At 41.7% G+C, this 68,123-nt stretch overlaps 9 protein-coding genes across 17 annotated transcripts in view; all 9 read right to left on the bottom strand.

Annotated features, from left to right (window-relative positions):
• Positions 1–4,781: 4,781 nt before the first annotated feature.
• Positions 4,782–8,038, bottom strand: pigm (phosphatidylinositol glycan anchor biosynthesis, class M). The gene is made up of 8 exons (XM_076761614.1): positions 7,631–8,038; positions 7,211–7,384; positions 6,939–7,059; positions 6,603–6,846; positions 6,027–6,130; positions 5,656–5,810; positions 5,220–5,321; positions 4,782–5,018 (listed from the first exon to the last, which is right to left on the bottom strand). The coding sequence occupies exons 1-8, from the start codon at positions 7,799–7,801 to the stop codon at positions 4,851–4,853; spliced, it is 1,239 nt and encodes a 412-aa protein (XP_076617729.1). The 5' UTR covers positions 7,802–8,038; the 3' UTR covers positions 4,782–4,850.
• An 854-nt stretch (positions 8,039–8,892) lies between these two features.
• Positions 8,893–24,727, bottom strand: LOC143339657 (leukocyte elastase inhibitor-like). Of its 6 annotated transcripts, none has more exons than XM_076761000.1 (10): positions 24,674–24,727; positions 18,062–18,243; positions 12,878–12,973; positions 11,784–11,924; positions 11,384–11,501; positions 10,844–10,986; positions 10,569–10,646; positions 10,266–10,355; positions 9,972–10,152; positions 8,893–9,843 (listed from the first exon to the last, which is right to left on the bottom strand). In XM_076761000.1, exons 2-10 carry the CDS (start codon positions 18,236–18,238, stop codon positions 9,617–9,619), a joined length of 1,251 nt encoding a protein of 416 aa, XP_076617115.1. In that variant the 5' UTR covers positions 18,239–18,243; positions 24,674–24,727; the 3' UTR covers positions 8,893–9,616. The 6 variants fall into 6 exon arrangements, with proteins under 6 accessions (XP_076617115.1, XP_076617117.1, XP_076617112.1 ...); XM_076761002.1 differs by having other exon boundaries at positions 24,678–24,726; XM_076760997.1 differs by lacking the exon at positions 24,674–24,727 and adding an exon at positions 19,028–19,166.
• Positions 14,342–17,356, bottom strand: LOC143339655 (zinc finger BED domain-containing protein 4-like). The gene is made up of 2 exons (XM_076760995.1): positions 15,589–17,356; positions 14,342–15,432 (listed from the first exon to the last, which is right to left on the bottom strand). Exons 1-2 carry the CDS (start codon positions 17,176–17,178, stop codon positions 15,160–15,162), a joined length of 1,863 nt encoding a protein of 620 aa, XP_076617110.1. The 5' UTR covers positions 17,179–17,356; the 3' UTR covers positions 14,342–15,159.
• Positions 20,180–24,737, bottom strand: LOC143339658 (leukocyte elastase inhibitor-like). 4 transcript variants are annotated; one of them, XR_013079343.1, is made up of 9 exons: positions 24,674–24,737; positions 23,953–24,136; positions 23,525–23,665; positions 23,169–23,286; positions 22,599–22,741; positions 21,938–22,183; positions 21,678–21,858; positions 20,389–20,998; positions 20,180–20,303 (listed from the first exon to the last, which is right to left on the bottom strand). XR_013079343.1 is itself a non-coding variant. In XM_076761007.1 (9 exons), the coding sequence occupies exons 2-9, from the start codon at positions 24,127–24,129 to the stop codon at positions 20,769–20,771; spliced, it is 1,158 nt and encodes a 385-aa protein (XP_076617122.1). In that variant the 5' UTR covers positions 24,130–24,136; positions 24,674–24,737; the 3' UTR covers positions 20,180–20,768. The 4 variants fall into 4 exon arrangements, 3 of the variants coding, with proteins under 3 accessions (XP_076617122.1, XP_076617120.1, XP_076617121.1); XM_076761007.1 differs by having other exon boundaries at positions 20,180–20,998; positions 21,938–22,027; positions 22,106–22,183; XM_076761005.1 differs by having other exon boundaries at positions 20,180–20,998.
• Positions 24,738–28,375: 3,638 nt separating this feature from the next.
• LOC143339656 (leukocyte elastase inhibitor-like) lies at positions 28,376–35,645 on the bottom strand. Its single transcript, XM_076760996.1, has 10 exons — positions 35,605–35,645; positions 34,553–34,739; positions 32,603–32,734; positions 32,350–32,490; positions 31,592–31,709; positions 30,732–30,874; positions 29,887–29,964; positions 29,575–29,664; positions 29,308–29,488; positions 28,376–28,674 (listed from the first exon to the last, which is right to left on the bottom strand). The coding sequence occupies exons 2-10, from the start codon at positions 34,727–34,729 to the stop codon at positions 28,439–28,441; spliced, it is 1,296 nt and encodes a 431-aa protein (XP_076617111.1). The 5' UTR covers positions 34,730–34,739; positions 35,605–35,645; the 3' UTR covers positions 28,376–28,438.
• Positions 35,646–37,182: 1,537 nt separating this feature from the next.
• On the bottom strand, positions 37,183–45,364 carry LOC143339879 (leukocyte elastase inhibitor-like). The gene is made up of 11 exons (XM_076761406.1): positions 45,324–45,364; positions 44,500–44,586; positions 43,482–43,668; positions 41,890–42,021; positions 41,637–41,777; positions 40,859–40,976; positions 39,995–40,137; positions 39,590–39,667; positions 39,269–39,358; positions 39,002–39,182; positions 37,183–38,359 (listed from the first exon to the last, which is right to left on the bottom strand). Exons 3-11 carry the CDS (start codon positions 43,656–43,658, stop codon positions 38,133–38,135), a joined length of 1,287 nt encoding a protein of 428 aa, XP_076617521.1. The 5' UTR covers positions 43,659–43,668; positions 44,500–44,586; positions 45,324–45,364; the 3' UTR covers positions 37,183–38,132.
• Positions 45,365–46,150: 786 nt separating this feature from the next.
• On the bottom strand, positions 46,151–53,901 carry LOC143339888 (leukocyte elastase inhibitor-like). Its single transcript, XM_076761428.1, has 10 exons — positions 53,825–53,901; positions 52,773–52,959; positions 51,183–51,314; positions 50,930–51,070; positions 50,162–50,279; positions 49,278–49,420; positions 48,429–48,506; positions 48,204–48,293; positions 47,937–48,117; positions 46,151–47,301 (listed from the first exon to the last, which is right to left on the bottom strand). The coding sequence occupies exons 2-10, from the start codon at positions 52,947–52,949 to the stop codon at positions 47,075–47,077; spliced, it is 1,287 nt and encodes a 428-aa protein (XP_076617543.1). The 5' UTR covers positions 52,950–52,959; positions 53,825–53,901; the 3' UTR covers positions 46,151–47,074.
• Positions 53,902–55,422: 1,521 nt separating this feature from the next.
• LOC143339881 (leukocyte elastase inhibitor-like) lies at positions 55,423–63,204 on the bottom strand. Its single transcript, XM_076761407.1, has 10 exons — positions 63,128–63,204; positions 62,076–62,262; positions 60,487–60,618; positions 60,234–60,374; positions 59,466–59,583; positions 58,606–58,748; positions 57,757–57,834; positions 57,532–57,621; positions 57,265–57,445; positions 55,423–56,623 (listed from the first exon to the last, which is right to left on the bottom strand). The coding sequence occupies exons 2-10, from the start codon at positions 62,250–62,252 to the stop codon at positions 56,397–56,399; spliced, it is 1,287 nt and encodes a 428-aa protein (XP_076617522.1). The 5' UTR covers positions 62,253–62,262; positions 63,128–63,204; the 3' UTR covers positions 55,423–56,396.
• Positions 63,205–65,615: 2,411 nt separating this feature from the next.
• The window catches only part of LOC143339794 (leukocyte elastase inhibitor-like), a 7,269-nt gene continuing 4,761 nt past the window's right edge, over positions 65,616–68,123 (bottom strand). The window contains exons 6-10 of the mRNA XM_076761245.1: positions 67,914–68,056; positions 67,065–67,142; positions 66,840–66,929; positions 66,573–66,753; positions 65,616–65,931 (exon numbers count right to left, since the gene is read on the bottom strand). Coding sequence (XP_076617360.1) covers positions 65,705–65,931; positions 66,573–66,753; positions 66,840–66,929; positions 67,065–67,142; positions 67,914–68,056 — 719 coding nt within the window. The 3' untranslated portion in view covers positions 65,616–65,704. The remainder of the gene's footprint in view (positions 65,932–66,572; positions 66,754–66,839; positions 66,930–67,064; positions 67,143–67,913; positions 68,057–68,123) is intronic.

Below are 68,123 nucleotides of genomic sequence, written 5' to 3'. Positions count from 1 at the left end.
TCTTAGGTTTGTTTGTGAACAGACTACTAATGACATTACAGGAAATCCTGTTATGATCTTCACAGCTTTAACTATTTAAATAAATAATATGCACTATGTCATTAAACTATTAGTTCAAAGATCAACATTAATATATAATACAGGTTCGTGATATCAGGTTTTTATATTTTAGTAGGCTTTTTGATTGATTTTATCCTCCGAGACATAATAAAAAGGGAAGTAACAGAAAAAAACAAATCTAAGCAAAAGATACCAGAGAGTGGTATTTTCATATACTAGATTTACACAGTGGATGCAGTACAATAACAGGCAATTCAGAGTATCCTGCATCAAAAACCACATAAATCACTCATGTGCACATTATTAATAATGGAGGTCCGCGTTGGTCTAATGTATGTGCCACTCAGTGTGTGGAACAACATATCAATATTTCACTGTCAAAAGATAATTGGTAACCTCAAAGCCAGTATTTATAGCTCCCACTTCCACTTCACTACACTTCCCATAAACCTTTTTAATTCCTCTGCTCAACGTTATTTTGTTGTCGAGTCACTATGCAACAAGTTTTACAAAGGCGGCATGCATGTGAGCCGACCCAGACAGTTGAACAGAAGAACTGTTCTCTTCCTCTTGGATTAAAACATGCACCATCAAAATAAAATGCCACTTCCTCCTCCAGTCGCAGTCCTGGGATGAAACACTGAGTTCAGCTTTTTTTTGTCCCTTCAACTGAACGGGGGCTTAACACGTACTTCATCTTAACTGGGACTTTCTAAGTATTTCAGCCTGCATGCCGAGCTTGCATACAGCACTGCAGGACTGGTTGTGACAGGTTAGGTGTATCCTGCCAGAAAATTTGCCAGTTGGCAAAGAGTAGGAAAACATAGTGCAGGAGTGAGGAGTAAAAGCTAAATGATGTTCAGAACTCATTCGGATTCATATAGTGATAATCCATGAATAATCCAAGGACAGTGTTTGATAGCTCTGACCATCAAAACGCTCTTTAAAGGAGGTTTTCTGTAAAGGAATACTTAAATGCGAGTACTGCCTTGCTGACTGAACTTGTACTCAAACTGTGGACAATGATTATTAGACTGTATAATGGAATATACACACCACTAAGTGTATTGTTAGATACAGCCTGGACAAAGGAGAACTGTGGCTCTTTTCTGTGGCCTGACAGGGATCAAACGCTATAAGATGAATTACATATCCATTGTATCTCACATACACACACACAATTCTCCTCATAAGTGAGTAACCGTTAACTCATGCGAAACAGGGTGTACTATCTCTCTCTCTCACTTTTCCCCAAAGGAGTGCTTTGCTTTTGTCTCAAAGTCGTTTCATGACTGATGATGTGACAATAAGCGGGGGGAGGGTGGACGAGGCTGACTTTAAATGTTTAATATTCGTCAGCAGGCACGCAACCTTCGATCACGCCATCTGTATGACACTTGTTCTGTGCGGAGAGGGGCAAGGGTGAGAAAGACAACGAGAGCGAGAGAGAGAGAGACAGAGACAGAGAGGTGGAGAGATAAAACAGAGAGGTGAGAAAAGAGAAGTTAGCTTGGGAGAGGGGTGAAAACAATGAAAAGAGCACATCCAATAAAAAGAGAGGAGTGACCGCTTAGGGCAACTGTATTGTAAGCAAAGTGTTTGATGCTTGTTGACAGCTGTATCTGTGAGGGGGAGAGTGTGTGTGTGTGTGTAAACCAAGACCTATAATCCTATACCATGCAAGGTTGCGTGACTGTTCATACCCCACTCTTTGCAGCTCTGCACACCATTTGCCCTAATTGGTCACACCCACTCTGCCTTTCTCACACACACACACACACACACACACACACACACACACACACACACACACACACACACACACGCACTCATATAGGCAGATGCACATATGCATACACAGACACAACAACGTCCGCATCTCCTCACCCCAAATCCCTCGGTGACAATGAGGAGAATCCTTGAGGGTATGTCACAGACACGCATGCACAAACACATATGCATGCACATTATCATCAGGCGCATATACACACACCCTACTAAGCATATGGACGAGAGTCACGCGATCCCCCCGCCCACAGCCCCCACAACCTTGCCACTTCTTGCTTCCTGACTACAAATAGCCAATGAACAATAAACACCACCTTGGCTTATTGCTGACTGTCTTAGCTGTGCCAATGTCTCTAAACCTTTTTCTGTTTGATGTCTCCCTGAAAAGCCCTGTCAGATGAACTCTAGTACCCCCTCCAACTACCCTGCGTGTTCAAAACACACTCACTCACATGACATTAAATTGGACATGCATACATACAACTGAACTGTCTATGTTGAAGTCAGTTTGATCAAGTTTCCATGTATATTTCTTCAGCTTGAAAACTGGACTTTTCAACCACTTACAAATATTTATTCCAGCAGTTATCTACATCTTTATGAGTGATTTATGACTTCAACCATTTCACATTCACTATTTTCCCATCACCTCTGGCCAAATATTTCTACAATTTAGTGCTTAGTCTGGATTTAGCTACAGATTTCAAGTGTTCATCCATTACTTTAAGCTATCAACCATTTGTCCACTGTATGGTACATTTACCCAACTATTTGAACTGTTCATTCATTCATTCACAGGTAGTTCAGTTGTTTATCCACTATACTGTTTGGGCTTCTCTGCTAGTTTGCTAACTACTTTTCAAACTCTCTCAATTGCTTTATGTTCAGGTATTACAGCTGACTTCATTTTATTTTCACATTATTTATGCAAATACTGGACATTCAATAGTATTCTGGGATGGGAATGAAAAATAAGATGAGGGGAACATTCATGGCTATTTCTCAGTGTCTGGGATGTAAAAATAAACTTCTGAATGTGATGGTATTCAGTGGGATTGAGTGTTAAAATGAAATGATTTATGTATGTGCCCAGAGGCGACTAGCCAGTTGAAAGGTTACCGAGTGCAACCTGGTGATTCATAAACTAGATATGCGGGCTGCAGCTGACCATGAGTCATACACACATGCACACACATACGCAACAGCAAGCTCTTTCGCTCCCAAAGTTACATGAACTGCTTTACAAAGAATGCTGCTAATTCAGCTTTAAGTAGTGCGTATCTCAAGTCGTCTGCACAAACACATGCATCCACACATACGTATTACTATTATGCACTCCCACAATCAATCACAGGGGGACAGGCTAGCAGACATGCTCGGACCCTTCATGACGAAAGTGAATGCTCTATTAATTTCCATGTGAGATTAGAAAAAGAGTAGAGTGAGATTAGGGAGCCAGCGCCAGCTCGGTTTGTATTGGGTCGCATTCATGCTCCAGTTTACTGATTAATCTGTGAGGGTTACACGAGGATAGACGCTCAAACCCTCTCTTTTGCTGGGAAATGCTTCTACCTACTGGCCACAGCTGCATACTGCAGTTGAGGAGGAATCCTGTCTTCTTAAATCACTTCTGATGGCATGAAGCCATGGCTGAAATTTACATTGAAATGGAAGCAGCTGCTACGGAATAACATGATTCTCTATCTGGACAGTAGAGAATATCCTGATCAATAATCACAATCTAGTTTATCTAGTTTAAGTAATTAACATTCATTTGGTCACACTGTGACCAAACATTAATATTTAATACTTCTGTTACTTTTCCACTCCACTCACAAAGCTTTTAGTTTCCATTTCATTGTATTTATTATTGAACCAGTGTGATGAGTCACAGAGTGTGTGACGGGTAAAAACAGAAAACAGTTTAATCCAAACTTCAACCCAACCCACAAGCATGCCTTTGCCCAATTACCAACATTTTCTTCCCCCTTACTCATCACTAGAATCTGCAACGTGTCTTGAATATGTGTCCGTGTGTTTGACAAACTGTGGTGTGCAACAACAGAAAGTCCACAAGCTGTTTAAACTATTCAAATGTTTTTTATGTACAAACATTTGACATTATTGGATTCCTGTATGATTATATTAACAAAGCAACATCCGGCATCTTGAAAATGTTGACCTATCTTTCCTATTATAAATACAGAAATCTTTTGCCATGGCTGTCAGCACCTAGAGGCACAGACAAAGAGCATCTCTTTGAATCAGTCAGTGTTAAACTCAACTGGCATTTCTTCATGGTGATTCATCGGCATCATGTGATTGATTTGCCAGAGCAGTAAGCAGAATACCTCACAGTGTTTTTCTCCAAACTATGAAAACATTCCCAATTCACTAGACTAAAGTGGAGGCCAGGCTTTCTTCAGACTGGTCAGGTCACTCACATGAAATTGTTTAGTTTCTTGGACTTTCTCGTGTCAGATCTGAATGGTGCATCCAATGCTTTTGGAAGTGAGCCCAACATGAAAATAAGACAGACTGAGGGCTGAATGATGCCCACATTTGATTTGACCATTTCTAGCCCTGGAATGAGAAAGTGCTTCCCGTCCTCGACAATGCCGAACAAAATGGGTGGACTGTGCGTCATCTCTGATCTACGGCACGGTGCCCCTGACAGCAAACGGACAAATGGAAAACATTCGTGTGGCGTGCTCACAGGTGGAACAGATTTCAAAGTTTCAACCTATGTGACTCACTGAGGATTTACAGTGAGTGCTTTGGCCTGCGGTGAACAGCATTTAATCAGTGGGTTTAACTCAGAGAGACTGAAGATCCAAATGTGGCTTTGTCAAACAGGAAATGAAACTATGAATCTGCTTTGTGCAAAAATGATTTCGGTTACATGTGAGAAAGTAGGAGGGAGACTGAGCTTTAACAAAACGCACACTTTATTTTCATCCATCCATCCATAGTTCATCATCTTCACGTAAAATTACTGAATGTCACTCAACCTTCAGTCTCTGTGGAGTTTGTGTTGGTTTGTAATGGGCAACAACCTGAATCAAGATGGAGGAGTTGATGATCAAGAACAGCAACCCTGCGAGCCAGATCAACAGGAAGGTGTTGTAGCCTTCAAACTCCAGGAAGTAGGCTGGGCACAACCAGATACCCTGATAGTGGAGAGAAAATGGTAGTTTCTTCAAACCAAGGTCAATTTTAGTTACTTTATTCAAGACATTGCAAAACAAGTTCAGTTGATCTTCAAATAAGAATCTCTACAGGTGAACAGGAGACAGTGACAGCGCTCAACAGTGTCTGGAAGGCATCGATGAATCTACTGCTTCAGTCTACAGTCATTAAAATATAATTACCTGTCCAGCAAACCAGAGGAGCAGCAGTCCCACTCCCCGTTTTAGTGACAGACTCAGGTGAGGGATAACCAGAGGGAGTAAACACAGGTACCACAGGAAGTACTACAAAAGGATAACAAGCAACACTGTTAAATGTGTGAGGGGTGTGAGCTAGGTCAGCTAGATCACTCTATCATACACATGACACTGTGCATTACATTAATATTCACAGAGACTGTGGGTGGAGGGTAGCTGCTGGAGGATGAAACAAACACACACACACGAGGGGAGGGGAGCCAGTTCTATACCTAAACTGGTTCGACTCAATCTCCCTTTTTCACAAACAACACTAAGAAGTAACACTAATGATACTAATGATATCCAACTGAAAACTAAAACTGTAGAGAGAGTAAACACCGAAAAATTATGGCTTCTCTACTTAGACTGCTTTCCATACCTGGGAAGTGCAAACTTTGTTGAAAGACACAAAGATGGCAGTGTGCAGGAAACAGCAGAAGGCCAGGTCAGAGTGAAAGGCCCATGACGCCACCAACAGCAGGATGAGCTGAGGCAGGAATGCTGCCAGGCCAAGCCACTGGCTCCACCTGCTGTCTGCAGCAACACACAACAAAAGAATCTGAGCGTCTTCAGAGAGCTGCATCACCCTCTTTAAGTTCACACAGAGGAGAAAGACAAATACTTAAAATCTGATTTAATAATTAAGCAATTTGTTGCTGATGACCAGCAGCAATGTAAATCTGCTCATGAGCTAGAACTTTGACAAAGATGTCACATGAGGAGGCTATAAATGGCCGGATGGGTGAATACCTGCAGTGAGGTAGAGCATATAGAAGTATGGAGAGAAGTTGTGTCTGATGTCCCTTCTGGTCAGATGGTACAAGTAGGTCTCATGAAGGAACTCCCAACCGTACCTGACCATACAGGAGAGGAGTCACATGAACAGTTAGCGTGCTTCTTCAGATAAGGACTGATGTGGAGAGGCTAATATCAAGTCAAATCAAAAAACACTTCAATCAGGCATTTCAAGCACCTCTTCATGTTTTTCATCGGGAGACTTCAGGAAAGCAGAGTATTAATATATTTCAAACAGTCAAACAAAGTACTTAACTTCATTCAAAGAACCAGATTTCACTGCTCCAAAATAACAGACATCGTGTTCACAATTGGACATCAGTTTTTCAGCTTATTTATATCAATGATGAATATCCATATCTTTTGTTAGCATCGGAATAATTCTAAGTTCACTGTACTTTTTCTACTTGAACAGCAGAGCACAGACATGTCTTCATTAAGGAGAAATCTTACTCCAGGCACAGAACAAGCTGGATTGGCCTAAACAGTGATTAATACTTTTACTGTATGTAATTTCTTTGTTCATCTCACATGTAATAGAAGAGCACTGTGAGCATACAGAAGACTCCTCCAGCCACACTCGCAAAGAAGAACAGCTCTCGGTTGAGGAAGCTCCCAATAAATCTGATGAAGCTCCTCCACCTTGTTTTGTCCCCCTCTGATCCGGCCTCTGGGGTACGCAGGGTCAGAGCAATGGGCAGAGCGTATGTAATGGGGTAGATCTTCATATGCACTGACAGACCATAGAGTATGGCTGCCCACATCATATGCCGGGCTGCAGGAAAAAAGGTCAAAAGAGGGGCTTTGTATCTACATTACATTACAATATTAGCATTATCTATATTATTTTACAGAGAAAAAACATACCTTCCATACAGAGTAATGTCCCCAAAACCAGGGCGGCCAGGATTGACTCAGCATTCCCTCGGCTGGATACTCCCATGGGCAGCGGGTTGAGGAGCCACAGAGAACAAGCACGACGTGCAGTCTGAACATAAATCCCCCCCACCCAACAAAACACAACTTTTATCTGCATGGTGCATTTTCAAGAAGCCTCTAAACTGCTTTACACAACAAAATGAACGAGATACTAGCATCCAAAGTCAGCCTTCATATAGATAGTAAGTCCATTATCATACCTCACAGCTCAGACCTCTCAGGCGGAGGATTCTGTAGATGAGCAGTCCTGACAGCACATCACACACAATGAAGAGGATCTTGCCGGACACCATGCTGACATAGATGTTAGGGGTGAGCATCCAGGCCAGGAGAGGGGTGTAGCGGTACGTCGACCTGTTGTACGGGGACCCGCCCTGCGCACAGGTTAAAATGATGTAGTACAGTACACAAGAATTAGCAGTAGCAATAACGCGTGGTTAAAACATCAAAAATGAGAGTACTCATTATGCAGAATGGCCCCTTACTTACTAAATTTAATTAATTTAAGTGTACTTAAGTGTACTACATGCATTATATTAGTAAATATAACCTTACTTAGACACCTGATACTGTATCTGGCTGCTTTCCTCCAGTCAGAGGTGTTATAAGGCTGCTGTTACCTCGCTAATGAATCTCGCAGCGTCCGTGAACACATGGTAGTCAATGTCGGTGTACTTCACCGCCATCGTCCTGTCCTGGTAGTCTCCATAAGCGACCAATGCCAGTCGTATAGCGACAGAAGCCGTGAAAAGGACTTGTTTTTCTGTCAGCTTGGTTATCAGCCTCTCCATCACTTACCAAGCAGGGGAAAACAGATTGGCACGCAGCACTGGAAGCTAAGTTTGCTAGTTTGTCGTCTTTAAGCTGAGACACGTTAGGCTCTCTGTCCGTTTCTCCGCTGCCATTTCAGCTTTCTTTTAACATACAGAGGTTTTCTAGTAATGTTACCGTCGCGTTTCGTTAATAAGCGATTCGTCTTCGAATAACCACCCTTCAAATATGACAACTAGGAAGTTATCCGGAAGTGTGTTTCCTAACATTTTCTTCTTTTTTGACCTCTACTCAGGGCACCAGCATAGAGACGCATTACCGCCACCTACTGTGCTGGAGTAAGACTGTCATTAAGTCCTCACCGTGAAAAAGCATTTACTGACATGCCGGATGGGATCCCTTAGTTTACTACTGACATCGACAAATCATTCCCATACTCTGCTACACAGCATATATTCCTACTATACCTGCTATTCAACCCTGAGCATCCAAGACAGCAAGCCTGCATTGTTTCTTCCCACATTTCTACCTGCAAAATGCTCTGCAGGCAGATTCTACACTGGTCAGACATGACAATTGCAGGTGCATAATCCTGTAAACATTTAGATTATTATCACACCTTCAGGTTTGAATAGTGTAACAACTCTAGTCCTTTTTTTTTTCTTTTAATAACATGTATTACTCTTCTGCTCTTAGCAAAGAAAGGCCTGTAGAAAAGAAAGCAGCTGCTGTAATATACCTCTGAGTTTAGGTTAAACATTAACAGTCAGTAATATGATGTTAAAGACTTCTTACTTATTTATTTAATATTACCTAGGGTTTAGATTCTTTTCTTTTTTTGTCCTGTTGTCTTGTTGTCCTGTCGTGCTTCTGCACCTACTGTTGTCTTGTCTATGCCGGGAAAGTGCGAAACGCAATTTCAATTCCTTTGTATGTTAAGTACATGTGAAGAAATTGACAAATAAAAGTGACTTTGACTTTGACTTCTCATAAACAAACAAATGAAGTAGCAGCAGCAGTATTAACACTTCCCCAGTGATCGATCAAACTGCACCTAATCCATTTGATCACAGATGACAAGATCTGAGGAAATGTCAATAAAAGACAATATCTGCAAACCACACACATTTATTCCAGTAAAAGTATAAGGATCCACAAAAATAAGCAATTCAATTCATGTAAGCTCTCGTTCTCTACAGTCTACATTCATTATATGCATAATGCTGCAATTACATATAACTGCGCTTTGCTCGATTATAACTGTAATAATCCCCAGAGACGTATCTTTCTGACATTTCATCACATTTTTCTCTTTGGTTAACTGAAAATACAAAAAGATAAAAAGTGCAGAGACTCTTGCAACCATCACATGATATAAAGGTGCAGCTGACGTCTGTGCTGGTGGCTGATGACAGACACCGTGATAAAGGCAAACTCTTTCAAAGGGTGCAAAGTATAGGATAAGATAATCCAGACATTAATGGTATAGATAAACAAGGTTAGGGTGTGAGGGTGCAGCAAACAGGGCCAGACATGCATTACAGACATGACGTAAACCAGATCCTAAGGATGAGATTATGGGCCAAACATAAAAAGTGCAAGAACTTAATGTTCAAGAAGGATAAACACAGAATCACGAGTACAAGAAGTGATGAAGAGGAGAAGCCACAGTTTAGAAAATCCAACACCACAGTTTGTAGTCATCACGCTGGTGGAGAACATGTAGGACGGGAGCTCAGGGTGTGATCAGCTATAGGGAACTCTACAGCGGTGATGTTAATGCTGCTGCAGTGGTAGGTGTAATGTAACCCCCCCTCCAGTTGAGGAACACTGCTCTAAACGGGAGAGCAGTACCGACCGGCAAAGAGAATGCTCATGGAGGGGTTGTGCCGGATGAAGAAGAGGAAGGGGTGGTCTGCGACGAAGGTGGCTGGACGGAAGGCACAGCGCAGCATCATGACAGCAGCGGTGGCAGCGGCGGCCTCAGTTCCCTCCTCGTTGACCTCCACGAAAGCCTTGTGGACGACTTTGGACAGTACCAAGTCGTTGGCGGGAGACATGCCTGTCAGCAGAGGAGAAGGAGAGAGTATCTTAAGTTAACATAAGGCCTGACTTGTTGCTGCAGGTTTCGAGAGCCTGCTCTTCAAATTTTCATGAGCATGTCTGACATGATCCAGGCCCATGTCCTACCAGAGAAGTCACTCCTTGCTATGTCGAAGGCATCCACCATGCCCATGCTGATGAGGACATTCTTCATGTCGTACTTCTCCTCCATCTTGAACCGTGGCAGACCCACCTGCACCTCAATTTCATTCATCATGTCTGGACGAGTCCACTCCACAAAGTTTTCATAGGTCAGCATCTGCTCCAGCTGGGGGTGGATGAAAAATCAGTTATTAGTTTGCCTGTTTCTTTCTTTATGTGCGCAAGTGTGTGTGTACATGTGTGTGTGTGTGTGTGTGTGTGGGGGGGGGGGGGTCCTACCTTCTCCAGACCTGTTGTACTGTCCTCTATTTGATTGGGTAGAAAGATGAGCATGCTGAGATCGTTTCCTTTGTACGGCATCTCTAGGATCTGTCCAGCAGAGGGTTTCAAGCATTACAGCCAAGACATAAACTGGTCTGGAGACAGTTTGCATATAAACACAATGGCTTATGAGATTACATGCAGCAAACATGTAGTTTCATAGTTATAGACAAAAAAAGTCTCATCGCTTTAACCAGTTGTTGCCTGGTCAGTGAACAGCTGGCTGACACGCTGACAGACGTACATGAAGTGCTTGATTACCTGGCAGTTGGCTTCAGGGATGTAGGTTAAAGGGAATTTACTTTTCTGGTGCATCATCTTCACTGGCTTGCTGTCATTCTGAAAACAGCAAACACAAAAGAGAAAATGAACCCCATCTGGAGTCTCCACCTCCCTGCAGTGATGTGTGAGTACGGCAGGGTGTGGTCCCTGTTTCGATCTGTTTCTTTCCTACAGTACGGCTTAAAAGCCTCTTAATGCATGGAGGCATTTCAGTCGGCGTTAGTCCATTGAACGTTGTCTCTGAGCAGTGTTACCTGGTTGACTCTGAACTGAGCATCACGTGTGGCGCTCTCCTGAAACCGCTTGTTCCAGCTGCCTTTGAAGTAGATGGCATTGACCAGCACCAGCCTGGTCAAGCTGTCCACCACACCCTGGGTCAGCACTTCCTTAATTTTACCTGGTAGACACAATTGACACATATGTGAAGCCATGTCATGCGACTGGAAGCTGGAAATAGTCCTAGAAATGAACGAATCAATGGACTGTTTACTGCATCAACATGCGATCTTTCTGCCTTAAAGTCAGACTGAGTAGGATTCATCGGTTTGGAGACACAACATTCAACAACATTGTGACTTCCTCTTGCATGAGTGATTGCGACGTGGCGCCCTCACAGCCTGCGAGCTGTTATTGGCTGGGGGCTGCCAACCCACTGGCCAAAGGTTGACGCCCAGAAACATCACGCACACAGCAAGATAAGAAATACAGGCAGAGGGCAGGGTCTCTGCAGATACAGGCGCTGACACACACTTCTAGCGGGTCGTGAGTGATGATTGACAGGGTGTATAAAGCACCTTGTGTCTGCTTCTCCACCCAGTTGTTGATGTTGAGCCTTGCCACCTCTGCGCTGGTTATGAAGTCCACAGGCTCCAGCTCTGCCTTGTAGTGCTTCCTGGTGTCTCCTAAGAAATCCTGGAAGCGTCACAACACATTTACTGATTCTGATCACCCAAACAAAAGCATCTCTTCGGTTAACTCAGTGGCATTAAATGTTATTACAGCCAGATCAGCATTTTCACAGCGAGTATGTTCCTTGCTTGTACACTAGCCTGCTGTCCACTCCCCACACCTCATTCCTTCTTACACAGCTCAAACATTCCTGTCCGTGCCTCTCATTCACTCCAGCCTGACAATACGTGAAGAGAACCACACCCACTCATGAGGACACATACACACATGCTGAAATACACACACCTCAACAAACTGGTAGGACTGCTCCCCGTACAGTCTGTTGGCAACACTGAGGGCATACGGCGCATCTGGCTTGTTGAGCTCAGTCAGCAGTTGGGAAAAGCTAACGTGGACGTCATCCTGACATTCCCGGGTTTTCAGGCACTGTGGACAAAGAGGACAGCTGTTACAGGGTAATGTTCTCTGTCGTTTCATCTGTGCAGCACTGGGTTTGTCTTTTGTACTTTCAATACTGTCAAATATACAAGTACAGCCTCATCACAAGGATGCACTGAGCAAGATGCAGACCAGGCTCTCGTGTATTAGAGTGGCCTGGTGGTCATCTTGCCTTGTCAATGTCCATGCACAACACAGAGTGAAAAATGTGGCAAACTCAACATAAAAAAAATACAATAAAAACAGCATGGGAAAAAGAAGAGGACACCACCTTTAACAGCAACTTTAAAGAACCCATGGCTGCCCAAGCTTTCCAGCCTGTCCACAAACATTCACATGAAGACACATGCCATCCCTCCACCATGCTGTTATTCACATGGTCACCTTCAAAAACAAATGTCCATCTTTTGAATAACAATTCAGGATGTTTCTTGTTCCACAGACAGTATTATCCACATCCAAGAGTGTTATCAGAGTAATGTCCTTGTATAATATATATATATAGAAGAGGAAACAGCTTAATTAGTGTCTTGTCAAAATGTCAAACCTTTGACAGTTCAGTGCAAACACACTGCGGTTTCTGGCAGCTGCTCATAAGAGATAAAAAGAAAAGCCAGGACTGCATTCCCATGTATTATGTGCTACTCCAGGATTTTCAGCGGTTAGACACACACACACACACACACACACACTAAGCATCCAATAAACAGCATATAACCGGGGCTGCTCCCATGCATTGCTGTTTTCTCCATACTCAGTTCAGCCCAGCAGCAGATTGGACATCAGCAAGCAAAGCAGAGTGAAAACAAGTGTGAAATTCTCTCTGGGACCTCTGGCCCTTTGTCTCCACGGACCCCCCCTCACCACGGGACACCGCCAGCACAGTTAGTAAAAGGCCCCTAAGTTAGTTTATGGCTGCCGTACTGTCGAATTGTTACCACCTTCAGCAGATGCAGTGGCAGTGTGGACTGGACCTGCTGCTGTAGCTGCATCTCCCCCGCATGCCGCGGCTTCTCTGCCTCAGTGAAGCAGAGGACCTAGAGGTGCAATTGATAGCGTTCAATGTTAAGTTAGAAATCACGTGTCTCTGGGTGTGCAGCGTGTCATCCGAGCAGTGACATGTGGGTTGAGTCGTATTCTGCAGGCCTTGCGCAGTAGCTTAACCTTCGACTGGGAAGATGCATCAAAATTGAGGCATAGTTTGTAGTTACACAGTTACAAACACCATCTTCAAACTGAAAGCATTCACCTGTGAAAGCACGTAACTTTCCCACATGCATATGCTGAATACTGACTGGACAATTAAAGAGAGTCATGGCATTGGCATCTTCAGTCACGGCACTCACTCTCTGTCATGTTGTGAATAGAAGTGCTGAAGAGTAACCGCACCTAACATTGCTGTCAGGGTGAACTCACCACACCCTGAGCGAGTTACTGGCACTTTAACCTATTAAGGCTGGCAAACACAAGCTTTTTGGCTGATGCTAAGTGGCTCTTAAATACTTTCCCAAACCCATTTGTGTGCCTTGGAGAGGTGCTGGATCCAGCTGGAGCAAAGCCACAAGCGAGGAGAAAACTGAAGCAGTTGCTTTATAAACCAGTGATGATTTAAATCTGTATTGCTCAGGTTCTTAATACTGACGGCAAAAAATGTCTATAGCATGTATCTGATTTATGTAGAATATAATGTTTTACACAGGAATTTCGTCGCTGCATTTTACAGCATGATAAAAAGAAGTTATAGCCCTCCATTGTTTAGTAAAGTGCAAAAGACTGAAGTGGCTGACCAATATGTTTGTTCCCACGAAACCAGGTGATGTCATTGCTGACCCACACATTTCTAATTTCCATCAACAGACTGTGATATTTGTAGAGTGGCTGGTTAATGAACAAGTTAGAGGAAAACAGTTCACACAACTGGATTTTCTGGTACATGGTTGCTAAAAAATCCCCACAGCAGCTATATGTTACTGTCACCTCTGCCCTCTTTCATGCATGTTTGCATGCATTCATGACTTTGTGAGTAACAGAGAGTGTGTGAGAGTGCGTGCCCTCTGTTACTCACAAAGGCATTCACACACAGTTGCATCACCACAATGAAACAGGCAGGGTCACTCGGACTGACTCGTCAAAAAAATACAATAAATCTAGGGATGTCCGATATTGGCTTTTTTGCCGATAACCGATATGCCGATATTGTCCAACTCTCAATTTCCGATACCGATATCAGCCGATACCGATATATGGGTTATTTTTTACTCAAAACTAATTTAGGTAACATCACATATCTCCTGTTGTGGAACTAACACAACATGCTTAATTTTAATACACCACTGGATATATTCTTGAATGGAACAAGACTTTCCAAATGTTAACATTGTGCAAAATAAGAAATACTTCAACTTCATTTAGGGAAAAAGTGCCATGTTTATTTTTCTTTTTGTAATTCCCTGAGAATCTCTATGCTCAGAACAAATAGAGCAAATTTGAGTTCACAAATAAAACATTGATTTTACCTGAACAGTTATGTGCAGCATATCTGCATCTTAAATCAACTAAAATAACAGGCATAGTATATGACATTGCTTTTTTTCTATGATAAATGAGCCTGCGTTGGTTGGACGTATCATGAACTGCATCTTTAACCACAACGTAATCACCTTAATTGAATGAATGCACAAATATGAGTCAATAACAATGTGCAAAATAAACTGTACAATTTTGTAAACTGCACATTTGTTTAAGCTACAAAAAAAATACTTCAGGCAAGTGAAGTACCAAAAAAAACATTTAAAAAGGTGTAAGCTGCCTGTGTCCCTAGCCCATTACTTGGGCTAATTCTGTACAAACATTGAAGTTATAAACTGGGCTCAATCAGCACTGCTCTACATGAGCAACAACAAAGATATGCAACCTTAAGGTAGTGTGCAATAAAAACAAAGAAAGCACAACATTTGAGTCCAAACCTTCTGGAGTAGTAAATAAAACCCTCCTTAGTATAAGTGCAATGAACAGGGCTAAAAGACTGCCTGCCCTTCGTAAATAAAATAGAAAACATACAATGGGCTCAATCCACCCTGTTCTTTCAATAAGTAACAACATGTGCAAATAAAACAAGAAAGGCACAAAAAATAGCTTCAGTCCAGACTAGTAAACATAACCCTCCTTTAAAGTGCAACAAATGAGACTAAAAGACTGATGCTGTCTCGCCTATATGACTGGTCTAATTTTTTCCCTTGTCCATATATGTGAGAGGTAGATTTTTCTGAATGAAAATAAGCATCTCAGCATTGTCGCAGTGTATGCGATTTCTCTTTTCGTCTATGACATGGGAGACAGCGCTGAACAGCCGCTCACTGTCTATGCTGGTACAGGGTGCAGTGAGGTACTTGCGTGCAACTTGGGCAAGTGCAGGGAAGCGGATCTGGGTGGAGCTCCAGTACTTGAAAGGGCATGCCGTCTTGGGGATGGTGGCTTCTCCCAGGTATGCATGAACCTAAATGAAAATTAAAAGGGAAAAGAAAAAAAAAAAAAACAAACACAAAAACAGAACAATTTAAATGTTTTATTCAAAGCACTACAAGTGTCTGTTTATTTCATTTTCATGTGAAGCATTCAACAAATCTGCTGACAAAATTTATCATGTACTCACCTGCAATGCCAAGTCGCCTGTAGTGGGATTGGTGACATCATTCTCTGTGATAATTTCTTCATACATGTCCAACAGACTCCCAGCTCGGGCCTTCTTAGGTGGGTGGTACTGGTCCTCCTGGCCTGGATCACCTGCACTGGCACCAGCAGCCTCTTCTTGCTGATCACAGCCCACACTGGCGATTTCGTCGACAACTTTCAGCAGCATATTCCGTGCTCCCTCCTTCTTATCCGGGTCAAAATAACGGTCTTTGTAGCGAGCGTCAACCATGGTTGCAATTGCATAGAGAGGTTCGGTTTGCACACCATCAAATCGTTTGCGGACAGCTTCCAATAGGGTATGTTTGGCTGTTTGCACACCTTTGTCTGATTCATCGGTCTTGGCAAGCAGTCGTGTCAGTGACACCACACCAGGAATGACATCTGCAGCAGTGGCCTCTGCAGAGCTGATGGCCCTGGTTAGCTGCTCAAAGGGTTGCAGGAGGTTGACGACCTTCTCCATAATGCCCCAATGAGATGCTGTCAATGTTGTGGGTAGTTCATGATCAGCAGCATATGCACTTAAAGCCCTCTTTTGCTCCACCAGGCTCTGCATCATATAATAGGTGGAATTCCACCTGGTGGAGACGTCTTGTTGCAGTTTTTTCACTGGCATTTTGAGTTCTTTTTGTATGTCTTCAAAACGACTGTAAGCAAGTGGCGAATGCTTAAAGTGTCCCACCACTCGCCTCCCCACGGCCAGAGCATCTGCAATACTGCGCTGAGACAGGGCACCTCCATTCACAGCGAGCTGCAAAGTATGTGCCATGCAGGGCAGACTTGGGACACCAAACTCCGACGCAGCTTTAGCTATGTTACGCGCGTTGTCTCGGACAACTACGTGCACAATTTCTTTGGGGATTTTCCACGTTTCAAACATGCCTTCAAAGGCCGATGCGATTGCTTCTGCCGTGTGAGAGCCGCGGCACTCTTGGGAATGAAGCACAGACTTCTTCAACACAAAGTCGTTGTCTAGCCATTGAGCAGTCAAGCTCAACATGCTAACCTGGCTAACGCTGGAAGACCATATATCTGTTGTGAAGCTAATTGATACAGCCTCAGCTATTAACTTCTCGACGTGGCTGTAAACAACTCTGTGCAACTCGGGCAAACAAACGTCTGTTAAATACCTGCGGCTGGGCATGGTGAAGCGTGGCTCGAGGAACTCCACAAGTTTAGTGAATCCGGTGTCTTGTACGATTGAGAATGGCTGGTTATCCAGTGCAATACATTCGATTATTTTCCTATTGATGGCTTTTGCCCTGGGGTGGTCCTTGGCGTATTTCTGTCTTTTCTCGTTGGACTCTTTGAGCGTCATCTGCATCTGAGTCGTTTGTTTCTGTCCCGCCGGGCTCTGTTTCTTTTCATTGCTTTGCTGCACAAATCTCTCGTAACTCTCTGCATGGTTTATCCTGAGGTGGGAGATTAAATTAGATGTACCGAAGGCAGAAATCTTGGTCCCACCTCGCATAACTGAAGCTTTGCATTCATTGCAAATAGCAACTTTAACGTCCGACGGAGACACTTGAAAATAATTCCAAACCACTGACATGTTGCAACTTGCCAGCGAGAAAGTTTGTCACTGCAGCAACTAGTGTTTGTGGGCGCAGCTTGATGATGTCATCAAATTTGCGCAGACAAACGTTTCAGGAGCCAATAGGCACTATTTGGGTGAAACGCAAGCATTATTTTATCGGGGTTTTGAGGCATTAAAAAATCCGATACCGATATTAAAATTTTAAGCTATTATCGGCCGATAATGAATATGGGCCGATAATATCGGACATCTCTAAATAAATCAGTTAGATTTTAGTCTTGGTGATGCTGCTGGTGCAGCAGAAACAGTAAGTGTATCACAGACTCATCTTTGAAACGGCAATAAACCCTTGACACCCTTTTACAGCCTTGATACACAAGAAACAATTAAGTCCAAGTAGGTTGTGTCACAGCTTCTTCTTCTGAACAATAAACTCTCATGAAAGGCACCACATGACGTATAAAACACCAATTTTGTCCCAGACACTGTCAAACGTTCAGGTAATAATCCTCATGTTTCTTAAGAGGGTGCACACAGTGGGAACTGATAAGGTGCACGGATTATTTCACCTAGATCTTTATTGCCTTTACACTTCCATATTATGTATTATGTTCCTATCGTAACACAGCGCAGAGCCGCCCCTGATAAAACCTGGTCAGAGCCTGATGGGTGGGATCTTTGTCATTTTTGCTGATGCTGCAAGAAAAAACTGGTGATTCATACTGAATGGGGGCCTGGGGTATTTCACTCTGCCCTTCAGTTCTATGAAACTGAACCTCACACCTTAAAAAAAGTAAGATTATAAGCTTCAAAAAATCAGGCTGGACCAGGTGTTAATCGGGTCATTTTTACACTGACAGTTCGTGTGTGTGTGAGGTTCAGTGCGTGCACACTGTACCTCTGACATCTGTGTGGCCGTGTTTCCTCCGCTCCCCAGCATCACCATAGCCAGGGCCGAAGAGATGCTGAAAGGGGAGTAGAAGATATTTGCGGTCTTGTCGTCATCGCTCAGCTTTCTGAACAGAGCCAGAGAGAAGGTGGTGTTGGCCTTGCAGAGGGGGGTTGATGATGCCATTGTGTCTGCAAAGAAGGGAGGGCAGAGAGCTAATGACTGGATTAATAATAATTAGTATTACATTGAAATAACACTTTCATCTTTTTATCTGATCAGAATCTCACTCTTGGCCCAAACTCCACTGAAAAGTGAATTCACCATTCCACTGATTGTTTCTGAATAGAAATACCTGATGATGTACTGAGACTACTTCCAAAGCAGTAAGACTCTGTATTGAGTTCGGCAAGTATTAAAAAGACCAAGCAGTAATTCAGTACAGGTTTTGCCCTAACCTTACTGATAATAACAACACAGAGTAATGAGTGATATCATTAGTCATCTAGGAGGAGAAATAAGATGCATCCTTAGTGCCGGTTTGTAAATTTACCGGCAGACTGCACACGTATTAAGAAAACATCATACATTCCAAGAGAGTATTAAACTGCCAGATTTTTCAATGAAATATTGTCAAAGAAACACCTGAAAGGGTTAATGTCACTTGGACTGCAACAGGAAAAAACTTCTTGCGCTCAACTAAGAAGCTATATATTCCATTGTACTTACAATTACATGTGCTGTCTCTGAGATATTCTCTACTAAATGGACGTCAGATCATTAGTCAATGCCTGTAAAAGCCAACTTCTCACCCGCAGCACAATACCTGTTTCGATAAACCTGTCAGGTAAAACTGATTTAAGAACCAGTGAGCTGATAGTCTGGATGACGCGAGTGCTGCTACACCGACTGTCAACAAAGCAAACATTATTCTGCCGTGAGAAACTGAGTGAAACTCATCCTCTACTTACTCACACAGATTTCGCTCGTTGTCCTCAAGTGATCAGGAGCCCTTCTGGCGGAGGAAAACTTCTGGTGGAAGCATCAGTTTTATTATTTACAAGCTGACACGCCCAAAAACCTTGTCACATGAGCTTCCGCATTCTCATATGTCATTATACGGAAGCCGAATGGAAACAATAAGCTCTGACTCGCTTTTTTTTTCTTCTTCTAAGGCTAGCGCACACAACGGTAATTTAAACTCTATTAACAAATACAGACAGGTTTTGTGGCTGTAAGCAAAATAATTTCTTTGTTGTGATGCCAGAAAATACTGTCCCAGACCTGTTTTTTTTTATTTTTTTTATTTTCAAACATTTAAAATGTTTGCCTCTCTGGTTTCTGTGGCATGACTTCACAGTCAACAGGGTGAAACTGCACAAAGGAAACACTCAGTGAACACTGACTGACAAAATGTCAGTCTGGTATAATATACATAGTAACTAAGGTCTAATAAGATACACCTTTTATCATATTTGCAGCCAGAGTAAATAAAGTATATAATTAAGAGCCATTTTCATGCTGTCTGATGTGAAAGATTTACTGGCATTTCCACAGATTATAGGTGTTGGCTAAATTGCACCAAGTCAGGTGCACTTGTCTGACTGTTTTTCAATGCAAGGTTACATAGAGAAATGTGCATGGTGTCACTCTTCAAGGACGGCCACTGCACCTTCTGTTATTTGTACTATGGTTCTTCCAATATCTCCTAACCACTGCTGCAACTGTATTTGGTCTTATGTTCATTAGCCTGCTGATGCTCTTGTACCCTCTTCTTTCATCAAGTCTCAAAATATGTTCTTAACGTAACCTTGTTATATACTGTACATTCAGTACACTCCAGTTCCCGCCTTTATCAGATTTCCACTGTGGATGAAGACCCAGCTCCAGAGAAGGTGTTTGAATGTTTTCTGTCTTGCTTCAATCCATTTTTTCTCAACTTCCAAACACATGACCTGAAGCACTCTTACAAATCCAAGAGGATTAAGTGCAATCACCGGCTCCCTCTACTGGCCTCCTGGCCTAATTGGTTCCAACCTGAGGATATGTTGGCTGGCCGCAGCATGAAGTCTGAGGGAATTCAGCACAAAATGTACTGTAACACAAGGAGTAGTAAAATTAAACAAAAACATGCACACAGTGTTTTCAACTGTGACTTTATTCCATCTGTACAAGAAAAATACATACTGTTGCAGCACTTTGAATGCATTAGCTGACAAAATCTTCTGTATTATACTCTATGCTCAATATACTCAGTTACATTTCAAAGCATTGTACTCATGATGATGTATAGGTGCAACAGTTCAACATGTCAGAGTGTTTGACACAGTTTCTACTCAAGTCCAAGCAAAGATTCTTTCCAAAATACACATAATCATCAGGAAAAGTATTTATAAGAATCAGCAAAACCACACCTGCAAGCAACAGACCGGGTAACAAGTGGGATACTTTCAGCTTTGTAGTTCTGGGTGTTAATGCAAGGGTGCGGTGAGCTTATCCACAGTTTTCACTTTAAGGCTTTCTGCCAAAATTGTGGTCTTGAAAACATGGGATGGGAATTTGGATTCAACTCAGCGGGGAAATGTGCCTCATAGCTAAGGCAATGCAGAGGTGCTATGCACACACTCCAGAGCAGTGACACGACGGCCTAAAAACTTTTCCTGTAACTGCATTGAATGGAACCAGCTGGGTCACACAGCTGTACAGGGCGCAGTGCTCACACAGGGGAGCAGAACCGGCCGGCAAAGAGAACACTCATGGTGGTGTTATGTCGGATGAAGAAGAGGAAGGGGTGGTCGGCGATGAAGTATGCTAAACGGGAATTGTAACCCAGGAGCTCCATGTACACAGAGGTGGCAGCAGCAGCTTCAGTGCCCTCTTCATTCACCTCCACGAAAGCCTTGTGGGCGACTTCTGAAATTATCAGGCCTTTAGTCTCAGACATGCCTGTCCAAGAGGACAAGAGAAAGACATTTGTAAATCAAATATGTGCTCTGTCGTGTGTTTAGCCATGATGCTTTACACTGTACACAATAATCAATATGCATGCTACCTTTGTGTTTTGGATCACCAGTGGAGACCGAGCGTATTTGTCAGTATAGCTTCTCCTAACTACAACATTCTCAGGGCCTATTTCCAAAACAGTCAAAACTATTAAAACGCCCCAGAGAGCTGAGGCTGATTATTGCCCCTAGAGCAACCCAAGAACCACCTGCTGGATGATGAAGGAAGTTACCAGCATCAACCAGTACAGCTGGTTCAGACACCTCTGTGACAGGGATGCAAGGGGAAATGACATCCAACATCCAAACAAGCTTTTGGTAGGTAGGCGAAGTACAATCATTCATCTCGAAGGAGCAATGCAAGTAGAGGCCCGTCATTCAAAATCCGACAGAAGGCAAACAAGCACTTTAAGTCAACATACTTAACGTATCGAAGTGAAAGTAACCGTTCTGCTGAGGAATGCTGGTGGCCATTATTAGTAGATAATACAGATGTATCAAAGCATAACATTGTATTGTTGTGACTGGTCAAGGTGGAGTAGTTTTCATTGCTTTTTATAACATTAGTTAGTTTCACTGTCGACATTACAGTCACTGTATCTGATGTGCTCGATCAGTCTCACCGGAGAAGTCGCTCTTAAACTCATCGAAAGCATCCATCATGCCCATGCTTTTCAGGACATTCTTCAGGTCATAATTCTCCTCCATCTTGAATCGAGGCAGCCTCACGTCCACCTCAACTTCAGTCATCATGTCTGGATGAGTCCACTCCACAAATTTCTCATAGGTCAGCTGCTTCTCCAGCTGGGGGTGGATAAAACATCAACAATTCCATGTGTCAGGGAGCATATTCAAAGCGTGTGTGTGCGTGTGTGTCCCCTACCTTCTCTAGACCTGTTGTATCGTCCTCTATCTCCTTGGGTAGAAAGATGAGCATGCTGAGTTCTTTTCCTTTGTAAGGCATCTCCAGGACCTGCCCAACATGACAGCAAACACAGTTTATACTGGTCTCTGGCCATATTGACTGACTGATCAGTTGCTTAATAATTACCTGACAGTTGGCCTCAGGAACGAAGGCAAGAGGAAAGTGCGTTTTGTGTCTCATCATCTCCACTGGCTTTGTGTCATTCTGAGAGAACAAACAGAAGAAGCACTCTTTTATAACTGAGAAAACACTAAAACAGGCTCAGGTTGAGTGACACCTCAAAGTGGATGCCAGCGTTGCTTTATTTTTGCTGTGTGCAGGCTGAGTTAGTGTTAGAGGCAAGACGAACATGAGGTACCAACATGTCCTAAAACAGATTTTTAGTGTTTTGTTTCAGATTTGTAGCATTTTCTGCAGCCATGACCCTGATGAAGAATTCACAGACTCTTTTTAGGACTTTAACATACATGATAGAATGTGACATTGAAAAAAATCCCTTTCAAGGTTAGTAATTGAATTGGTGAAGTAATCCACTTCATATCCAGCTATTAGACCTTAGTTACTGTATATTCTACCATACAGTCAGCGTTCACTGAGTGCTTTCTATGTGCAGCTTTACCTTGTTGACTCTAAACTCAGCATCATGTGTGCGAACATTCAGGAATGGTTCATTCCAGGTGCCTTTGAAGTAGATGGCATTGACCAACACCAGCTTGGTCAAATGGTGCACCATGCCTTTGGCCACAACATCCTTAATTTTACCTGTTGACAGTGTTAAAACCACATGGAACCAGTAGTATCAATGCCACAGAGAGCACAAAGCTTCCATCCCAAAATCAAGATTATCTGAAGAAAAACAACGCTCATTAGCTGTGTCCTCCAAAAACATAGATACCTGATGCAAATGACCCAGGCTGCTTACCATGTGACTTACATGTATCATACAGGTACGCAGAAGAGATTAAAGAGAAACAGCATAAATAGACATTTAAAATAGCAGGTTCTTAAACATTTTTTGGACAAGAGGGTTTCCATTAGTAACATCTGAAGAGGGGAGTCACCAGCACATACTTTTTTTTTGATTAAAAGGCAGATGGAGCTCACCTCAACATTTCGTCATCATGACTGCATGCAGTCTGTAGGGGCTAATGAAAAAAACTGATGGGGGGTATTCGTGTGTGTGATGCACCTTGTGTCTGCTTCTCCACCCAGCTGTTGATGTTGACCCTTGCTTGCTTAGACCTGGTTATGAAATCCAAAGTCTCCAGCTCTGCACTGTAGTGTTTCCTGGTTTGTGTAAAGAAATCCTGGAACCACAACATGTCTGGACTCACCCATATGAATTCATCACATTGATGCTTTCAGTTTGTTTCTTTACTTCCTTGCATGCTTGCCTGCTGTTCACTCACTCACCCATGGCGTTTAATATTCCTATCTGCATCGCTCATTCACTCAAGCCTAACACATGTAATCACACCCATGAAGATACAGTTGCACACACAGACACAGACACACACACACACACACACACACACTCACACACACCTCAACAAACTGGTAGGACTGCTCCCCGTACAGTCTGTTGGCAAGACAGAGGGCATACGGAGTGTCTGGCTGGTTGAGCTCGCTCAGCAGTCGGGTAAAGCTAACATGGACATCATCCTGACAGTCCTGGATTTTCAGGCACTGTGGACACAGCAGACAACTGGTGTTCAAGGAAAATATACTCAATCAGGAACAAGTGAATATACACTTTAATATTACACTTATAGAAATGCTCTGCAGTTAAGGTTACTGTCAGGGTTTCATGCTTACTAATGCTATAGCAGGAGCATGCTTGCCCTTGTTTGAAACAAGTGCATTATTTCCATTGGGACTTAAAATGTTGATGCTGAATTCAGCGTCAAGCCATGAATGTGTATGAGCACCAACACTTGTTTTCAAAGTCTGTGTAGGTCCTGTGCGTGTTGCACCTCCAACATCTGTGCGGCGGTGTTGCCTCTGGCCCCCAGCATCGCCATAGCCAGGGCTGAAGAGATGCTAAAGGGGGAGAAGAAGACATTTGCGGTCTTGTTGTCATCGGTCAGCTTTCTGAACAGAGCCAGAGAGAAGGCGGTGTTGGCTTTGGATAGAGGCGATGGTGATGCCATATTGCGTCTGATACAAAGAAAGGAGGGAAGAGCTGTTAATTCCTTTGTCTGACAAGTTCAATTTCTTCTCGGAACACTAACATCCAAAAAGATCATTAAAAGTTGACTTCAAATTCTTTATTTCAGCAAATATTAAAAAGACCAAGCAGTAATTCGGTACAGTTTTTTGCCCTAACCTTACTGATAATAACAACACAGAGTAATGATTGATATCATTAGTCATCTAGGAGGAGAAATAAGATGCATCCTTAGCGCAGGTTTGCAAATTTACCGGCAGATTGTACACGTATTAACAATTAATTAAGCTATACATTATATACTATATATATATACACTATACATTATACTTAAAATTACATGTGCTGTCTTTGAGATATACTCTACTCTTTGACAACGTCAGATCATCAGTCAATGCCTGTAAAAGCCAACTTTTAAGAACTAATGAGCTGATAGTCTGGATGACGCGAGTGCTGCTACACCGACTGTCAACAAAGCAAACATTATTCTGCCGTGAGAAACTGAGTGAAACTCATCCTCTACTTACTCACACACAGTTTCCTCCTTGTCCTCAAGTGATCAGGAGCCTCTCTGTCGCAGGAAGACTTCTGTTGGAAGCATCGGTTTCATTATTTACAAGCTGACACGCCCAAAAACCTTGTTATATGAGCTCCGCATTTTCATGTCATTGTACGGAAGCCGTGAGCACAACAAGCTTTTATTCGCTTCTTTCTTCTTCTAAGGCTAGCGCACACTACGGCAATTACAACTGTATTAACAAATGTAGCACACCTATCTCCTGATATATCAGAGAAGGGCCCTGAGTTCTTTAACTGAAGTAAAATAATACATAACAAATAATAGACCGGCAATGTAATTTGTTCTCTTTTACCCTTTAAGTTTTTTTTTTTTTTTAGGTGTCTTGAGTCTTTTAATCACTGCAAATTAACTGTAAATAGATGGACTGTAACAATCATTTCATCAGTTATTTAAGCTCAAGTGCTTTTTTAATGAATGAAATAACCAAAACACACACTGGAATCAGTGATAAGAACCGTAAACTCTTTTTTTTTATTATTATTATTATTTTCTCATAAAACAAATAGAATGCAAGATTCAATTATCCCTTTTTTCCTTCATTTAAAATAAAATAAAATACCAGCGGCCCACACTCACGAAACTTACATACACACAGTCACAAGATGGCAATTAGTTCACTAATTTCCCCTTGTTGCAGGCCTGAGGCGATGCTCATGTTCAGGCACGAGTTCAACAGCCCCAAAACACCAACTATATATTTTTCACGGACTTCTCTTACACGTTGCCAGTCAAGCGACACACATCCACACACCACTTTCTTTCCCTGCCATTACCTTCAAAATAAAACACTCTTCAGAATAAAATAAACGTTTACTCAACATACTGATATCTTTACATCAGCACCTTTTTAGTTATTTACTCCACAGCACTTTTTAATCTTTAATGAAACATCTTTTTCAACCTAACTTACATACTTACATATGGTATTTTTAACCAGGTTACACAAATACAGACAGGTTTTGTGACTGTAAGCAAAATAGTTTCTTTGTCGTGATGCCAGAAAATACTGTGCCAGACCGGCATGACTTCACATTGGTTGTGTGTGTTTCCAACATTGTCACAGGTGAAATTAAGGATGTTGCGGCCAAAGGGGATGGTGATGCCATATTGTGTAGCCAGAGATACAAAGAAAGGAGGGGAGAGCTGTTAATTCCTTTGTCTGATAAGTTCAATTTCTTCTTGGAACATTAACATCCAAAAAGATAATTAAATGTTGATTTCAAAAGAGATGATTGGTTGTTCTATGTAATATAACGCAGATCGATTCCACAATCGAGGAAGGAAAAATTTAAAACCTTAATTATATTGGCTTTATCATTTTTTTTTCTTTTTTAAAAAGGCTTGTTAGGTTTAACCTTTTTTGATTAGTGGTAATTAGTGTCTTAACAGCAGCAAATGATCTGATCCCTTCACTCCGCGCTCTGAGCGCTCCTCAATCCTGCACGTGCTCGCTCCACCGCGAGTGCAGCAATCTCAGGAGCGTGCTCTTCATTAATCATCGACCACGCTCACGTTCACCAAACTTCACTTTTGATTCCCAGCAGGCTGCTGAACCACGCAGGTACTTGCAAAGATAACTTCTCCTTTCTTCAAAAATACCAAATTATTACTACCTTGTTTCCACGGTCTAACTATCTCCATTGTTCCTTCATTTAAAGAGGAATTGGTCAGTATTTAATGAGTATGGGATTCATTCAACAAAATGACATTGTAATGCACGTGCTGTATGAATAAGAGTTACCAAGCTTTCCACCCAAACAGTGATTGGTTGTTCCAGGCATATTCCTTTATAACCACAGGTGTTACACATAAAATCAACCAGGTTCAAAACTCATAAGTATCTAACTTTTTGGTAGCAGTACAGTAGAGAATAGTTTTTGTGTTGCCCAGATCAAAGAATTACTGCTTTTCATAAACAATCAAACCCCACAGCCTGCACTTAACTGACAGACAGTCTGCTCTCCTCAGGTGTTCAGGATCCTTCCTGCTGCAGGTAGATTTGTGTTTGAGACACCTGTTTTTATTTACCAGCTGACACGCCCCAGAAAGCTTTGGCAAATGAGATGGATTCATTGGAAAAAAAAAAATTTTGTGTCATTTTTGCTCCCAGGCATCTTAAGTTTTGTAGAGACTGTATCAGATATCATTTATTTAAAATTCAGTTCAGCACCAAAGGACTTCCACCCGAAGGATACACTCACTGGACATCTACGTCTCAAAACAAGAGGGTTCCATCAGTGCAGGCAAGTCCACAAACGGAAAAAGAGAAGTGAGCTTTTAACAAGTCAGGATTTATTTCTAGTCAGTAAAGACGTTTGAATTTAAGAGATCTTTATGACCAACACGTGTCATGAACCAGACAAATAACAACCGTAACAGAATAGAAGAAATATACACATCATAAAAACTACTACTAAACCTGAGGGGCTAGTTTCTCTAACCAATTTCTATCTAATGAATTCACCATCAGGCGTCACTATAAAACAAATAGGAATCAATAAGAGAGAAAAGAAATGGGCTGATTTCCATCAAAAGAAAACTGTGATCTGCACAACGAGAGGATTCAGTTAAAACATCACGACCGATCGAGTGATCACCTGACTGAGCCAGTCACTGGATTTGAGCTACGTTAGTAGAAAGAACTTTTTAACCTGCCAGGTTCATCCACAAAACACAGATTTATGAAATGAAACACCAAACACTTATTGATTCATACCACAGTCTTTATTCTGTTCGTTAAGGCAACAGTCTTCATTCTTATGTAAACTCTGCTGTCTTTACTCCACATTCAGTGTGCACATCATGTAACTGGAGCACGCCAACAGTTAATTGCACTTATAATGGTGATAATAAAATTGGTATTATAACACAGCATCACACAGTCTCAGACGGAGGTAATACGCTTCTACGAAACTCTTGTTTACTTCAAAGACAGTCTACAGAACAAACGCAATATTTTTATACTCAATTACAAGAAATGATATATTGATTGAATTACCAGCAGAAAATTCACTGAACTTGGGATTGAGCACAAACACACAAGTAACAGACCGTTGGAAACGATTGCAACACTTCTGGTCTTGTGACAGATTAGTGGATGAGATAATGAGTGGAATGTGAGGGCGCTGTGGGTAAAACTTGAAAACTGAGAATTTTGGGAGGATGCCCATGAGAAAGCAGTGAGGGACAAACAGAAGGTGGACAAACCTGGTTTAGAAGCAGTGAAAATACAGCATGTGTGCCTATGTTGCTAGTAATGAAAAGCATATTAGAAAGACAGAATCCTTTGTGTAAAATGAATGCATGTGTAGAATTTAATTTTAGCCTAACACCATAGTTTCATTTTAAATACTTCTGCCAAATCCTGCTTTTGAAATTATTGGACGGGAACACAAATGAAAACTGTTATCCTTATATATTGTAACTACAACAGATATGTCCCACCCCCGGTAGAATCACAAAGTTCCATGGGCACGGACAGATTTCTGAACTGGTCTACAGGGCACAGGCCCATACACCCAAGGGGGTCAGGGAAAACAACCACAAAGAGATGCCAAGTTACCCCCAAAACATGCAAAATGACTACAAAGAGACACAAAGCGACCACAGAAAGGACTGTGGCTCTAGCTCTTATGGAGGGTCTTTTCCATGCCTGTGCCCAGGTGCCAATTGTCTCATAATCCATCCATGTCAACAGGAAATACAGCCGTGCTTACTCAGGGGAGGAGTATCGGCCAGCAAAGAGAATGCTCTTGGTGGCGTTATGTCGGATGAAGAAGAGGAAGGGGTGGTCAGCGATGAAGAAGGCAGGAACCGGTTCGATGTCAATGGAAGTGGTGGTAACACCAACAGCGGTGGCAGCAGCAGCCTCAGTTCCCTCCTCGTTGACCTCCACGAAGGCCTTGTGAATGACTTCCGACAGTACCAGGTCGTTGGCGGGAGACATGCCTGTCAGCAGAGGAGAGAGTCCATTGCTTTACCACACTGAATCAGTGATGCTTTGTGTTCTTTGCAAAAATGATCAAGCGCAACCTTTTTCTGATATCCCAACAGTCCTGGTGACAGATAATGTTTCTATGTATTTGTATCAGCCATGTTTTCGTTTGACTGTTTTTGCACGGCACCTCTTACAAATGTCTCATGAATCTGTTTTTTTATTTTATTTGCATTGTGAACAGATGAGGTTTGAATTTCTGTAAGGTAAGCGGTGCTCTTTTACTTGTCCCTGCAGTTATGTTGTTACCTTTTGAGGCATGAGATCACTCGAGCCGATCTTGACAGGCTTCAAGTTATGCACTTATGACCAAATCACAGTTGCTTTGGACTAATCAGCCTCTTATAAGGAACTACTGGCAGCTGCAGGCATGGTTTAGGTGTAACTACAGTAAGAGAAGCAACAGTAGTGGCACCTAAAGCGGTTAGCATCGATGCTGCTATAGCATTTTTTTGGAAGTGCCTGCCCTTTTCCAAATAGTTTCCAAAGATGATTTCCCAGATGGTTCTGTGTTACAAACCATCTGGCTGGTTGTACTCTTGAATTACTATGCAGCGTATACATTAGTGGCATACTGTATGTCTCACCAGAGAAGTCACTCAATGAGACATTGAAAGCGTCCGTCATGCCCATGCTGACCAAGACATTTTTCAAGTCATAATTCTCCTCCATCTTGAATCGAGGCAGCTTCACCTCAACCTCAGTTAGACCCATCAAGTCGGGACAAGTCCAGTTCGCAAACTTCTCATAGGTCAGCTCCTTCTCCAGCTGGTGTGGATACAATATCAGTGATTAGTCTGTCTCTTTAAAATTGAACATGTCTTTGCAGTGTGTGCGTACTGTATGTGTCCTACCTTCTCCAAGCCTGTGGTGTCGTCCTCGATGTCACTGGGCAGGAAGATGAGCATGCTGAGCTCCTCACCTTGATAGGGCATCTCCAGGACCTGTCCAGAAACATTCTGTTCATAATCTTTTTTCATTTAAAGATAATCACATTTATCATTATCGTCTTAAAAACCATCAGCCTGAATGGATTCCGACATCACCGGAATGGAACCAAATCGTAAATCTGTCCAACCATATTTCCTTGAAATCTGTTCACAAATTGTCATCTTTTGGCAGACAAACATGGGCAAAACCATACTGTTGAACAACATGGACATTACCTGACAGTTGACCTCAGGAATGGAGTTGAGAGGGAATTTGCTCTTCTGGCTCATCATCTTCACCGGTTTCGTGGAATTCTGAGGACAACAGTGAACAGAACAAGCACTTTTCCCGTTGAGACAGTCCTTCTCTCGAAGCTTCCACAAACTGGAAAACATGCTTGGCTTTTTGAATACTTCATAGGTGTGATTTATGATGCATCACAGATCATCATAGAAGCCTAACGACTTTTTTCATTCTGATAAACATTTTGTGATACGTGAGAGGTCATTTCCTCAGACGATTACCCCAGAAATGTTTTGTATTTTAAGGTATATGTTTTGTTTGGGTTCCAGCTACCCCCAGTCTGGTTTCAGATGGCGTTTGGAACTGCCCATCATTTATCAGGGATGGCACTGGCCACCCTGACCACCCCTCTGGCCCTGCCTCTGCTCTCCACAAAGACATTCAGGTACATCCACGTCATTCAAAACATCCCTACCTGTCTTACTCTTGCCTTGTAGTGATCAGTTTATAAAACTTTACTTTAGTCAGAATTAGTCAAATTCTATAACTTTCCATGTTTGAAACACAGCTCCAGCATACAATTCCAGGATATTCCAGAAATCCCAAGACTAATGGGAACAATGGCAACTTCCTCAAACTAAGTCGCCTAAAATTGGCTTCCCTTGTCTGGTGCAGCTTGCACAGCAGTGCTTTCATTTTCACCTGATGCTGTGAGCTGCAGCAGATCAAACTACAAACCTCACAACCCTCATGTAAACTGTGTGCTATCATGCAAAATCATCTCATCAACCCTGAGTGCTGCCTTTGTTCCTCCAGTGCTGTCTTTGTGCTGTGTTACCTTGTTTACTCTAAACTGGGCATCAACAGTGGCCTCCTCCTCGAACTTCTTGTTCCAGTTGCCTTTGAAGTAGATGGCATTAACCAGTACCAGCCTGGTCATGCTGTCCACCACACCCTGAGTCAGTATGTCCTTGATTTTACCTGGTGAAAAGTAATGAGCAAAATCATCATTTTAAACAGGCCCCAGTAACGTTTTCATCCCAAACTTTTTTTCTTGTGTTACAACAACTTCCAGAAGTACTAAGACTCCTCGAGGAGGAAGAACTAGAGATCAAGTGGAAAAAGAAAAAAACAAAATAGAAATGTTTAATAGGACACAAAACTTGAAGACTTGAGCGTTTAATTTCCTCCAGCACATTGCAAGAGAGCCCTACAGCTCTCATGGCAAGTCCCTGTGTCCACTAGATTTGGGTCTTGATATATTCAACACTAAAAAGGCCCTACGGGAGGATCTGGTGCTGGACTCAGGGTCATGTGGGGATAGAAGGTCAGTGACTTGCTCTAGAGCTGATGACCAGGGTCTGATCCCTGAGGATTCACAGAGGCTGGGGAGAATGTAAAGTGTACCAATGGCAAATTGTCTGACAGATACAAATAAAACCAATCTAACAGTAAAAACAAATGCCCCCTAGAAGTCTGTGACGCTGAACTGAAATTAAATGATCAATAGCACCAAGGCTGCGTGAACTCTGAAACAGCTTAATTAGATGAGAATTGAGGATTAGGTTCTGTGGCAGACTGAAGAGCTCCACTCAAACAATGTTTTTCATGAGACTGGTCGGCCCTAGGTTTAGGTTCCAGTCTATGTAGTGTACTGACGGGTGTGTGTGTGTATGTGTATGTGGATGTGAGATCTACCTTGCGTCTGTTCCTCCACCCAGGTGTTGATGAGGGCCCTGGCCGCTTCCGCACTGGCTTTGAAGTCCACAGACTCCAGCTCAGCATTGTAGTACTTTTTGGTCTCGGATAAGAAATCCTGAAATCATAAACAGCACATTTGAATACTCACACCACAGCTGGAGAGGAGCACTCTCTCATTTTGAGATGAAGTCAACATGAGTGCAAAGCTGACCTTCTAATTTCTTCATACATTTAGCTGGTAGAGCAACACAGGAAGTACTTTTTTACACCAACTGCATAGCAGGATTTTATTTAATGACACAAATAAAACTTAGTTTGCATTCACAGAAATGAAATCCAACACACTCACCTCTATAGCCGGAAATCATATGAGCAGTTTCAAATGTCTCAGTCAAGTAATCAATTTATTTAAATGTAAAGAGCTTAACTGTCATTTATCAAACTGAAATTGAATCAAGTTTTCTAGAGTTAAGGTAATTTTAGGTAAGGTAAGTGGCAATAAGGCTGCACAATTGCTTAAGGCCATAATTCAAAGCATTCATTTATTCATTCATTCATCTTCTATACCGTCTATCTCTTTCAGGGTTGCGGGGGGGCTGGAGCCTATCCCAGCTGTCAACGGGCGAGGGGCGGGGTACACCCTGAATCGGTTGCCAGTCGATTGCAGGGCAAAGCATTTATTCTCACAACTAAATTACAAAACTGCAGTTCAGGTTCATACTAACACACACACACACACACACACACACACACACCTCAACAAACTGGTAGGACTGCTCTCCATACAGCCTGTTGGCAACGCTGAGGGTATAGGAAGCATCTGCCTCATTGAGCTTGCTCAGCACTTCCGCAAATTTAGCGTGGACATTATCTTGACCGTCCTGGGATTCCAGGCACTGTGAACAGCCAGAGAAGACCTTTGTGTTACCAAATTCTCAGATTTCCCAACCAGATGACACCACCAACTCTAATCATTCATCATTTCTTTGATTTTGGCTTGGTTGGCACCTTGAGCAGATGCTGTGGCAGTTTGGTGGTCTGCTGCGTCTGCATCTGCATCTGTGTTTCCATCTGCGCCTGCATCACTGACGGCTGTGTTCCTGGCAGCTTCGGTTGTTCTGACTCAGTGAAGCGGAGGACCTGGGGATGCAAATGGTAGTTTCCCTGATCATTAGGATCATTGGTAAGTTCAACATTATTTACGTGTTTGTGTGTGTACATGTATTTGCTACATAGTAAGGAACCAGTTTTTAACCAACAACCATAACCAAGTGCATGTGTGTGTGTGTGTGTGTGTGTGTGTGTGTGAGAAAGAGAGAGAGAGAGAGAGAGAGAGAGAGAGAGAGAGAGAAAGGGCGTGCACAGGCTAACCAAAACTAAACCACTGCACTCTTTGGTGACTGTTTGGAGGAAGTAAATCTCTCTACATCCTTATGTTGAAACATACATACACGTCAAGGTATTCAAGTATTCACACGCTTGACACAACTGATGACTCTCTGGCATGATGACACCATTTTGTTAACGTACAAATTCAGACTTGCTTCCAAGTAAAATTCCACTCAAAAACTGTCAAAGCCTACTGAAACATTTACTCCCACCTCTGTTGAAACTGTGATGCTTCCAACTTCACATCTGGCTGAAAAGCTATTGTTGCACCATCAACATTCCACAGTTGTCTTTGACAGTTGGGAGCAAAACCCTTAAGACACAAGGCACAACTCATCCAAACCAGGGTGCCAGGTTTGCAGTGTATCCAATAAAATAACTCTAAAAAAATGTAATAATGAAGCATTCATTTGTGCAACTCAACGTATTTTCCTGTACTATCGGAACAGTGCAAAGATCTGTTGCTGCTGTACAGTATGGAGTACAGAATAATCCCAGGTTTACTGTTTCCTATTTCCCTTGTTTCTAATGACCATTTCTCTTTTTTAACAGGACAGATTCACTCTGGGGTCACTCCAATCTGGACAGCAGCTGCAAATAATCAAACTTTTAATTTACATCATTTACTTGAGAAAAAGTTTTAACACCATGTTGTAAAAAAATCAGTACAAGTTAAATTCATGCATTAAATGTGTTACTAAAGCAGAAAAACAAAGGTGAAAATCCTCATCATGGTCCCTGTCATGGTTATATCATATATTAAACAATTTGACTGGTATTACTGTGCATTAACATGCAAGTAATATTGAAAGTCAAGGTGGAGATCATTTGATCGTTGTTGGAAATATTAATCAATTAAAATGCATATTGTGTAAGTGAATCACTTTTTATGTGTAAATGATCTGATCCTGAAAAGTAAATTGGTAAAATGGAAAAGCTTAAATAAAGTGATTAAATGTAATTTCTACCACTGGCAGGACTATAGTCAATCAGCTTCAATCAGAAGAGATCCACACGACTTTTGCTGATGCAGGGAGACACAATGAGTAACTAATGCAGGTGCACCACACCTCGTCTGCCAGACAGTTAGGTTACAGTTTTCCAGTGAGACACCGAATAAAGGCCATCCTCATGAGAGAACAGAAAGCTGAACCTACGCCTTTTTCTTTGTCTTCTGATGCATTAACATCATGACGAAATTCCAACGACACAATGAAGCACATCCACTGACTTGTCATGACATTTGAGTGCGTGCCTGTGTAAACACCTGGGTGTGTTTACGTTACAGCTCTAACTTTTGTACAGTTCATTTTCACAGCATTTGTAACTCTGTGTGTGTGTGTGTGTGTGTGTGTGTGTGTGTGTGTGTGTGTGTGTGTGTGTGTGTGTGTGGTTATCAGGTCGCTGCAGCCTCCAGACCAGTTAATAGGAACAAAAGCTGTTTCCCCAACTGGAAAACAGCTTCTCTGGGGTCAGTGGTTTAGGGTTAAGTCTTTGTAATTTCCCTCAAAGTGACTTAACTAAGTGTGTGCGTCTGTGTGCTTCTGTGTGTATGTGTGTCTACTGTACCTCTGACATCTGTGCGGCGGTGTTGCCTCTGGTCCCCAGCACCACCATAGCCAGGGCTGAAGAGATGCTAAAAGGGGAGAAGAAGATGTTCCCGGTCTGGTCGTCATCGCTCAGCTTATTGAGCAAAGCCAGAGAGAAGGTGGTGTTGGCTTTGGATAGAGGGACTGATGTTGCCATTTTCTTCTTTCTGATGCAAAGAAAGGATAGTGCAGCATTATTCGTCGCATTGTAAACTGTTGCATATCCATTGATCTGACAAGATTCCCCGATAATGTGAGACACATATTAAATAGCTTTAAAACTTTTAAAATTGATAGGAATCAGTCTCTTTTTTGACAAGTGGAGGTGAGAATATAGAGACGAGACTATTTCTTCTCTTTTACTTTGTAGGAGGATGCTGGGAGATGCTAGGAGGATTAAGATACACATATTCACCATTAACTTGTTGCTTATTAGCATGCACATTAGTGGCGTGTTGACTCTTACAGTCATTAAAGTACTTATTAATGCCTCATTCTGTGGGTTAGTGTTACTAAGGGTTAGGTCCTTTGGGTTGGAATTCATGTACAACAACGTCCTTACTTAGCAGGTCATTGAGAGAAACCTCTTAGGTAATGGCTGAGTAGTTGTATAATGTGGTCATGCATAATAAGGCTTTATAATAACTAATAAAAAGCCAAAATGTTATGAATATACAAGTCTTTGGCCTCTTGGTTTAATTTGTCAACTGTCAAATATGGCCATGTTTTCACATTTAAGCAGCTTGCACATACTTTCAGAACACTCTTCTTCACTGCTGTTTTATTTTACAACTTAGCAGAGTCCTCCAACAACCTTATCCCTAAACAGTTTCAGCTCCTGAAACAAAGGTGAAATGCCCCCAAACTCAGTCAAATCACACAGATATTGCCCATTACTACTCAACCAGGGTTACCTTTGGAAACCAGGTCAAAAGGTCATAAAGCAAGAGCTGCTGCTGGCTGAAATCTGTTATCTTTGGCAGTCATTCTTATCATCAAAATCAATGGCAAAAAGAAACATCTCATACTTACTGGGGACTTGTACTTTGTATGACGATGCTGGGACACTTGCCTTGTTGTCCTCAAGTGATCAGGAGCCTCTCTGTCACAGGAAGACTTCTGCTGGAAGCATCAGTTTTATACATCACAAGCTGACACACCCAAAATCCTTGTCTTTTTTTTTTTTTTTTTTAAACAACTTTATTGAAAAGTTTCAATTTACGGTTAGAAACAAAGTCTGGCATCTCATATTACAATAAAGATAGTAAGTACATATGTCAGTACAAGTATGAAGTTTAACATCATAGGATTTAGAAAAAGAAAAGAGAAGGAAAATAAATAAATAAAATAAAATAAAAGAACAGGCAAGGTAAATTACATTTCTCTAAATTGTTCTTGGGATATATCAATAGTATATATAGTCAATTCTTTTTATGCATTCAATGTAGTTCTTAAATTCAGTTTCAAACACGGGAAAGAAAGGTCGACTTCTGGAGAATTTAGCTTTATGGATATGAAACTTAGCTATTAAAATAATTAGATTAGTTAGATGTTGAATTTTCCGTTCCTTATTTTTATAGTATAGTAGTACATCCTTAGCCTCCCAATTAATTGGAAGGTTGGATTGAAGGGAGATATAATTTTCGATTTTTTTCCATAAAGTTTGGGAAAATTGACATTCAAAGAAAAGGTGCTTCAGTGTTTCTTCTTCAGCATTGCAAAAACACATTTAATGTCGATGTTTATAAATCTTGATATGTATAAGTTTGTTGGATAAATGTTATGTATAATAAAATATGTATGTATAACAATCAAACCCCACATCCTGCACTTACCTGACAGACAGTCTGCTCTCCTCACATGTTCAGGATCCTTCCTGCTGCAGGTAGATTTGTGTTTGAGACACCTGTTTTTATTTACCAGCTGACACGCCCCAGAAAGCTTTGGCAAATGAGATGGATTCATTGGAAAAAAAAAAAGTTCTTGTGTCATTTTTGCTCCCAGGCATCTTAAGTTTTGTAGAGACTGTATCAGATATCATTTATTTAAAATTCAGTTCAGCACCAAAGGACTTCCACCCGAAGGATACACTCACTGGACATCTACGCCTCAAAACAAGAGGGTTCCATCAGTGCAGGCAAGTCCACAAACGGAAAAAGAGAAGTCAGCTTTTAACAAGTCAGGATTTATTTCTAGTCAGTAAAGACGTTTGAATTTAAGAGATCTTCATGACCAACACATGTCATGAACCAGACAAATAACAACCGTAACAGAATAGAAGAAATATACACATCATAAAAACTACTACTAAACCTGAGGGGCTGGTTTCTCCAACCAATTTCTATCTAATGAATTCACCATCAGGCGTCACTATAAAACAAATAGGAACCAATAAGAGAGAAAAGAAATGGGCTGATTTCCATTAAAAGAAAACCGTGATCTGCACAACGAGAGGATTCAGTTAAAACATCACGACCGATCGAGTGATCACCTGACTGAGCCAGTCACTGGATTTGAGCCACGTTAGTAGAAAGAACTTTTAAACCTGCCAGGTTCATCCACAAAACACAGATTTATGAAATGAAACACCAAACACTTATTGATTCATACCACAGTCTTTATTCTGTTCGTTAAGGCAACAGTCTTCATTCTTATGTAAACTCTGCTGTCTTTACTCCACATTCAGTGTGCACGTCATGTAACTGGAGCACGCCAACAGTTAATTGCACTTATAATGGTGATAATAAAATTGGTATTATAACACAGCATCACACAGTCTCAGACGGAGGTAATACGCTTCTATGAAACTCTTGTTTACTTCAAAGACAGTCTACAGAACAAACGCAATATTTTTATACTCAATTACAAGAAATGATATATTGATTGAATTACCAGCAGAAAATTCACTGAACTTGGGATTGAGCACAAACACACAAATAACAGACCGTGGGAAACAACTGCAACACTTTTGGTCTTGTGACAGATTAGTGGATGAGATAATGAGTGGAATGTGAGGGCGCTGTGGGTAAAACTTGAAAACTGAGGATTTTGGGAGGATGTCCATGAGAAAGTAGTGAGGGACAAACAGAAGGTGGACAAACCTGGTTTGGAAGCAGTGAAAATACAGCATGTGTGCTTATGTTGCTAATGCATGTGTAGAATTTAATTTTAGCCTAACACCATAGTTTCATTTCAAATACTTTTGCCAAATCCTGCTTTTGAAATTATTGGACGGGAACACAAATGAAAACTGTTATCCTTATATATTGTAACTACAACAGATATATCCCACCCCCGGTAGAATCACAAAGTTCCATGGGCACGGACAGATTACTGAACTGGTCTACAGGGCACAGGCCCATACACCCAAGGGGGTCAGGGAAAACAACCACAAAGGGATACCAAGTTACCCCCAGAACATGTAAAATGACTACAAAGAGACACAAAGCGACCACAGAAAGGACTGTGGCTCTAGCTCTTATGGAGGGCCTTTTCCATGCCTGTGCCCAGGTGCCAGTTGTCTCATAATCCATCCATGTCAACAGGAAATACAGCCGTGCTTACTCAGGGGAGGAGTATCGGCCAGCAAAGAGAATGCTCTTGGTGGCGTTATGTCGGATGAAGAAGAGGAAGGGGTGGTCAGCGATGAAGAAGCCAGGAATCGGTTCGATGCGATAAGTTAAGACAGCAGCGGTGGCAGCAGCAGCCTCAGTTCCCTCCTCGTTGACCTCCACGAAGGCCTTGTGAATGACTTCCGACAGTACCAGGTCGTTGGTGGGAGACATGCCTGTCAGCAGAGAAGAGAGTCCATTGCTTTACCACACTGTATCAGTGGTGCTTCGTGTTCCTTGCAAAAATGATCAAGCGCAACCTTTTTCTGATATCCCAACAGTCCTGGTGACAGATAATGTTTCTATGTATTTCCAATCAGCCATGTTTTCGTTTGACTGTTTTTTGCACGGCACCTCTTACAAAACTCTCGTGAATCTGTTTTTTTTATTTTATTTGCATTGTGAACAGATGAGGTTTGAATTTCTGTAAGGTAAGCGGTGCTCTTTTACTTGTCCCTGCAGTCATGTTGTTACCTTGCGAGGCATGAGATCACTCGAGCCGATCTTGACAGGCTTGAAGTTACGCGCTTATGACCAAATCACAGTTGCTTTGGACTTTTAACTTTTAATCAGCCGCCTATAAGGAACTACTGGCAGCTGCAGGCATGGTTTAGGTGTAACGACAGTAAGAGAAGCAACAGTAGTGGCGCCTAAAGAGGTTAGCATTGATGCTGCTTTAGCATTTTTTTGGAAGTGCCTGCCCTTTTCCAAATAGTTTCCAAAGATGATTTCCCAGATGGCTCTGTGTTACCATCTGGCTCATTGTACTCTTGAAATACTATGCAGCGTATACATTAGTGGCATACTGTCTGTCTCACCTGAGAAGTCGCTCAGCGAGACATTGAAAGCGTCCGTCATGCCCATGCTGACCAGGACGTTTTTCAAGTCATAATTCTCCTCCATCTTGAATCGAGGCAGCTTCACCTCAACCTCAGTTAGACCCATCAAGTCGGGACAAGTCCAGTTCGCAAACTTCTCATAGGTCAGCTCCTTCTCCAGCTGGTGTGGATACAATATCAGTGATTAGTCTGTCTCTTTAAAATTGAACATGTCTTTGCAGTGTGTGCGTACTGTATGTGTCCTACCTTCTCCAAGCCTGTGGTGTCGTCCTCGATGTCACTGGGCAGGAAGATGAGCATGCTGAGCTCCTCACCTTGATAGGGCATCTCTAGGACCTGTCCAGAAACATTCTGTTCATAATCTTATTTCATTTAAAGATAATCACATTTATTATTATCGTCTTAAAAACCATCAGCCTGGATGGATTCCGACATCACCGGAATGGAACCAAATCGTAAATCTGTCCAACCATATTTCCTTGAAATCTGTTCACAAATGACTGAAATGTCATTTTTTTGGCAGACAAACATGGGCAAAACCATACTGTTGAACAACATGGACATTACCTGACAATTGACCTCAGGAATGGAGGTGAGAGGGAATTTGCTCTTCTGGCTCATCATCTTCACCGGTTTAGTGGAATTCTGAGGACAACAGTGAACAGAACAAGCACTTTTCCCGTTGAGTCAGTCCTTCTCTCAAAGCTTCCACAAACTGTAAAACATGCTTGGCTTTTTGAATACTTCATAGGTGTGATTTATGATGCATCACAGATCATCATAGAAGCCTGATGACTTTTTTCATGCAGCTTGCACAGCAGTGCTTTCATTTTCATCTGATGCTGTGAGCTGCAGCAGATCAAACTACAAACATCACAGCCCTCATGTAAACTGTGTGCTATCATGCAAAATCATCTCATCAACCCTGAGTGCTGCCTTTGTTCCTCCAGTGCTGTCTTTGTGCTGTGTTACCTTGTTTACTCTAAACTGGGCATCAACAGTGGACTCCTCCTCAAACTTCTTGTTCCAGTTGCCTTTGAAGTAGATGGCATTAACCAGTACCAGCCTGGTCATGCTGTCCACCACACCCTGGGTCAGTATGTCCTTGATTTTACCTGGCGAAAAGTAATGAGCAAAATCATCATTTTAAACAGGCCCCAGTAACGTTTTCATCCCAAACTTTTTTTCTTGTGTTACAACAACTTCCAGAAGTACTAAGACTCCTCGAAGAGGAAGAACTAGAGATCAGGTGGAAAAAGAAAAAAACAAAATAGAAATGTTTAATAGGACAAAAAACTTGAAGAGCTGAGTGTCTAATTTCCTCCAGCAAATTGCAAGAGAGCCCTACAGCTCTCATGGCAAGTCCCTGTGTCCACTAGATTTGGGTCTTGATATATTCAACACTAAAAAGGCCCTACGGGAGGATCTGGTGCTAGACTCAGGGTCATGTGGGGATAGAAGGTCAGTGACTTGCTCTAGAGCTGATGACCAGGGTCTGATCCTTGAGGATTCACAGAGGCTGGGGAGAATGTAAAGTGTACCAATGGCAAATTGTCTGACAGATACAAATAAAACCAATCTAACAGTAAAAACAAATGCCTCCTAGATGTCTGTGACGCTGAACTGAAATTAAATGATCAATAGCACCAAGGCTGCATGAACTCTGAAACAGCTAAATTAGATGTGAATTGAGGATTAGGTTCTGTGGCAGACTGAAGAGCTCCACTCAAACAATGTTTTTCATGAGGCTGGTCGGCCCTAGGTTTAGGTTCCAGTCTATGTAGTGTACTGACGGGTGTGTGTGTGTGTGTGTGTGTATGTGGATGTGAGATCTACCTTGCGTCTGTTCCTCCACCCAGGTGTTGATGAGGGCCCTGGCCGCTTCCGCACTGGCTTTGAAGTCCACAGACTCCAGCTCAGCATTGTAGTACTTTTTGGTCTCGGATAAGAAATCCTGAAATCATAAACAGCACATTTGAATACTCACACCACAGCTGGAGAGGAGCACTCTCTCATTTTGAGATGAAGTCAACATGAGTGCAAATCTGAGCTTCTAATTTCTTCATACATTTAGCTGGTAGAGCAACACAGGAAATACTTTTTTATGCCAACTGCATAGCAGGATTTTATTTAATGTAAATGACACAAATAAAACTTAGTTTGCATTCACAGAAATGAAATCCAACACACTCACCTCTATAGCCAGAAATCATATGAGCAGTTTCAAATGTGTCAGTCAAGTAATCAATTTATTTAAATTTAAAGAGCTTAACTGTCATTTATCAAACTGAAATTGAATCAAGTTTTCTAGAGTTAAGGTAATTTTAGGTAAGGTAAGTGGCAATAAGGCTGCACAATTGCTTAAGGCCATAATTCAAAGCATTCATTTATTCATTCATTCATCTTCTATACCGTCTATCTCTTTCAGGGTTGCGGGGGGGCTGGAGCCTATCCCAGCTGTCAACGGTCGAGAGGCGGGGTACACCCTGAATTGGTTGCCAGTCGATTGCAAGGCAAAGCGTTTATTCTCACAACTAAATTACAAAACTGCAGTTCAGGTTCACACTAACACACACACACACACACACACACACACACACACACACACACACACCTCAACAAACTGGTAGGACTGCTCTCCATACAGCCTGTTGGCAACGCTGAGGGTATAGGAAGCATCTGCCTCATTGAGCTTGCTCAGCACTTCAGCAAATTTTGCATGGACTTTATCTTGACCGTCCTGGGATTCCAGGCACTGTGAACAGCCAAAGAAGACCTTTGTGTTACCAAAATCTCAGATTTCCCAACCAGATGACACCACCAACTCTAATCATTCATCATTTCTTTGATTTTGGCTTGGTTGGCACCTTGAGCAGATGCTGTGGCAGTTTGGTGGTCTGCTGCGTCTGCATCTGCATCTGTGTTTCCATCTGCGCCTGCATCACTGACGGCTGTGTTCCTGGCAGCTTCGGTTGGTCTGACTCAGTGAAGCGGAGGACCTGGGGATGCAAATGGTAGTTTCCCTGATCATTAGGATCATTGGTAAGTTCAACATTATTTGCGTGTTTGTGTGTGTGTATGTATTTGCTACATAGTAAGGAACCAGCTTTTAACCAACAACCATAACCAAGTGTGTGTGTGTGTGTGTGTGTGTGTGTGTGTGTGTGTGAGAGAGAGAGAGAGAGAGAGAAAGGGCGTGCACAGCCTAACCAAAACTAAACCACTGCACTCTTTGATGACTGTTTGGAGAAAGTAAATCTCTCTACATCCTTATGTTGAAACATACATACACGTCAAGGTATTCAAGTATTCACACGCTCGACACAACTGATGATTCTCTGGCATGATGACACCATTTTGTTAACGTACAAATTCAGACTTGCTTCCAAGTAAAATTCCACTCAAAGACTGTCAAAGCCGACTGAAACATTTACTCCCACCTCTGTTGAAACTGTGATGCTTCCAACTTCACATCTGGCTGAAAAGCTATTGTTGCACCATCAACATTCCACAGTTGTCTTTGACAGTTGGGAGCAAAACCCTTAAGACACGAGGCACAACTCATCCAAACCAGGGTGCCAGGTTTGCAATGTATCAAATAAAATAACTAAAAAAAAAAATTAATAATGAAGCATTCATTTTTGCAACTCAGCATATTTTCCTGTACTATCTGAACAGTGCAAAGATCTGTTGCTGCTGTACAGTATGGAGTACAGAATAATCCCAGGTTTACTGTCTCCTATTTCCCCTGTTTCAAATCACCATTCTCTTTTTTAACAGGACAGATTCACTCTGGGGTCACTCCAATCTGGACAGCAGCTGCAAATAAAAGCTCAAATAAAGTGATGAAATGTACTTTCTACCACTGGCAGGGCTGTAGTCAATCAGCTTCAATCAGAAGAGATCCACATGACTTTTGCTGATGCAGGGAGACACAATGAGTAACTAATGCAGGTGCACCACACCTCGTCTGCCAGACAGTTAGGTTACAGTTTTCCAGTGAGACACCGAATAAAGGCCATCCTCATGAGAGAACAGAAAGCTGAACCTACGCCTTTTTCTTTGTCTTCTGATGCATTAACATCATGACGAAATTCCAACGACATAATGAAGCACATCCACTGACTTGTCATGACATTTGAGTGCGTGCCTGTGTAAACACCTGGGTGTGTTTACGTTACAGCTCTAACTTTTGTACAGTTCATTTTCACAGCATTTGTAACTCTGTGTGTGTGTGTGTGTGTGTGTGGGTGTGTGTGTGTGTGTGTGTGTGTGTGTGGTTATCAGGTCGCTGCAGCCTCCAGACCAGTTAATAGGAACAAAAGCTGTTTCCCCAACTGGAAAACAGCTTCTCTGGGGTCAGTGGTTTAGGGTTAAGTCTATGTAATTTCCCTCAAAGTGACTAACTAACTAAGTGTGTGCGTCTGTGTGCTTCTGTGTGTATGTGTGTCTACTGTACCTCTGACATCTGTGCGGCGGTGTTGCCTCTGGTCCCCAGCATCACCATAGCCAGGGCTGAAGAGATGCTAAAAGGGGAGAAGAAGATGTTCCCGGTCTGGTCGTCATCGCTCAGCTTTTTGAACAAAGCCAGAGAGAAGGTGGTGTTGGCTTTGGATAGAGGGACTGATGTTGCCATTTTCTTCTTTCTGATGCAAAGAAAGGATAGCGCAGCATTATTCGTCGCATTGTAAACTGTTGCATATCCATTGATTAAATAGCTTTAAAACTTTTAAAATTGATAGGAATCAGTCTCTTTTTTGACAAGTGGAGGTGAGAATATAGAGACGAGACTATTTCTTCTCTTTTACTTTGTATGAGTATGCCGGGAGATGCTAGGAGGATTAAGATACACATGTTCACCATTAACTTGTGGCTTATTGTCATGCACATTAGTGGCGTGTTGACTCTTACAGTCATTAAAGTACTTATTAATGCCTTATTCTGTGGGTTAGTGTTACTAAGGGTTAGGTCCTTTAGGTTGGAATTCATGTACAACAACTTCCTTACTTAGCAGGTCATTGAGAGAAAACTCTTAGGTAATGGCTGAGTAGTTGTATAATGTGGTCATGCATAATAAGGCTTTATAATGACTAATAAAAAGCCAAAATGTTATGAATATACAAGTCTTTGGCCTCTTGGTTTAAGTTGTCAACTGTCAAATATGGCCATGTTTTCACATTTAAGCAGCTTGCACATACTTTCAGAACACTCTTCTTCACTGCTGTTTTATTTTACAACTTAGCAGAGTCCTCCAACAACCTTATCCCTAAACAGTTTCAGCTCCTGAAACAAAGGTGAAATGCCCCCAAACTCAGTCAAATCACACAGATATTGCCCATTACTGCTCAACCAGGGTTACCTTTGGAAACCAGGTCAAAAGGTCATAAAGCAAGAGCTGCTGCTGGCTGAAACCTGTTATCTTTGGCAGTCATTCTTATCATCAAAATCAATGGCAAAAAGAAACATCTCGTACTTACTGGGGACTTGTACTTTGTATGACGATGCCGGGACACTTGCCTCCTTGTCCTCAAGTGATCAGGAGCCTCTCTGTCGCAGGAAGACTTCTGCTGGAAGCATCAGTTTTATACATCACAAGCTGACACACCCAAAATCCTTGTCTTTTTTTTTTTTTTTTTTTTTTTAATTAAACAACTTTATTGAAAAGTTTCAATTTACAGTTAGAAACAAAGTCTGGCATCTCATATTACAATAAAGATAGTAAGTACATATGTCAGTACAAGTATGGAGTTTAACATAATAGGATTTAGAAAAAGAAAAGAGAAGGAAAATAAATAAATAAAATAAAATAAAAGAACAGGCAAGGTAAATTACATTTCTCTAGATAGTTCTTGGAATATATCAATAGTATGTAAACATTTCTTATAGTCAATTCTTTTTATGCATTCAATGTAGTTCTTAAATTCAGTTTCAAACACGGGAAAGAAAGGTCGGCTTCTGGAGAATTTAGCTTTATGGATATGAAACTTAGCTATTAAAATAATTAGATTAGTTAGATGTTGAATTTTCCGTTCCTTATTTTTATAGTATAGTAGTACATCTTTAGCTTCCCAATTAATTGGAAGGTTGGATTGAAGGGAGATATAATTTTTGATTTTTCTCCATAAAGTTTGGGAAAATTGACATTCAAAGAAAAGGTGCTTCAGTGTTTCTTCTTCAGCATTGCAAAAAACACATTTAATGTCGATGTTTATAAATCTTGATATGTATAAGTTTGTTGGATAAATGTTATGTATAATAACATATGTATGTATAACAATCAAACCCCACATCCTGCACTTACCTGACAGACAGTCTGCTCTCCTCACATGTTCAGGATCCTTCCTGCTGCAGGTAGATTTGTGTTTGAGACACCTGTTTTTATTTACCAGCTGACACGCCCCAGAAAGCTTTGGCAAATGAGATGGATTCATTAAAAAAAAAAAGTTCTTGTGTCATTTTTGCTCCCAGGCATCTTAAGTTTTGTAGAGACTGTATCAGATATCGTTTATTTAAAATTCAGTTCAGCACTAAAGGACTTCCACCCGAAGGATACACTCACTGGACATCTACGCCTCAAAACAAGAGGGTTCCATCATTGCAGGCAAGTCCACAAACGGAAAAAGAGAAGTGAGCTTTTGACAAGTCAGGATTTATTTCTAGTCAGTAAAGACGTTTGAATTTAAGAGATCTTTATGACCAACACATGTTGTGAACCAGACAAATAACAACCGTAACAGAATATCATAAAAACTACTACTAAACCTGAGGGGCTGGTTTCTCCAACCAATTTCTATCTAATGAATTCACCATCAGGCGTCACTATAAAACAAATAGGAATCAATAAGAGAGAAAAGAAATGGGCTGATTTCCATCAAAAGAAAACTGTGATCTGCACAACGAGAGGATTCAGTTAAAACATCATGACCGATCGAGTGATCACCTGACTGAGCCAGCTACTGGATTTGAGCTACGTTAGTAGAAAGAACTTTTAAACCTGCCAGGTTCATCCAAAAAACACAGATTTATGAAATGAAACACCAAACACTTATTGATTCATACCACAGTCTTTATTCTGTTCGTTAAGGCAACAGTCTTCATTCTTATGTAAACTCTGTCTTTACTCCACATTCAGTGTGCACGTCATGAAACTGGAGCACGCCAACAGTTAATTGCACTTATAATGGTGATAATAAAATTGGTATTATAACACAGCATCACACAGTCTCAGACGGAGGTAATACGCTTCTACGAAACTCTTGTTTACTTCAAAGACAGTCTACCGAACAAACGCAATATTTTTATACTCAATTACAAGAAATGATATATTGATTGAATTACCAGCAGAAAATTCACTGAACTTGGGATTGAGCACAAACACACAAATAACAGACCGTGGGAAACAACTGCAACACTTTTGGTTTTGTGACAGATTAGTGGATGAGATAATGAGTGGAATGTGAGGGCACTGTGGGTAAAACTTGAAAACTGAGAATTTTGGGAGGATGCCCATGAGAAAGCAGTGAGGGACAAACAGAAGGTGGACAAACCTGGTTTGGAAGCAGTGAAAATACAGCATGTGTGCTTATGTTGCTAGTAATGAAAAGCATATTAGAAAGACAGAATCCTTTGTGTAAAATGAATGCATGTGTAGAATTTAATTTTAGCCTTACACCATAGTTTCATTTCAAATACTTTTGCCAAATCCTGCTTTTGAAATTATTGGACGGGAACACAAATGAAAACTGTTATCCTTATATATTGTAACTACAACAGATATATCCCACCCCCGGTAGAATCACAAAGTTCCATGGGCACGGACAGATTACTCAACTGGTCTACAGGGCACAGGCCCATACACCCAAGGGGGTCAGGGAAAACAACCACAAAGAGATGCCAAGTTACCCCCAGAACATGTAAAATGACTACAAAGAGACACAAAGCGACCACAGAAAGGACTGTGGCTCTAGCTCTTATGGAGGGCCTTTTCCGTGCCTGTGCCCAGGTGCCAGTTGTCTCATAATCCGTCCATGTCAAAAGGAAATACAGCCGTGCTTACTCAGGGGAGGAGTATCGGCCAGCAAAGAGAATGCTCTTGGTGGCGTTATGTCGGATGAAGAAGAGGAAGGGGTGGTCAGCGATGAAGAAGCCAGGAATCGGTTCGATGCGATAAGTTAAGACAGCAGTGGTGGCAGCAGCAGCCTCAGTTCCCTCCTCGTTGACCTCCACGAAGGCCTTGTGAATGACTTCCGACAGTACCAGGTCGTTGGTGGGAGACATGCCTGTCAGCAGAGGAGAGAGTCCATTGCTTTACCACACTGTATCAGTGGTGCTTCGTGTTCCTTGCAAAAATGATCAAGCGCAACCTTTTTCTGATATCCCAACAGTCCTGGTGACAGATAATGTTTCTATGTATTTGTATCAGCCATGTTTTCGTTTGACTGTTTTTGCACGGCACCTCTCACAAAACTCTCATGAATCTGTTTTTTTATATTATTTGCATGAACAGATGAGGTTTGAATTTCTGTAAGGTAAACGGTGCTCTTTTATTTGTCCCTGCAGTTATGTTGTTACCTTGCGAGGCATGAGATCACTCGAGCCGATCTTGACAGGCTTCAAGTTATGCGCTTATGACCAAATAACAGTTGCTTTGGACTTTTAACTTTTAATCAGCCGCCTATAAGGAACTACTGGCAGCTGCAGGCATGGTTTAGGTGTAACGACAGTAAGAGAAGCAACAGTAGTGGCGCCTAAAGAGGTTAGCATCGATGCTGCTATAGCATTTTTTGGAAGTGCCTGCCCTTTTCCAAATAGTTTCCAAAGATGATTTCCCAGATGGCTCTGTGTTACCATCTGGCTCATTGTACTCTTGAATTACTATGCAGCGTATGCATTAGTGGCATACTGTCTGTCTCACCTGAGAAGTTGCTCAGCGAGACATTGAAAGCGTCCGTCATGCCCATGCTGACCAGGACGTTTTTCAAGTCATAATTCTCCTCCATCTTGAATCGAGGCAGCTTCACCTCAACCTCAGTTAGACCCATCAAGTCGGGACAAGTCCAGTTCGCAAACTTCTCATAGGTCAGCTCCTTCTCCAGCTGGTGTGGATACAATATCAGTGATTAGTCTGTCTCTTTAAAATTGAACATGTCTTTGCAGTGTGTGCGTACTGTATGTGTCCTACCTTCTCCAAGCCTGTGGTGTCGTCCTCGATGTCATTGGGCAGGAAGATGAGCATGCTGAGCTCCTCACCTTGATAGGGCATCTCTAGGAGCTGTCCAGAAACATTCTGTTCATAATCTTATTTCATTTAAAGATAATCACATTTATTATTATCATCTTAAAAAACATCTGTTGACTATACTACTACTATCTGTTCAACTATACTGTTGAACAACATGGACATTACCTGACAGTTGACCTCAGGAATGGAGGTGAGAGGGAATTTGCTCTTCTGGCTCATCATCTTCACTGGTTTAGTGGAATTCTGAGGACAACAGTGAACAGAACAAGCACTTTTCCCGTTGAGTCAGTCCTTCTCTCGAAGCTTCCACAAACTGGAAAACATGCTTGGCTTTTTGAATACTTCATAGGTGTGATTTATGATGCATCACAGATCATCATAGAAGCCTGACGACTTTTTTCATTCTGATAAAACATTTTGTGATACGTGAGAGGTCATTTCCTCAGACGATCACCCCAGAAATGTTTTGTATTTTAAGGTTTGTTTGTTTTTTTTGGGTTCCACCTACCCCCCAGTCTGGTTTCAGATGGCATTTGGAACAGCCCATCATTTATCAGGGATGGCACTGGCCACCCTGACCACCCCTCTGGCCCTGCCTCTGCTCTCCACAAAGACATTCAGGTACATCCACGTCATTCAAAACATCCCTACCTGTCTTACTCTTGCCTTGTAGTGATCAATTTCTAAAACTTTACTTTAGTCAGAATTAGTCAAATTCTATAACTTTCTATGTTTGAAACACAGCTCCAGCATACAATTCCAGGATATTCCAGAAATCCCAAGACTAATGGGAACAATGGCAACTTCCTCAAACTGAGTCGCCTAAAATGGGCTTCCCTTGTCTGGTGCAGCTTGCACAGCAGTGCTTTCATTTTCACCTGATGCTGTGAGCTGCAGCAGATCAAACTACAAACATCACAGCCCTCATGTAAACTGTGCGCTATCATGCAAAATCATCTCATCGACCCTGAGTGCTGCCTTTGTTCCTCCAGTGCTGTCTTTGTGCTGTGTTACCTTGTTTACTCTAAACTGGGCATCAACAGTGGACTCCTCCTCAAACTTCTTGTTCCAGTTGCCTTTGAAGTAGATGGCATTAACCAGTACCAGCCTGGTCATGCTGTCCACCACACCCTGGGTCAGTATGTCCTTAATTTTACCTGGCGAAAAGTAATGAGCAAAATCATCATTTTAAACAGGCCCCAGTAACGTTTTCATCCCAAACTTTTTTTCTTGTGTTACAACAACTTCCAGAAGTACTAAGACTCCTCGAGGAGGAAGAACTAGAGATCAGGTGGAAAAAGAAAAAAACAAAATAGAAATGTTTAATAGGACACAAAACTTGAAGAGCTGAGTGTCTAATTTCCTCCAGCAAATTGCAAGAGAGCCCTACAGCTCTCATGGCAAGTCCCTGTGTCCACTAGATTTGGGTCTTGATATATTCAACACTAAAAAGGCCCTACGGGAGGATCTGGTGCTGGACTCAGAGTCATGTGGGGATAGAAGGTCAGTGACTTGCTCTAGAGCTGATGACCAGGGTCTGATCCCTGAGGATTCACAGAGGCTGAGGAGAATGTAAAGTGTACCAATGGCAAATTGTCTGACAGATACAAATAAAACCAATCTAACAGTAAAAACAAATGCCTCCTAGATGTCTGTGACGCTGAACTGAAATTAAATGATCAATAGCACCAAGGCTGCATGAACTCTGAAACAGCTAAATTAGATGTGAATTGAGGATTAGGTTCTGTGGCAGACTGGAGAGCTCCACTCAAACAATGTTTTTCATGAGGCTGGTCGGCCCTAGGTTTAGGTTCCAGTCTATGTAGTGTACTGATGGGTGTGTGTGTGTGTGTGTGTGTGTGTGTGTGTGTGTGTGTGTATGTGGATGTGAGATCTACCTTGCGTCTGTTCCTCCACCCAGGTGTTGATGAGGGCCCTGGCCGCTTCCGCACTGGCTTTGAAGTCCACAGACTCCAGCTCAGCATTGTAGTACTTTTTGGTCTCGGATAAGAAATCCTGAAATCATAAACAGCACATTTGAATACTCACACCACAGCTGGAGAGGAGCACTCTCATATTTTGAGATGAAGTCAACATGAGTGCAAATCTGAGCTTCTAATTTCTTCATACATTTAGCTGGTAGAGCAACACAGGAAATACTTTTTTACACCAACTGCATAGCAGGATTTTATTTAATGTAAATGACACAAATAAAACTTAGTTTGCATTCACAGAAATGAAATCCAACACACTCACCCCTATAGCCAGAAATCATATGAGCAGTTTCAAATGTGTCAGTCAAGTAATCAATTTATTTAAATTTAAAGAGCTTAACTGTCATTTATCAAACTGAAATTGAATCAAGTTTTCTAGAGTTAAGGTAATTTTAGGTAAGGTAAGTGGCAATAAGGCTGCACAATTGCTTAAGGCCATAATTCAAAGCATTCATTTATTCATTCATTCATCTTCTATACCGTCTATCTCTTTCAGGGTTGCGGGGGGGCTGGAGCCTGTCCCAGCTGTCAACGGTCGAGAGGCGGGGTACACCCTGAATTGGTTGCCAGTCGATTGCAAGGCAAAGCGTTTATTCTCACAACTAAATTACAAAACTGCAGTTCAGGTTCACACTAACACACACACACACACACACACACACACACACACACCTCAACAAACTGGTAGGACTGCTCTCCATACAGCCTGTTGGCAACGCTGAGGGTATAGGAAGCATCTGCCTCATTGAGCTTGCTCAGCACTTCAGCAAATTTAGCGTGGACATTATCTTGACCGTCCTGGGATTCCAGGCACTGTGAACAGCCAGAGAAGACCTTTGTGTTACCAAAATCTCAGATTTCCCAACCAGATGACACCACCAACTCTAATCATTCATCATTTCTTTGATTTTGGCTTGGTTGGCACCTTGAGCAGATGCTGTGGCAGTTTGGTGGTCTGCTGCGTCTGCATCTGCATCTGTGTTTCCATCTGCGCCTGCATCACTGACGGCTGTGTTCCTGGCAGCTTCGGTTGGTCTGACTCAGTGAAGCGGAGGACCTGGGGATGCAAATGGTAGTTTCCCTGATCATTAGGATCATTGGTAAGTTCAACATTATTTGCGTGTTTGTGCGTGTGTATGTATTTGCTACATAGTAAGGAACCAGTTTTTAACCAACAACCATAACCAAGTGCGTGTGTGTGTGTGTGTGTGTGTGTGTGTGTGTGTGTGTGTGTGTGTGTGTGTGTGTGTGTGAGAGAGAGAGAGAGAGAGAGAAAGGGCGTGCACAGGCTAACCAAAACTAAACCACTGCACTCTTTGATGACTGTTTGGAGGAAGTAAATCTCTCTACATCCTCATGTTGAAACATACATACACGTCAAGGTATTCAAGTATTCACATGCTCGACACAACTGATGACTCTCTGGCATGATGACACCATTTTGTTAACGTACAAATTCAGACTTGCTTCCAAGTAAAATTCCGCTCAAAGACTGTCACAGCCGACTGAAACATTTACTCCCACCTCTGTTGAAACTGTGATGCTTCCAACTTCACATCTGGCTGAAAAGCTATTGTTGCACCATCGACATTCCACAGTTGTCTTTGACAGTTGGGAGCAAAACCCTTAAGACACGAGGCACAACTCATCCAAACCAGGGTGCCAGGTTTGCAATGTATCAAATAAAATAACTAAAAAAAAAAAATTAATAATGAAGCATTCATTTTTGCAACTCAGCATATTTTCCTGTACTATCTGAACAGTGCAAAGATCTGTTGCTGCTGTACAGTATGGAGTACAGAATAATCCCAGGTTTACTGTCTCCTATTTCCCCTGTTTCAAATTACCATTCTCTTTTTTAACAGGACAGATTCACTCTGGGGTCACTCCAATCTGGACAGCAGCTGCAAATAAAAGCTTAAATAAAGTGATTAAATGTACTTTCTACCACTGGCAGGGCTGTAGTCAATCAGCTTCAATCAGAAGAGATCCACATGACTTTTGCTGATGCAGGGAGACACAATGAGTAACTAATGCAGGTGCACCACACCTCGTCTGCCAGACAGTTAGGTTACAGTTTTCCAGTGAGACAGTGAATAAAGGCCATCCTCATGACAACAGAAAGCTGAACCTACGCCTTTTTCTTTGTCTTCTGATGCATTAACATCATGACGAAATTCCAACGACACAATGAAGCACATCCATTGACTTGTCATGACATATGAGTGCGTGCCTGTGTAAACACCTGGGTGTGTTTACGTTACAGTTCTAACTTTTGTACAGTTCATTTTCACAGGATTTGTAACTCTGTGTGTGTGTGTGTGTGTGTGTGTGTGTGGGTATCAGGTCGCTGCAGCCTCCAGACCAGTTAATAGGAACAAAAGCTGTTTCCCCAACTGGAAAACAGCTTCTCTGGGGTCAGTGGTTTAGGGTTAAGTCTATGTAATTTCCCTCAAAGTGACTTAGCTAAGTTTGTGCGTCTGTGTGCTTCTGTGTGTATGTGTGTCTACTGTACCTCTGACATCTGTGCGGCGGTGTTGCCTCTGGTCCCCAGCATCACCATAGCCAGGGCTGAAGAGATGCTAAAAGGGGAGAAGAAGATGTTCCCGGTCTGGTCGTCATCGCTCAGCTTTTTGAACAAAGCCAGAGAGAAGGTGGTGTTGGCTTTGGATAGAGGGACTGATGTTGCCATTTTCTTCTTTCTGATGCAAAGAAAGGATAGTGCAGCATTATTCGTCACATTGTAAACTGTTGCATATCCATTGATCTGACAAGATTCACCGATAATGTGAGACACATATTAAATAGCTTTAAAACTTTTAAAATTGATAGGAATCAGTCTCTTTTTTGACAAGTGGAGGTGAGAATATAGAGACGAGACTATTTCTTCTCTTTTACTTTGTATGAGGATGCCGGGAGATGCTAGGAGGATTAAGATACACATGTTCACCATTAACTTGTGGCTTATTGGCATGCACATTAGTGGCGTGTTGACTCTTACAGTCATTAAAGTACTTATTAATGCCTCATTCTGTGGGTTAGTGTTACTAAGGGTTAGGTCCTTTAGGTTGGAATTCATGTACAACAACTTCCTTACTTAGCAGGTCATTGAGAGAAAACTCTTAGGTAATCGCTGAGTAGTTGTATAATGTGGTCATGCATAATAAGGCTTTATAATGACTAATAAAAAGCCAAAATGTTATGAATATACAAGTCTTTGGCCTCTTGGTTTAATTTGTCAACTGTCAAATATGGCCATGTTTTCACATTTAAGCAGCTTGCACATACTTTCAGAACACTCTTCCTCACTGCTGTTTTATTTTACAACTTAGCAGAGTCCTCCAACAACCTTATCCCTAAACAGTTTCAGCTCCTGAAACAAAGGTGAAATGCCCCCAAACTCAGTCAAATCACACAGATATTGCCCATTACTACTCAACCAGGGTTACCTTTGGAAACCAGGTCAAAAGGTCATAAAGCAAGAGCTGCTGCTGGCTGAAATCTGTTATCTTTGGCAGTCATTCTTATCATCAAAATCAATGGCAAAAAGAAACATCTCGTACTTACTGGGGACTTGTACTTTGTATGACGATGCCGGGACACTTGCCTCGTTGTCCTCAAGTGATCAGGAGCCTCTCTGTCGCAGGAAGACTTCTGCTGGAACATCACAAGCTGACACACCCAAAATCCTTGTCTTTTTTTTTTTTTTTTTTTTTTTTTTTTTTAATTAAACAACTTTATTGAAAAGTTTCAATTTACGGTTAGAAACAAAGTCTGGCATCTCATATTACAATAAAGATAATAAGTACATATGTCAGTACAAGTATGGAGTTTAACATCATAGGATTTAGAAAAAGAAAAGAGAAGGAAAATAAATAAATAAAATAAAATAAAAGAACAGGCAAGGTAAATTACATTTCCCTAGATAGTTCTTGGAATATATCAATAGTATGTAAACATTTCTTATAGTCAATTCTTTTTATGCATTCAATGTAGTTCTTAAATTCAGTTTCAAACACGGGAAAGAAAGGTCGACTTCTGGAGAATTTAGCTTTATGGATATGAAACTTAGCTATTAAAATAATTAGATTAGTTAGATGTTGAATTTTCCGTTCCTTATTTTTATAGTATAGTAGTACATCTTTAGCTTCCCAATTAATTGGAAGGTTGGATTGAAGGGAGATATAATTTTTGATTTTTCTCCATAAAGTTTGGGAAAATTGACATTCAAAGAAAAGGTGCTTCAGTGTTTCTTCTTCAGCATTGCAAAAAACACATTTAATGTCGATGTTTATAAATCTTGATATGTATAAGTTTGTTGGATAAATGTTATGTATAATAACATATGTATGTATAACAAGCAAACCCCACAGCCTGCACTTACCTGACAGACAGTCTGCTCTCCTCACATGTTCAGGATCCTTCCTGCTGCAGGTAGATTTGTGTTTGAGACACCTGTTTTTATTTACCAGCTGACACGCCCCAGAAAGCTTTGGCAAAATAATGGATTCATTAAAAAAAAAAAAGTTCTTGTGTCATTTTTGCTCCCAGGCATCTTAAGTTTTGTAGAGACTGTATCAGATATCATTTATTTAAAATTCAGTTCAGCACCAAAGGACTTCCACCCGAAGGATACACTCACTGGACATCTACGCCTCAAAACAAGAGGGTTCCATCAGTGCAGGCAAGTCCACAAACGGAAAAAGAGAAGTGAGCTTTTAACAAGTCAGGATTTATTTCTAGTCAGTAAAGACGTTTGAATTTAAGAGATCTTTATGACCAACACATGTTGTGAACCAGACAAATAACAACCATAACAGAATATCATAAAAACTACTACTAAACCTGAGGGGCTGGTTTCTCCAACCAATTTCTATCTAATGAATTCACCATCAGGCGTCACTATAAAACAAATAGGAATCAATAAGAGAGAAAAGAAATGGGCTGATTTCCATCAAAAGAAAACTGTGTTCTGCACAATGAGAGGATTCAGTTAAAACATGAGTTTTGAGTCATCACCTGACTGAGCCAGTTACTGGATTTGAGCTACGTTAGTAGAAAGAACAAACCTTTTTAACCTGCCGGGGTCATCCACAAAACACAGATTTATTAAATGAAACACCAAACACTTATTGATTCATACCACAGTCTTTATTCTGTTTGTTAAGGCAACAGTCTTCATTCTTATGTAAACTCTGCTGTCTTTACTCCACATTCAGTGTGCATGTCATGTAACTGGAGCACGCCAGCAGTTAATTGCACTTATAATGGTGATAATAAAATTGGTATTATAACACAGCATCACACAGTCTCAGACGGAGGTAATACGCTTCTACGAAACTCTTGTTTACTTCAAAGACAGTCTACCGAACAAACGCAATATTTTTATACTCAATTACAAGAAATGATATATTGATTTAATTACCAGCAGAAAATTCACTGAACTTGGGATTGAGCACAAACACACAAATAACAGACCGTGGGAAACAATTGCAACACTTTTGGTTTTGTGACAGATTAGTGGATGAGATAATGAGTGGAATGTGAGGGCACTGTGGGTAAAACTTGAAAACTGAGAATTTTGGGAGGATGCCCATGAGAAAGCAGTGAGGGACAAACAGAAGGTGGACAAAACTGGTTTAGAAGCAGTGAAAATACAGCATGTGTGCTTATGTTGCTAGTAATGAAAAGCATATTAGAAAGACAGAATCCTTTGTGTAAAATGAATGCATGTGTAGAATTTAATTTTAGCCTAACACCATAGTTTCATTTTAAATACTTTTGCCAAATCCTGCTTTTGAAATTACTGGACGGGAACACAAATTAAAACTGTTATCCTTATATATTGTAACTACAACAGATATATCCCACCCCCGGTAGAATCACAAAGTTCCATGGGCACGGACAGATTACTGAACTGGTCTACAGGGCACAGGCCCATACACCCAAGGGGGTCAGGGAAAACAACCACAAAGAGATACCAAGTTACCCCCAGAACATGTAAAATGACTACAAAGAGACACAAAGCGACCACAGAAAGGACTGTGGCTCTAGCTCTTATGGAGGGCCTTTTCCATGCCTGTGCCCAGGTGCCAGTTGTCTCATAATCCGTCCATGTCAAAAGGAAATACAGCCGTGCTTACTCAGGGGAGGAGTATCGGCCAGCAAAGAGAATGCTCTTGGTGGCGTTATGTCGGATGAAGAAGAGGAAGGGGTGGTCAGCGATGAAGAAGCCAGGAATCGGTTCGATGCGATAAGTTAAGACAGCAGTGGTGGCAGCAGCAGCCTCAGTTCCCTCCTCGTTGACCTCCACGAAGGCCTTGTGAATGACTTCCGACAGTACCAGGTCGTTGGCGGGAGACATGCCTGTCAGCAGAGGAGAGAGTCCATTGCTTTACCACACTGTATCAGTGGTGCTTCGTGTTCTTTGCAAAAATGATCAAGCGCAACCTTTTTCTGATATCCCAACAGTCCTGGTGACAGATAATGTTTCTATGTATTTCCAATCAGCCATGTTTTCGTTTGACTGTTTTTGCATGGCACCTCTTACAAAACTCTCATGAATCTGTTTTTTTATATTATTTGCATGAACAGATGAGGTTTGAATTTCTGTAAGGTAAACGGTGCTCTTTTATTTGTCCCTGCAGTTATGTTGTTACCTTGCGAGGCATGAGATCACTCGAGCCGATCTTGACAGGCTTGAAGTTACGCGCTTATGACCAAATCACAGTTGCTTTGGACTTTTAACTTTTAATCAGCCGCCTATAAGGAACTACTGGCAGCTGCAGGCATGGTTTAGGTGTAACGACAGTAAGAGAAGCAACAGTAGTGGCGCCTAAAGAGGTTAGCATCGATGCTGCTTTAGCATTTTTTTGGAAGTGCCTGCCCTTTTCCAAATAGTTTCCAAATATGATTTCCCAGATGGTTCTGTGTTACAAACCATCTGGCTCGTTGTACTCTTGAAATACTATGCAGCGTATGCATTAGTGGCATACTGTCTGTCTCACCTGAGAAGTTGCTCAGCGAGACATTGAAAGCGTCCGTCATGCCCATGCTGACCAGGACGTTTTTCAAGTCATAATTCTCCTCCATCTTGAATCGAGGCAGCTTCACCTCAACCTCAGTTAGACCCATCAAGTCGGGACAAGTCCAGTTCGCAAACTTCTCATAGGTCAGCTCCTTCTCCAGCTGGTGTGGATACAATATCAGTGATTAGTCTGTCTCTTTAAAATTGAACATGTCTTTGCAGTGTGTGCGTACTGTATGTGTCCTACCTTCTCCAAGCCTGTGGTGTCGTCCTCGATGTCATTGGGCAGGAAGATGAGCATGCTGAGCTCCTCACCTTGATAGGGCATCTCTAGGAGCTGTCCAGAAACATTCTGTTCATAATCTTATTTCATTTAAAGATAATCACATTTATTATTATCATCTTAAAAAACATCTGTTGACTATACTACTACTATCTGTTCAACTATACTGTTGAACAACATGGACATTACCTGACAGTTGACCTCAGGAATGGAGGTGAGAGGGAATTTGCTCTTCTGGCTCATCATCTTCACTGGTTTAGTGGAATTCTGAGGACAACAGTGAACAGAACAAGCACTTTTCCCGTTGAGTCAGTCCTTCTCTCGAAGCTTCCACAAACTGTAAAACATGCTTGGCTTTTTGAATACTTCATAGGTGTGATTTATGATGCATCACAGATCATCATAGAAGCCTGACGACTTTTTTCATTCTGATAAAACATTTTGTGATACGTGAGAGGTCATTTCCTCAGACGATCACCCCAGAAATGTTTTGTATTTTAAGGTTTGTTTGTTTTTTTTGGGTTCCACCTACCCCCCAGTCTGGTTTCAGATGGCATTTGGAACAGCCCATCATTTATCAGGGATGGCACTGGCCACCCTGACCACCCCTCTGGCCCTGCCTCTGCTCTCCACAAAGACATTCAGGTACATCCACGTCATTCAAAACATCCCTACCTGTCTTACTCTTGCCTTGTAGTGATCAATTTCTAAAACTTTACTTTAGTCAGAATTAGTCAAATTCTATAACTTTCTATGTTTGAAACACAGCTCCAGCATACAATTCCAGGATATTCCAGAAATCCCAAGACTAATGGGAACAATGGCAACTTCCTCAAACTGAGTCGCCTAAAATGGGCTTCCCTTGTCTGGTGCAGCTTGCACAGCAGTGCTTTCATTTTCACCTGATGCTGTGAGCTGCAGCAGATCAAACTACAAACATCACAGCCCTCATGTAAACTGTGCGCTATCATGCAAAATCATCTCATCGACCCTGAGTGCTGCCTTTGTTCCTCCAGTGCTGTCTTTGTGCTGTGTTACCTTGTTTACTCTAAACTGGGCATCAACAGTGGACTCCTCCTCAAACTTCTTGTTCCAGTTGCCTTTGAAGTAGATGGCATTAACCAGTACCAGCCTGGTCATGCTGTCCACCACACCCTGGGTCAGTATGTCCTTAATTTTACCTGGCGAAAAGTAATGAGCAAAATCATCATTTTAAACAGGCCCCAGTAACGTTTTCATCCCAAACTTTTTTTCTTGTGTTACAACAACTTCCAGAAGTACTAAGACTCCTCGAGGAGGAAGAACTAGAGATCAGGTGGAAAAAGAAAAAAACAAAATAGAAATGTTTAATAGGACACAAAACTTGAAGAGCTGAGTGTCTAATTTCCTCCAGCAAATTGCAAGAGAGCCCTACAGCTCTCATGGCAAGTCCCTGTGTCCACTAGATTTGGGTCTTGATATATTCAACACTAAAAAGGCCCTACGGGAGGATCTGGTGCTGGACTCAGGGTCATGTGGGGATAGAAGGTCAGTGACTTGCTCTAGAGCTGATGACCAGGGTCTGATCCCTGAGGATTCACAGAGGCTGAGGAGAATGTAAAGTGTACCAATGGCAAATTGTCTGACAGATACAAATAAAACCAATCTAACAGTAAAAACAAATGCCTCCTAGATGTCTGTGACGCTGAACTGAAATTAAATGATCAATAGCACCAAGGCTGCATGAACTCTGAAACAGCTAAATTAGATGTGAATTGAGGATTAGGTTCTGTGGCAGACTGAAGAGCTCCACTCAAACAATGTTTTTCATGAGGCTGGTCGGCCCTAGGTTTAGGTTCCAGTCTATGTAGTGTACTGATGGGTGTGTGTGTGTGTGTGTATGTGGATGTGAGATCTACCTTGCGTCTGTTCCTCCACCCAGGTGTTGATGAGGGCCCTGGCCGCTTCCGCACTGGCTTTGAAGTCCACAGACTCCAGCTCAGCATTGTAGTACTTTTTGGTCTCGGATAAGAAATCCTGAAATCATAAACAGCACATTTGAATACTCACACCACAGCTGGAGAGGAGCACTCTCATATTTTGAGATGAAGTCAACATGAGTGCAAATCTGAGCTTCTAATTTCTTCATACATTTAGCTGGTAGAGCAACACAGGAAATACTTTTTTACACCAACTGCATAGCAGGATTTTATTTAATGTAAATGACACAAATAAAACTTAGTTTGCATTCACAGAAATGAAATCCAACACACTCACCCCTATAGCCAGAAATCATATGAGCAGTTTCAAATGTGTCAGTCAAGTAATCAATTTATTTAAATTTAAAGAGCTTAACTGTCATTTATCAAACTGAAATTGAATCAAGTTTTCTAGAGTTAAGGTAATTTTAGGTAAGGTAAGTGGCAATAAGGCTGCACAATTGCTTAAGGCCATAATTCAAAGCATTCATTTATTCATTCATTCATCTTCTATACCGTCTATCTCTTTCAGGGTTGCGGGGGGGCTGGAGCCTGTCCCAGCTGTCAACGGTCGAGAGGCGGGGTACACCCTGAATTGGTTGCCAGTCGATTGCAAGGCAAAGCGTTTATTCTCACAACTAAATTACAAAACTGCAGTTCAGGTTCACACTAACACACACACACACACACACACACACACACACACACCTCAACAAACTGGTAGGACTGCTCTCCATACAGCCTGTTGGCAACGCTGAGGGTATAGGAAGCATCTGCCTCATTGAGCTTGCTCAGCACTTCAGCAAATTTAGCGTGGACATTATCTTGACCGTCCTGGGATTCCAGGCACTGTGAACAGCCAGAGAAGACCTTTGTGTTACCAAAATCTCAGATTTCCCAACCAGATGACACCACCAACTCTAATCATTCATCATTTCTTTGATTTTGGCTTGGTTGGCACCTTGAGCAGATGCTGTGGCAGTTTGGTGGTCTGCTGCGTCTGCATCTGCATCTGTGTTTCCATCTGCGCCTGCATCACTGACGGCTGTGTTCCTGGCAGCTTCGGTTGGTCTGACTCAGTGAAGCGGAGGACCTGGGGATGCAAATGGTAGTTTCCCTGATCATTAGGATCATTGGTAAGTTCAACATTATTTGCGTGTTTGTGCGTGTGTATGTATTTGCTACATAGTAAGGAACCAGTTTTTAACCAACAACCATAACCAAGTGTGTGTGTGTGTGTGTGTGTGTGTGTGTGTGTGTGTGTGTGTGTGTGTGTGTGTGTGTGTGAGAGAGAGAGAGAGAGAGAGAAAGGGCGTGCACAGGCTAACCAAAACTAAACCACTGCACTCTTTGATGACTGTTTGGAGGAAGTAAATCTCTCTACATCCTCATGTTGAAACATACATACACGTCAAGGTATTCAAGTATTCACATGCTCGACACAACTGATGACTCTCTGGCATGATGACACCATTTTGTTAACGTACAAATTCAGACTTGCTTCCAAGTAAAATTCCGCTCAAAGACTGTCACAGCCGACTGAAACATTTACTCCCACCTCTGTTGAAACTGTGATGCTTCCAACTTCACATCTGGCTGAAAAGCTATTGTTGCACCATCGACATTCCACAGTTGTCTTTGACAGTTGGGAGCAAAACCCTTAAGACACGAGGCACAACTCATCCAAACCAGGGTGCCAGGTTTGCAATGTATCAAATAAAATAACTAAAAAAAAAAAAATTAATAATGAAGCATTCATTTTTGCAACTCAGCATATTTTCCTGTACTATCTGAACAGTGCAAAGATCTGTTGCTGCTGTACAGTATGGAGTACAGAATAATCCCAGGTTTACTGTCTCCTATTTCCCCTGTTTCAAATTACCATTCTCTTTTTTAACAGGACAGATTCACTCTGGGGTCACTCCAATCTGGACAGCAGCTGCAAATAAAAGCTTAAATAAAGTGATTAAATGTACTTTCTACCACTGGCAGGGCTGTAGTCAATCAGCTTCAATCAGAAGAGATCCACATGACTTTTGCTGATGCAGGGAGACACAATGAGTAACTAATGCAGGTGCACCACACCTCGTCTGCCAGACAGTTAGGTTACAGTTTTCCAGTGAGACAGTGAATAAAGGCCATCCTCATGACAACAGAAAGCTGAACCTACGCCTTTTTCTTTGTCTTCTGATGCATTAACATCATGACGAAATTCCAACGACACAATGAAGCACATCCATTGACTTGTCATGACATATGAGTGCGTGCCTGTGTAAACACCTGGGTGTGTTTACGTTACAGTTCTAACTTTTGTACAGTTCATTTTCACAGGATTTGTAACTCTGTGTGTGTGTGTGTGTGTGTGTGTGTGTGGGTATCAGGTCGCTGCAGCCTCCAGACCAGTTAATAGGAACAAAAGCTGTTTCCCCAACTGGAAAACAGCTTCTCTGGGGTCAGTGGTTTAGGGTTAAGTCTATGTAATTTCCCTCAAAGTGACTTAGCTAAGTTTGTGCGTCTGTGTGCTTCTGTGTGTATGTGTGTCTACTGTACCTCTGACATCTGTGCGGCGGTGTTGCCTCTGGTCCCCAGCATCACCATAGCCAGGGCTGAAGAGATGCTAAAAGGGGAGAAGAAGATGTTCCCGGTCTGGTCGTCATCGCTCAGCTTTTTGAACAAAGCCAGAGAGAAGGTGGTGTTGGCTTTGGATAGAGGGACTGATGTTGCCATTTTCTTCTTTCTGATGCAAAGAAAGGATAGTGCAGCATTATTCGTCACATTGTAAACTGTTGCATATCCATTGATCTGACAAGATTCACCGATAATGTGAGACACATATTAAATAGCTTTAAAACTTTTAAAATTGATAGGAATCAGTCTCTTTTTTGACAAGTGGAGGTGAGAATATAGAGACGAGACTATTTCTTCTCTTTTACTTTGTATGAGGATGCCGGGAGATGCTAGGAGGATTAAGATACACATGTTCACCATTAACTTGTGGCTTATTGGCATGCACATTAGTGGCGTGTTGACTCTTACAGTCATTAAAGTACTTATTAATGCCTCATTCTGTGGGTTAGTGTTACTAAGGGTTAGGTCCTTTAGGTTGGAATTCATGTACAACAACTTCCTTACTTAGCAGGTCATTGAGAGAAAACTCTTAGGTAATCGCTGAGTAGTTGTATAATGTGGTCATGCATAATAAGGCTTTATAATGACTAATAAAAAGCCAAAATGTTATGAATATACAAGTCTTTGGCCTCTTGGTTTAATTTGTCAACTGTCAAATATGGCCATGTTTTCACATTTAAGCAGCTTGCACATACTTTCAGAACACTCTTCCTCACTGCTGTTTTATTTTACAACTTAGCAGAGTCCTCCAACAACCTTATCCCTAAACAGTTTCAGCTCCTGAAACAAAGGTGAAATGCCCCCAAACTCAGTCAAATCACACAGATATTGCCCATTACTACTCAACCAGGGTTACCTTTGGAAACCAGGTCAAAAGGTCATAAAGCAAGAGCTGCTGCTGGCTGAAATCTGTTATCTTTGGCAGTCATTCTTATCATCAAAATCAATGGCAAAAAGAAACATCTCGTACTTACTGGGGACTTGTACTTTGTATGACGATGCCGGGACACTTGCCTCGTTGTCCTCAAGTGATCAGGAGCCTCTCTGTCGCAGGAAGACTTCTGCTGGAAGCATCAGTTTTATACATCACAAGCTGACACACCCAAAATCCTTGTCTTTTTTTTTTTTTTTTTTAATTAAACAACTTTATTGAAAAGTTTCAATTTACGGTTAGAAACAAAGTCTGGCATCTCATATTACAATAAAGATAATAAGTACATATGTCAGTACAAGTATGGAGTTTAACATCATAGGATTTAGAAAAAGAAAAGAGAAGGAAAATAAATAAATAAAATAAAATAAAAGAACAGGCAAGGTAAATTATATTTCTCTAAATTGTTCTTGGGATATATCAATAGTATATATAGTCAATTCTTTTTATGCATTCAATGTAGTTCTTAAATTCAGTTTCAAACATGGGAAAGAAAGGTCGACTTCTGGAGAATTTAGCTTTATGGATATGAAACTTAGCTATTAAAATAATTAGATTAGTTAGATGTTGAATTTTCCGTTCCTTATTTTTATAGTATAGTAGTACATCCTTAGCTTCCCAATTAATTGGAAGGTTGGATTGAAGGGAGATATAATTTTTGATTTTTCTCCATAAAGTTTGGGAAAATTGACATTCAAAGAAAAGGTGCTTCAGTGTTTCTTCTTCAGCATTGCAAAAACACATTTCATGTCGATGTTTATAAATCTTGATATGTATAAGTTTGTTGGATAAATGTTATGTATAATAAAATATGTATGTATAACAATCAAACCCCACATCCTGCACTTACCTGACAGACAGTCTGCTCTCCTCACATGTTCAGGATCCTTCCTGCTGCAGGTAGATTTGTGTTTGAGACACCTGTTTTTATTTACCAGCTGACACGCCCCAGAAAGCTTTGGCAAATGAGATGGATTCATTGGAAAAAAAAAAAGTTCTTGTGTCATTTTTGCTCCCAGGCATCTTAAGTTTTGTAGAGACTGTATCAGATATCATTTATTTAAAATTCAGTTCAGCACCAAAGGACTTCCACCCGAAGGATACACTCACTGGACATCTACGCCTCAAAACAAGAGGGTTCCATCAGTGCAGGCAAGTCCACAAACGGAAAAAGAGAAGTCAGCTTTTAACAAGTCAGGATTTATTTCTAGTCAGTAAAGACGTTTGAATTTAAGAGATCTTCATGACCAACACATGTCATGAACCAGACAAATAACAACCGTAACAGAATAGAAGAAATATACACATCATAAAAACTACTACTAAACCTGAGGGGCTGGTTTCTCCAACCAATTTCTATCTAATGAATTCACCATCAGGCGTCACTATAAAACAAATAGGAACCAATAAGAGAGAAAAGAAATGGGCTGATTTCCATCAAAAGAAAACCGTGATCTGCACAACGAGAGGATTCAGTTAAAACATCATGACCGATCGAGTGATCACCTGACTGAGCCAGTCACTGGATTTGAGCCACGTTAGTAGAAAGAACTTTTTAACCTGCCAGGTTCATCCAAAAAACACAGATTTATGAAATGAAACAACAAACACTTATTGATTCATACCACAGTCTTTATTCTGTTTGTTAAGGCAACAGTCTTCATTCTTATGTAAACTCTGCTGTCTTTACTCCACATTCAGTGTGCACGTCATGTAACTGGAGCACGCCAACAGTTAATTGCACTTATAATGGTGATAATAAAATTGGTATTATAACACAGCATCACACAGTCTCAGACGGAGGTAATACGCTTCTATGAAACTCTTGTTTACTTCAAAGACAGTCTACAGAACAAACGCAATATTTTTATACTCAATTACAAGAAATGATATATTGATTGAATTACCAGCAGAAAATTCACTGAACTTGGGATTGAGCACAAACACACAAATAACAGACCGTGGGAAACAACTGCAACACTTTTGGTCTTGTGACAGATTAGTGGATGAGATAATGAGTGGAATGTGAGGGCACTGTGGGTAAAACTTGAAAACTGAGGATTTTGGGAGGATGTCCATGAGAAAGTAGTGAGGGACAAACAGAAGGTGGACAAACCTGGTTTAGAAGCAGTGAAAATACAGCATGTGCGCTTATGTTGCTAGTAATGAAAAGCATATTAGAAAGACAGAATCCTTTGTGTAAAATGAATGCATGTGTAGAATTTAATTTTAGCCTAACACCATAGTTTCATTTCAAATACTTTTGCCAAATCCTGCTTTTGAAATTATTGGACGGGAACACAAATGAAAACTGTTATCCTTATATATTGTAACTACAACAGATATATCCCACCCCCGGTAGAATCACAAAGTTCCATGGGCACAGACAGATTACTCAACTGGTCTACAGGGCACAGGCCCATACACCCAAGGGGGTCAGGGAAAACAACCACAAAGAGATACCAAGTTACCCCCAGAACATGTAAAATGACTACAAAGAGAACAAAGCGACCACAGAAAGGACTGTGGCTCTAGCTCTTATGGAGGGCCTTTTCCATGCCTGTGCCCAGGTGCCAGTTGTCTCATAATCCGTCCATGTCAAAAGGAAATACAGCCGTGCTTACTCAGGGGAGGAGTATCGGCCAGCAAAGAGAATGCTCTTGGTGGCGTTATGTCGGATGAAGAAGAGGAAGGGGTGGTCAGCGATGAAGAAGCCAGGAATCGGTTCGATGCGATAAGTTAAGACAGCAGTGGTGGCAGCAGCAGCCTCAGTTCCCTCCTCGTTGACCTCCACGAAGGCCTTGTGAATGACTTCCGACAGTACCAGGTCGTTGGCGGGAGACATGCCTGTGAGCAGAGGAGAGAGTCCATTGCTTTACCACACTGTATCAGTGGTGCTTCGTGTTCTTTGCAAAAATGATCAAGCGCAACCTTTTTCTGATATCCCAACAGTCCTGGTGACAGATAATGTTTCTATGTATTTCCAATCAGCCATGTTTTCGTTTGACTGTTTTTGCACGGCACCTCTTACAAAACTCTCATGAATCTGTTTTTTTATATTATTTGCATGAACAGATGAGGTTTGAATTTCTGTAAGGTAAACGGTGCTCTTTTATTTGTCCCTGCAGTTATGTTGTTACCTTGCGAGGCATGAGATCACTCGAGCCGATCTTGACAGGCTTCAAGTTATGCGCTTATGACCAAATAACAGTTGCTTTGGACTTTTAACTTTTAATCAGCCGCCTATAAGGAACTACTGGCAGCTGCAGGCATGGTTTAGGTGTAACGACAATAAGAGAAGCAACAGTAGTGGCGCCTAAAGAGGTTAGCATCGATGCTGCTTTAGCATTTTTTTGGATGTGCCTGCCCTTTTCCAAATAGTTTCCAAAGATGATTTCCCAGATGGTTCTGTGTTACAAACCATCTGGCTCGTTGTACTCTTGAAATACTATGCAGCGTATACATTAGTGGCATACTGTCTGTCTCACCTGAGAAGTCGCTCAGCGAGACATTGAAAGCGTCCGTCATGCCCATGCTGACCAGGACGTTTTTCAAGTCATAATTCTCCTCCATCTTGAATCGAGGCAGCTTCACCTCAACTTCAGTTAGACCCATCAAGTCGGGACAAGTCCAGTTCGCAAACTTCTCATAGGTCAGCTCCTTCTCCAGCTGGTGTGGATACAATATCAGTGATTAGTCTGTCTCTTTAAAATTGAACATGTCTTTGCAGTGTGTGCGTACTGTATGTGTCCTACCTTCTCCAAGCCTGTGGTGTCGTCCTCGATGTCATTGGGCAGGAAGATGAGCATGCTGAGCTCCTCACCTTGATAGGGCATCTCTAGGAGCTGTCCAGAAACATTCTGTTCATAATCTTATTTCATTTAAAGATAATCACATTTATTATTATCATCTTAAAAAACATCTGTTGACTATACTACTACTATCTGTTCAACTATACTGTTGAACAACATGGACATTACCTGACAGTTGACCTCAGGAATGGAGGTGAGAGGGAATTTGCTCTTCTGGCTCATCATCTTCACTGGTTTAGTGGAATTCTGAGGACAACAGTGAACAGAACAAGCACTTTTCCCGTTGAGTCAGTCCTTCTCTCGAAGCTTCCACAAACTGGAAAACATGCTTGGCTTTTTGAATACTTCATAGGTGTGATTTATGATGCATCACAGATCATCATAGAAGCCTGACGACTTTTTTCATTCTGATAAAACATTTTGTGATACGTGAGAGGTCATTTCCTCAGACGATCACCCCAGAAATGTTTTGTATTTTAAGGTTTGTTTGTTTTTTTTGGGTTCCACCTACCCCCCAGTCTGGTTTCAGATGGCATTTGGAACAGCCCATCATTTATCAGGGATGGCACTGGCCACCCTGACCACCCCTCTGGCCCTGCCTCTGCTCTCCACAAAGACATTCAGGTACATCCATGTCATTCAAAACATCCCTACCTGTCTTACTCTTGCCTTGTAGTGATCAATTTCTAAAACTTTACTTTAGTCAGAATTAGTCAAATTCTATAACTTTCTATGTTTGAAACACAGCTCCAGCATACAATTCCAGGATATTCCAGAAATCCCAAGACTAATGGGAACAATGGCAACTTCCTCAAACTGAGTCGCCTAAAATGGGCTTCCCTTGTCTGGTGCAGCTTGCACAGCAGTGCTTTCATTTTCACCTGATGCTGTGAGCTGCCGCAGATCAAACTACAAACATCACAGCCCTCATGTAAACTGTGTGCTATCATGCAAAATCATCTCATCAACCCTGAGTGCTGCCTTTGTTCCTCCAGTGCTGTCTTTGTGCTGTGTTACCTTGTTTACTCTAAACTGGGCATCAACAGTGGCCTCCTCCTCGAACTTCTTGTCCCAGTTGCCTTTGAAGTAGATGGCATTAACCAGTACCAGCCTGGTCATGCTGTCCACCACACCCTGGGTCAGTATGTCCTTAATTTTACCTGGTGAAAAGTAATGAGCAAAATCATCATTTTAAACAGGCCCCAGTAACGTTTTCATCCCAAACTT

Source organism: Chaetodon auriga, chromosome 21, assembly GCF_051107435.1.
Source record: "Chaetodon auriga isolate fChaAug3 chromosome 21, fChaAug3.hap1, whole genome shotgun sequence".
Taxonomy (NCBI): Eukaryota; Metazoa; Chordata; class Actinopteri; order Chaetodontiformes; family Chaetodontidae; genus Chaetodon; species Chaetodon auriga.
Note: the sequence above shows the minus strand (reverse complement) of the source record. Positions and strands in the feature narration are given on the sequence as shown.

Coding starts and splice junctions, on each gene's coding strand:
- LOC143339655 (XM_076760995.1), bottom strand. CDS start 17,178: ATGTCAGTGGTTTGGAATTATTTTCAAGTGTCTCCGTCGGACGTTAAA. Junction 15,433..15,588: donor CAGGCGACTTGGCATTGCAG/GTGAGTACATGA, acceptor ATTTTCATTTAG/GTTCATGCATACCTGGGAGA.
- pigm (XM_076761614.1), bottom strand. CDS start 7,801: ATGGAGAGGCTGATAACCAAGCTGACAGAAAAACAAGTCCTTTTCACG. Junction 6,131..6,602: donor ACAGTGCTCTTCTATTACAT/GTGAGATGAACA, acceptor CTGTATGGTCAG/GTACGGTTGGGAGTTCCTTC. Junction 5,322..5,655: donor ACAAAGTTTGCACTTCCCAG/GTATGGAAAGCA, acceptor ATCCTTTTGTAG/TACTTCCTGTGGTACCTGTG.
- LOC143339888 (XM_076761428.1), bottom strand. CDS start 52,949: ATGGCAACATCAGTCCCTCTATCCAAAGCCAACACCACCTTCTCTCTG. Junction 51,315..52,772: donor CCGCCGCACAGATGTCAGAG/GTACAGTAGACA, acceptor TTGCATCCCCAG/GTCCTCCGCTTCACTGAGTC. Junction 47,302..47,936: donor CTCGCTGAGCAACTTCTCAG/GTGAGACAGACA, acceptor CTCTGCTGACAG/GCATGTCTCCCACCAACGAC.
- LOC143339881 (XM_076761407.1), bottom strand. CDS start 62,252: ATGGCAACATCAGTCCCTCTATCCAAAGCCAACACCACCTTCTCTCTG. Junction 59,584..60,233: donor AGTCCTACCAGTTTGTTGAG/GTGTGTGTGTGT, acceptor TTATGATTTCAG/GATTTCTTATCCGAGACCAA. Junction 57,835..58,605: donor CCCAGTTTAGAGTAAACAAG/GTAACACAGCAC, acceptor TGTTGTCCTCAG/AATTCCACTAAACCAGTGAA.
- LOC143339658 (XM_076761005.1), bottom strand. CDS start 24,129: ATGGCATCACCATCGCCTCTATCCAAAGCCAACACCGCCTTCTCTCTG. Junction 22,184..22,598: donor CTGAGTTTAGAGTCAACAAG/GTAAAGCTGCAC, acceptor TTGTTCTCTCAG/AATGACACAAAGCCAGTGGA. Junction 21,859..21,937: donor ATACAACAGGTCTAGAGAAG/GTAGGGGACACA, acceptor ATCCACCCCCAG/CTGGAGAAGCAGCTGACCTA.
- LOC143339879 (XM_076761406.1), bottom strand. CDS start 43,658: ATGGCAACATCAGTCCCTCTATCCAAAGCCAACACCACCTTCTCTCTG. Junction 42,022..43,481: donor CCGCCGCACAGATGTCAGAG/GTACAGTAGACA, acceptor TTGCATCCCCAG/GTCCTCCGCTTCACTGAGTC. Junction 39,668..39,994: donor CCCAGTTTAGAGTAAACAAG/GTAACACAGCAC, acceptor TGTTGTCCTCAG/AATTCCACTAAACCGGTGAA.
- LOC143339656 (XM_076760996.1), bottom strand. CDS start 34,729: ATGGCAACATCAGTCCCTCTATCCAAAGCCAACACCACCTTCTCTCTG. Junction 30,875..31,591: donor GGTGGAGGAACAGACGCAAG/GTAGATCTCACA, acceptor ACTTTTCACCAG/GTAAAATCAAGGACATACTG. Junction 29,965..30,731: donor CCCAGTTTAGAGTAAACAAG/GTAACACAGCAC, acceptor TGTTGTCCTCAG/AATTCCACGAAACCGGTGAA.
- LOC143339657 (XM_076761000.1), bottom strand. CDS start 18,238: ATGGCATCATCAACCCCCCTCTGCAAGGCCAACACCACCTTCTCTCTG. Junction 12,974..18,061: donor CGGCCACACAGATGTCAGAG/GTACAGTGTGCA, acceptor TTGCACCTCTAG/GTCCTCTGCTTCACTGAGGC. Junction 11,502..11,783: donor AGTCCTACCAGTTTGTTGAG/GTGTGTGTATTT, acceptor TGACGCTTCCAG/GATTTCTTAGGAGACACCAG.